Source organism: Protopterus annectens, chromosome 1.part2, assembly GCF_019279795.1.
Source record: "Protopterus annectens isolate FY-2018-M chromosome 1.part2, PAN1.0, whole genome shotgun sequence".
In the NCBI taxonomy this organism is placed as follows: domain Eukaryota; kingdom Metazoa; phylum Chordata; order Ceratodontiformes; family Protopteridae; genus Protopterus; species Protopterus annectens.
The window spans coordinates 1233659487-1233731575 of record NC_056727.1 but is presented as its reverse complement, the minus strand read 5'-3'; positions in this window follow the sequence as shown (position 1 = coordinate 1233731575).

Here is a 72089-nt window from a genome sequence, read left to right as displayed (position 1 = left end):
AGCTGCCTGCCCTTTATGTTAATTTGGCCATATATCTTGTTCCTTCACAACTTTCACTGACTGGTGTGAGTAAGCACAAAATTATCATTTTGTGAAATGAACCCCCTTCAGCTATTTAAACTTATCGGCCATCCTACTGTATTCCATAGTACCAGAATACAAAAGTGCAAACCCCTTTTCAATCTGTCTTCCTCTTTTAAAAATAGTGGCTCTCCACTAAAACTTAACTTTTTAAACAGCTAAAACTTGTTACCCACTTTCATATCCAACTGCTTAGTGCACACTGCAGTGTTTAGGATAAACCATTTTTATTCATCTTACTTTTAAGCATCTATTGCAAGACAACCAGTTATTGGAAAGCCCACATTCTGCCTCTCAGTAGTCATCTTGGGATTAGTGCTTCTGTTTTCCCCTGGTGAGAAAAGGAGTACAAGGACATTCATTTCTGGAGATTGCTGATCACCAGAAAGCCTAATAATGGCTTTATAGGTGACATCTTGGAATTTCTGCTTATATTTTGATCGTGTTGAAAGAAGGAGCAAAGTGCATCGATTCCCGACTGCTTCTGGTTGGAGAGTGAGCATCTGTGCTTGACATACTTGATTGGTCTGGTTGCTATTCGAGGCATCTACCAGAAAAAGGCTACAAGCCTACAGACCCTTACATCATCTGGGACAAGACTGTGGATCAATAAACAGGCTGTGGCCTTCTTCTCTTCTTGGGACTGGTGCTAACATTTTGCTTCTGGTGAGAGAAGAAGCAAAGGAGTATTGTATCCCAACAGAGTGAAGCTGAGATGAGACCAGCATTAGTAGTAGACAGGCAGTAGACATTCATGTGACTCCACTCTTTTTATCATTCTTGACAAGCTAATTCTTTGCTTTCAGTAAGTACTGCTTGATTTGTTTCTAACCTCAGAATATCTGCCTAAATACTTCATCCTGAAATTTTCAGAGTTTACATATCAGTTTCCCCTCAAGTGTTTGGCAGTGCTCTGTATAGACTCAAACACCTTGAGTGACATTTTTCCTGTAAAAGCACAATTGGAATTTCTCCAATACCTAGTTGCACACAGGACAACTAGTTTGCAGTGATAAGTACTATCCACATAATTGCAAACCGGATACTCCTGACAGTGATTGATATTCTCACTCCAACTGTCTAATCAATAAAAAAGGGTCAGTTGCCATGGATATGAACTTTTCTACTGTCCCTGTTACTGGCTTGGTGGATATGGGCATCCTGATGCAATGTAGAAATTGCCTCATGTTTACTGATAACCAGTTAATTCTCAAACAAACTGATATAGTATGTGAAAGATATATTTACACAATGTCACTGGAGGCAAAGCTCTCACATAAAAGTACTCCTAATGTCAATAAGGTTGTCAGTAGTACACACACTGCACCCATCACACACAATTCAAAGCAGACATATAGACCGACATATGTTAAGGCACTTAAATGTAACCTTCCTAAACCCCAAAGACCTCCTAGATTAAGTACACCTAACAAATCCCCTCAAAAGCCCCAAATGCACTCTTTCAAAACAACACCCACATCAACACATACAGCTACATCTCATGGACCTGTAAGCCCATAAGCCAAGTCACCACACAATCACACATTCTAGTCTTTGGAGACTCCATTGTGAGACACACTGATGTCCCCCTCACCAGGCTGAGTAAGGAGAAAGTTACGGTCAGTTGCTTATCAGGGGCTAGGATCTGCTATTTTGTAATGAAAAATGCTCACTCGACTTATAATGATGAACTTACATATTTGGCCCATGTAATTCTGGAGTTATACTAATGTCAGAGAAAAATAAAATGGAAATATCTTTAGAATAACACAATTGTGGGGTAGGGAACTAAGCCTACAAGCAGCCTCAGAATATGAGTCCAGAGCCTTATTATTCTGACCTAATTGTCCACCTAAACAACAGAATCCATCCAGATAGACACTAATAACAGTCATACTTCTTAACTATGAGCTATGTACTGACAGAAGTGGAAATGGTGAAAGAAACTTATACATTTTGTAATTAATCTCTACTACTGTTAATACTAAAATCATGACATTCTGAAGCATATATACGCACCCTTGTGCTCTCTGAGGCATCCCAGTCAACTCCTGTGCAGCTGCCTGTTCCTTCAAATCTCATCACATGCTAGCAACATAAAAAGAGCAGTGTGTAATACTCATGGATGGAGTGCACTACTAGTTTAATGGTGTGCAGAATATAATAGCACTACTTACAGTACGTAGGTAGAGCCCGCTGCTTAACGTCATCCTCCCATCAGCATCAGAGGTCAAGATTGCAGACCCCCACATTACTATAATGGTGACAGCTCTGTTCCCTGTGCATGAGATGTCAGTTGCATGGTTGACAGCCTGACCAAAAGTATTTCAAGCTTCAGTCTTATACTGAGGTCCTTCACAGCACTACTGCAGGAGCCTCTTGTCATAACCCTGATGGAACAGATGGAGAAATCTTTTTGTCTTCCCCACACACCACCTCTGTGCTCTAAAAGGAACACTATCATCTACTTCTTCAGCCATGATGTTCCACCATGAAGAATCTCAGGGAAAAATGGCAGAGACCTAATGTCCAAATCAGGTATCTCATGAGCCCCATCTTCCATGCAATGATGGGCATCAATGTGAAGCTTATTTGCGTGATGGATGGCAACTTCAGAAAATATAAGGACTCTCTTATTATGGTTTTCATTGGTAGTTTAAGGTTTGAAACATGTCAGTTCTCATTGTCAGTATATGTTGTTCAGACAACATGTTCTGCAGTGACTCCATGTCCAGATAGTTAAATATAGAATGACACTTCATCCCCCTAAATGCATAGGTTGACTGCAGGTATGCAGTACTGCCTGCAGGGACCCACATGTGTACACAGCATCATGACATAGTGTGCTCACCTCCATCTGGCATTATCATCACCTGCTGCTGGCTCCTCCTCTGACTCTTTATCTGACTCAAACCTCACTGTCTGTTGTGCTGGAAACTGCTGGTCCTACAATAGCCCACCCTGTTATAACTTCTTCCTAATTATCACATTGTGTAACATTGCATACACTCTCAGTATTTTGGCACATGTGGCAGTATCATACTGCAGGGCACCACTGGATGAATTCTAGGGTTGCCATCTTTCTTTGTGGCAAAAGCTGGACTAAGGTCACACCACTTGTGCCACCTGTAACCCCCATCTATTTCTGGCCCTCTCCCACCCACTTTCTGCCCATTTTGTGATATCACTGTGATCACAGCATATGGAGAATGCCCTCTTTTTTTGTTTATGATGCCTTCTTTCTGCCGATTTACTATGATTATTTTAACAAAGCATAGTAAATTGACAGATTTAACAAAGTTCAATAGTCTGTTTCTTTTTCTGAAACAGAATACCAGAGTTTGTACAGTGTTTTCCAGAGTACAAGACAACTGGTTTGATTTCTGGATAGTCCAGAAAAAAATGGATAGGTGCGAACGCTAATGAGCTGAAACAATAAAAGACACCTTCAGCAGCCCAAACACATGCTCAGTAATGTTTCAGGTTTGTAATATACACAGTTGTACCCCTGGTCTATTTGATTGTGTGGATTTCTTATAGGTGTCATGAGCCAGAGTGTATCTGCATCCTGCCCCTGTGGGAAGTCACCTCATGCAAGCCACTGGTATTTGCCACATCTGTGTCATACGCTGAAGTTATGAAAATAACTTATTTGGCCTCATAAACATTGTAGTTGATACTGTGTGCATTACAGACCACCTGGCAGTTGATGGAGGGAGATACCCTTTGTGGTTCACATAACTCCTTTCCAGTACACCGGATGAGGTTTTTATTTCAATGGGGGTATGGTCTATGGAACCCAGTAGCACAGAAAAATGGGCTATATCATAGAAATCTTGCATGGTGTTGGCTCTACCCTCTGAGGTATGTGGGAACCACACATGCTCCCCCACAGGCTGAAGTACGGCATTGAGAAAATGATGGTGTATTCTTAAGGCAGACACCTGAGATATCTCTACCATGTCCTCAGTAGGTCACTGAAATGTCCCTGTAGAAAATAGATGTAAAGTCACACATACCTTGGTATTCACTGGAATTGGCATGCCAAGATGAGGCCAACATATTTCCACAATTTGTTGGATGGAGTCTTTATCAAGATGGCACTGGTTCATAATATCAGTGTTGTTGTGGCCGTGAAATGTTATGAATGATCGGAGGACCCTGCACCTTACGGGATGATGTTGCACATCTTTAGACATAAAAGATGCAATGAGAGCTTCCTGCATATACACATTTGCTATGACTGTGGCTAATCCTAACATAAATTATGTCATTTACTCTGCCTGAACATGGGCATACAGCTGAGTTAAAATATACTGTGGGCACAGCTATGCTGCACGGCATTTAAACCTTTCTGAATCACTCTACCATCTTGTTTTGTCTCATTATCATTCATGGTGCCTCATTATATGGTTATTAGCATAGAGCATGACAGACCACATTATTTGGGCCAGGCACATGATGCAGCTTTTCTTTCTGAATTGCAAACACTCTGCAAGTGTCTGCTCATCACTCAGATTCACTTAGCATGATGTGGCAACATTTTCTGAATCTAGCCCTGCAACTTAGCTGCTTCTGTTTTCTGAGTCCTATTCCATTATAATTATTGCCACTTTACCTCTACTGCATTTTCTTCAACGTCTTTATCTCAAGAGCTCTGGTTACTTTGTGCGCATGTTTATTTTCAAATAAGTTATGATACTCCATGTGATGCCCCAACACTGGCCCAGTAATCAAGGAGCCTCAATCCTCACCACTTGCGACGGTGGGGGATGCACACACTGGGAGGATGACAAGTACATACACAGTAAAGTGCAATTTCCCTTAAGGGCACACAGAGATCACAATCAGTCTGGGGCTGGTTTTTCCCCTTTCCTCCAGATCCCCAATCAGACTCCCCACTGGCACAGCTATAGAGTTGAGATCTCAGCTGAGTGACCAAGCCAAGACCTCCAGCACCCTCTCTGTCCAACCAGTGATTCATCTCCCTGTCCAAGTAGCTGTCTCACACACACACACACACACACACACACACACACACACACACACACACACACACACACACACACACACACACACACACACACACACACACACACACACACACACACACACACACACACACACACACACCTGGGAAAGGCTGACACAGATTTATTACACACACACACACACACACACACACACCTGGGAAAGGCTGACACAGATTTATTACATATGCCCTCTTCTGCCCAGACTATAAGGTAGTTTTGCCTACCACCAGTCACTCATCAGCTACTTTAAGGCCCTTAGCAAAGGGTGTCCATTCCTACTGTGTAATGTTACTATTAATCCAAATGGTAGTCTGACCAAGAGCAAGGCTATTAGGAGTGGCCCACAGTGTCACCAAATACTTATGCAAGTACTTTCAGAGCTTAAATGTGCCTCAAAGATATCAGCCACAATGATAGACCTAAATATATTTAATAATAAATAATAAAAGAACAAGACAATACTCAGTAAGTAATCAGTTATATCAGAGTTCAGACTTACAGGAAATGTTTAAAACAGCATTGCAGGACAGTCTCAAATAAATAAAGAAAACATCCAAGCTATACTTCACTATATTCCTATCTGAATCTAAAAGAATTACTAGTTAATAGAAACTTACTTACAGCAAGGCAAGTCTTAAGTGGTGAGTGGCTGTTTCCCAGTTGATGGTGTCAGGTCAAAGACAAATACATAATGCACACTCTCTCTCACAGAGTTCTTAAATTAATATAAAATATTACTGCTGAGTTAGCTTGGATGACATAATTTTTGCCCCCTGACTTTACTTCCCAAGCTAAACCCCCATTGTCAGAAGCTAATAGCATTTAGCATCTCCCTATAAAAATACACAAATAAAGGCTTCTCTTAGGTGTTTGCAGATCATGGAAGTCATAACACAATAAAGTACTTATAACACAATGCAGAAGGCTCCCTAGTTTTAGACATCCTGTCTCCTTGCTGCATTCAAATTAACTTTTATGGTGCAATTATAAAAAACAATTTAATTTCAACTATTTTCTTGAAGTTTTGCAAGTTAACCATCTATGTTCTAGTTCCCACTATTAAAGCATATACATTTACACAGGTACAATAGTTTATATGCATTTCTGTTGTCTTCCAGTAGGGTACACTGTGGATACATCCTTTAAGCTCAGTACTTTATATACACTTCTGTATAACTCATATCAATATTCACAAATGACACATAATTATTTACAAAATTCCAGTTAGCTGGGCTGGCAATATTTCCTTCTGTGACACTCTATATGTAATATTGTGAGTTATATAGCAAATGTCTTTAGTACAGCTGACCTTTGCCTTATTCATTACATTTATGCCGCTATATTTTGGCTGTTTTACAGTCCTTTGTCCTTGTATGCTTTGCAAATATAGCTTTTTTCAAAATCTATAATGCATACATATTTTTGTTGTAATTGTCATCATCAATCTTTTTATTCACATTTTTTACATGGAGGTCAGGCTGTTGCATCAGCTGTTGCTATCTCTGTTGATTCAGTCCCACTCTTCTACTTTCTTCAACAGTCATGCCAGACTGTCACAGACCTTCTTTCAAGCAATGCATCCATCTCTTGGATGGTCATCAACATTTCCTTTTGCCTTCTTCCCAAATCTTAATCAGATGATAATCGCTTTCCTTATATGTGCCTGAACTACAATAATCTGTTCTTTCTGACCTTCCCTGGAACTACTTTGGCTTCTGCTCTAAAGTCATTATTTTTTGTCTGTCCCACAATCTGCTTTATATCACCTGTCTCAGACAATTCACCTCCATTATCTCTTGCTTGCTCAACTCCCCTGCCTTCACTGGCTGGGTTGTTGTGCCATACAGAAGCACCATTACACCACTTGTTTTGTACATCTTACTTTTCAGCTTCTTTGACATTCTTCTGTCACACACTACCCTTACATCCTGTGCCAGTTGGCTTCAGCACCTCTGATACTAGCTTTGACCTCCTCATTCAGGCTTCCCTTCTCCTTAGTCTCCCCTCCCAGATACTTGAAGCTGTTAACCTTTTCCACTATTTTGCCTTCTATCTCAGTTTTCAGCTTCTTCTGATTTTCCCTATTTTCTGCCATGACAACTGTTCTGTCTATATTCAATTTCATCCCATATGGTTTCTGTTTTACATCTCAGTCCCCTATCATGTGCCGAAGTTTCTGTTCAGGGACTACTTGTAATGTCACATGTTTTTCATACAGAAGCTTGATTATCTGTTTCCTCCAACCTGTTTGCTAATGTAGTGCATTGAACAGAAGTGGGCTTAGAGATGAACCCTGATACACATCACTTCCACTGGAAACTCCTCTGTGAGTCCGAACACTGTTGGTACTTGTGTAACTGGGGCCTTGTACATAGCCTGCACTAATTCTATCTGTGTTTTTGGGACTTTGAACCAACTTTGGACTGGCAAAATTAGTTTTCTTGGGACCTTGCCATATGCTTTCTCCAAGTAAAGGAATGCCCAGTTGGACTCTTTCCTCATTTCTCATTTGTATCTGTAATTTTTCTATGTGGAGCTTTTCTCCCCAGACCTTTGCTGAAAAAGGGCCTTTTTGGCTCAGTCAAACACCCCCCGGTTAACAAATGTAAAATAAATAATTTCCAGCTTCTTCTTCACTATTTTTCTCTCTGAAAACACTTGGCCAGTTGTGTTGCATTTTAATCTGAATCCAAACTGCTGATCCCCCAACTCACTTTCTACAACATATTTGTCAAACACTCCATTCAAAACTTTCATGCAGTGTGACAGGAGTTTGATACCTCTGTACTGCCCACAGTGTTGAATGCCCCTTTCATTTTTGTACAGTGGCACTAGAATGCATTTACTCCAGTCATCTGGCTTATGCCTTTTTCTCCATACTGTTGAGAGTGCTGTCTGGGACCATTTCTCCTTTAATTCACCCAACATCTTGATCATATCTGATGTAACTTCATCTGACTTCATTTTCTTTAGTGCTGTTCCTACTTCTTCTAGGATGGGATTTTCTCGTTTTTATATTGCTTGTTTTTAAAGATTTTCTTCCTAGGCCTGTGCTGATAACAGGCTCTGCCTTTTTCAAACTCTTGTGACTGACAAAAACAAATAAAAAATTAGTTTTCAAGTACTATGTTAAAGGATGACATACTGTTTAACTGCCTTTCATTTGCCAAAAGATATTAAAAAGGTTAAAAAATGTTACTAAAAGCAGTTAAAAATGTAACATTTGTTCACTATCTGTTATAAAATAAAATGAGCATCTAACTATCAATGAATTAATGGTACAAAATTAAATAAATAAAGCTGCTTAAAATATCCCTCATCTTACGCTAGTATTGTAATGCAAAATATGTAACATGCGTACTATATGCAAAATACTTTGCTAATAGTAGCCCGTACATAAATAATATTTTAACTCATGACCAGATAGAAATACAGATAAATTACATCCCTGGTAAAGAAGCCTTAGCACAAACTAAGGATAATACTGCTAAAATCATTTGGTTAGCGCATATTCCATATTTGTGCACAAAATGAATAACATACACTTTTTTTTACAATACACATTTTTGCTGACATCCAATTCATAGATAACATTATAAACACTGGCCAAAACGCTGTGTAAAGCAAATTCTGCTCCTTGTGTTAACAGATGATACAACATATTATAACCAACTAATGACTTATCTAAAAGTCAGAAAACATATGTCGTATGTTGTGATTTTACTCTAATCACAAAACATGATATACTTTTTAAAAAAATGAAGATTCAGATATGTCATTATTTGAGTCTGTGTAACTTGCTGTGCATTATTTTCACTGTAGGTTTTCTTGAGTTGAGTCTAAAACTTTGTGTTGATTACTGTTGATCTGTACTGCCCTGTACTTACAGCCCAGTTTCTGTAGTTAAGACATTGCAGAGTTGCCACACACACACACACACACACACACACACACACACACACACACACACACACACACACACACACACAAACACACACTTACATGCACAAATCTACAGAGAGTTAAGGGAGAATAATTTTAAGTTCATAGCCTACGGACTACATTTTTTGCACCAGCATGCCTTTTCTGAAGGATATGAAGTCTGAAACTGAAATGTCTTTCATGATTTAGTGACTGCAATCTTCAAGAAATTGCCAGAAAACAATACATGTTATGAGGAACAAACCAGGCTCCACAAAGTCTGCTCTTCAATTTTTCCCTTGGAACTAGACAAACTTTCAACTTAAGTACTCAAACCATTCATTTCACAGCCCAACACTTGCTCAAAACTCATAGCATGCACTAATTAACCCTAGCACTAGACCCCCTATACTGTCCAGAAGGACAAGGCTCTCTATTCGTCCCTACCAGCTAATCAGTAAAACATCTCACTTTACCTATTCAGGCAAGTCCAAAGGGCAGTTTCAGGTGTACTCTCCAGTCCAACTGGTGAATCTTGGCATTTTGAGGCGATGTTACAACTTCCTCATGTACACAGACAACCCTCTCCTCCTACCACCCAACACTAATATATGCGAGAGATGCAATTATACAGCCAAACTGGAGGCAAAGCTCTCTCAACCCAAGACTGGAACTGTCAGTCAAGAGGAGAAGGAAAATACTTGCATCACACCACCAGTCTCACATAGACCTACTAAACCAACACCGGGAAATAACACACATAAATACACAAAAACATACCCGGAGGCTCTAAATAAAAATCTGCAAAAGCAACAGAGACCTCCAAAGCAGACACCCAAGCAACCTCCACACCCCATCACAAACCATGAAACACATACTTCACATAATCAGTGTGCCACGCAATCACAGTCCTTAAGGCAAAATAACATACCTAATACACTAGTAATAGGTGACTCTATATTCAGGCACACTGATGTCCCACTAACTAGGCTGGACAAGGAGAAGGTTACAGTTAGCTGCCTGTCAGGCACCAGGATCTGCCACATAACACAAGCACTCAGGTCACTCCAGAACAAGTACAAATATGACTCTGTCATTGTCCATGTTTGTCTGAATGATCTGAGACGTACCTCCCTGGCTACATGAAAAGAGACATGGAAGAGCTATCTGATCACGTAGCCCAGGCTGGTATGACCCTGACTCTGAGTAGCATCCTGCCCTCACCAGGAATGATGCCACAGTATAAAGAAAAAAATTATCAATTTCAACAATTGGCTAAGTTTCTGGTGTCATTCAAAGGGGATTCAGTATCTGTCCACCTGGGATGACATGCTCGATAAGCCACGTTGCTTCACAAGAGATGGCTTGCACCTGTCACCCTTAGGCTTTTGAATACTGGCCAAGGCTTTTGCTGCCCCATAGTGCCATTTTTAGGCAAGGCACAAAAGACAAACCCACCATCATAAATAGGGCAAGTAACCAAAAACTGAGGGTAATGCTACTCAACCCCAGAAGTCTAAACCTCAAAATATATGCAGTCGAGGCACTCCTCAGTATGGAGAACATCGATATCTGTGCAGTAACAGAAACCTGGTTTAAGACTCCAGACAGCACTCCAGCACTACCAGGCTATAACTCATACCATACTTTTTGGCCACAGAACTCAGACTGAAACACAAAAGGTGGGGGTGTATCCATATTCATCAAGGATACCTACACCTCCAGGTTAGTGGCACAGCACAATGCCTCAGAGAGCACCCATGTGCAACTAACAATGGGCAAAACTCATCATGAACCAGGACCCCCATTCCACATTTCTGGAGACACTGGAAAATATGAAGGTCCTACCAAATGCCCTAATATTGGGTGATTTCAATTACCCAAACATTAACTGGGAGAACTACTCAAGTACTAACTCCCTTGCCCAAAGCTTCCTAGAATTTATAAACTTAAACGCCCTGGATCAACTGGCCAACACCCCCACCAGAGGTGACAACATATTGGACCTGGTCATCACCAACATGGGCGACCGGTGTTCTACACCAGAGGTCAAACCCTCGCTGGTTAGATCAGACCATAGACTAATCACTCTGGATATCTGCATTCCGCCCCCACCCCCAATCAAGGAAACCACTGTGAAAAATTTTTCAAAAGCAAACTTCATGTTACTTAAGACCGAGGTGTAAAGGTTCACAGCCCCCATGCTAAAGGACAACACTGTCCCAGATGCTGAATCCCTTGCAAAGGCACTCTATGAGCACTTGCAAGAATGCATGGATCATGCTATCCCAAGCAAAACTAAGACTCACTCCTTCAAGAAAAGGAAACCAGTCTGGTGGACCCCTGTCATAAACAAGCTATACAATAGAAGGAGGAAACTAGTGCAGAAAAGAGTAAAATCCCAAGAAGGAAAGACATCCCTGATCAGTATCAGCAAGAAACTACGATCCCTCATAAAATCATCCAAGGCTAGCTTCGAAAGAAAAATTGCCAAGGACTCCAAAGATAACCACAAAGCATTCTTTAGCTATGTCAAGAACCTAAGTGGAAACTCTCAGAGCTGCTCTGAGTTAGTGCAGAATGGCACAAAATACACTGAACTGACTGATATTGCCAACATTCTGGCAGACAGGTTTAGTGCAAAATTCACTCCCCTCTCACCCCTAAAGGGCCCATAACCATACCAGAAGAATGTAGTGCCCCAGCAATCACTGACACACAGGTTAAAACAGCCCTATCCAAAGCCAAAAATACAGCTTCAATGGGACCAGACAGTGTCCCAGGCTGTGACTTACACAAGCTCCAAAATGAACTAACCCCTCACCTAAACACACTGTTCAACCTCAGCCTCTCTACAGGCTATGTACCCATAGAGTGGCACACAGCAACAGTTATCCTGCTCCACAAAGGTGGAGCCACAATGGACCCCAGGAACTATCGCACTATAAGTCTGACAAGCCTGGTCTGCATGGCTATGGAGTGCATCATCATGGTTCTCATTAACAGCAACATTGAGAACCTCCAAACATTGGACCCTACCCAGTTTGGCTTTGTTAAGGGAAGACCATGCCTCCTAAACCTGGTGGACTTCTTTAAGACAGTTACCAAGGCTTTAGATGAGGGAAAGGAGGTCCACACAGCCTACCTTGACCTCGCAAAGGCTTTCAACACCATTCCCCATTCTGGTATTATAGACAAGCTCACCAGCCTGAACATAAACCCCTACGTCATGAGATGGGTTGCCAATTGGCTCACAGACAGAACCCACACGGTGAGAGTTGCAGGCTCTAGGTCCGATTCTAAACCAGTTACAAGTGGCATCCCCAAGGCTCAGTCCTGGGACTCCTCCTGTTCGGTATATACTTCTCAGAGGTACAGGCAAGCACAGGAGAACAATGGCTGACCAAGTTCGCAGACAACTGCAAACTGGGGGCCATAACTGACTCTCCAGCTGATACAGACATCCTCCAGAAGGGTCTCACTGAGATGGATACCTGGTGTCAAAATCATGACCTCAAGCTAAATGCCAAAAAGTGCATAGTCATCCCCTTTGAACAAAACAAAGTACCCGTGAACTACCACATACGTGGTAGTCCTCTAAATACAGAAAATGTAATAAGGGATCTGGGGACCCAAATAGATAGTAATCTCTCCTTTGATAATCATATTGCCAAGGTGGTTAGAAAATCCTTCTATGTGGCCCACCTAATCACAAAAGGGTTCGTATCTAGAACAAAAAAGGTTATTGTATCCCTCTACTCATCACCCATCAGACTCATCATAGAGTACAATGCCCCATTTGGGATGTACCTTACAAGACACCTGCAACAGCTGGAAAGACCACAGAAGTACCTCACCAAGAGGATAACTGGTCTCAAACATATGCCCTATGCAGCCCGACTGAAGAAACTCCAGCTGTACTCAGTTGCATACTGCTTATTCAGAGGTGATCTCTGCCTGACATACAAGGCCATGTCCAACCCAGAACTGATGGACATGCTCCACCTAAAAAAAAAAAAAACAAATCCCCAAGAGCCACACGCTCTAGGGATCTAAACCTTACCACAACGATAAATAGGACACGCTGGAGGGATAGATTCCTGTCCCAGAGACTCCCCATGCTTTGGAACAGGGTTCCAATCTACATTAGGCAGAGCCTCTCACTAACACTCTTCAAAAGAAACCTTGTCGAGTGGATGGGAAACAGAAAATTTACCCTGGGGATCACTGCAGTGGCTGTGCTGGACAGAGGCACAGGGAACTAATGGCTCTGCTGGACTGAGGCACAGGGAACTAATCTAAGGGGGTGGCGAATGCCAACACATTCTGGCTAGGCTTATAGATGTCCTCGGGCAGATAGCCTAGTACTTACCTATGAACCTATGTGCTGCTGTTGGATCATTGAAGACATTTTCGTCTAACCAACTTTAAAGCGGCCAGCAGTACACACTGAACTAGTAGTCAGAAAAAACATGCCTGCATCACCTCATGTGCTTTGTACAAGGATATATTAAAATAGTCTGGATGTAGATCTTCATTAAACTGAAGTTTCAGTGCAGCCTATTTCTGCTTGCCTGCCAGCAGTGATGAAAAAAAAGTATCTTCTGCAGTCATGCTACCATCATTGTTTAGCATTTGTAACCTTCTGGGAACTTTCTGATCCTTGCAGATGTCATCTCATGATTTGTGGGAGGGAAGAAGACTAGAAAGCCAGCGAAATGTTGGCTAAGTCCATAGAACTAAAACAATAAAAAAACAGAGAAACTAGTGGTCTTAAAACTTCATTGATGGGCTCGGTCTCAATGATTTCCAAAAATCATGAAACCCAGCTAGTGTTCCAAAGCCTCTTCTAAGCCTTTATTCATCACAGACAAGCAATCCTCAGTGACAAGAATCAGAAATATTTTAAATGTTAAACATAGCTTTTATACACTTAGAATTAGGTGTGGAAAATATATGTATTATTTAATTTGAAACCAGCCTATTCAAGGCAAACAATATAAACAGGGCTGTAAAAAGTGCATTTTAGAACAGCAAGTAACCACCCCCACACACTACTACTGATTAGGTCAAACTAAATCCTAGTTGAGGAAAACAATACCTATCTATTTGCAACCCACACTACCAAATGAGGGATTAAGAAAAGCATAACATGCACATAAAAAGACTGAATTTTAACTAAAATGGCTATCAGCTAACTAATATAATGAAACCTTCATCAGGTCTGTGACAACAACTAAAATCACATAAATAGGTAGAGACATAAAAAGAGTTAACTACATTGTTATGAGAAAAAAAAAACATCTGTCTAATAATATGTAATATGTATTAGTGTGCATAAAAACTGAGATATTTACAGCTCAGAAAAAAAGTCAATGCTTTTGCAGTAAAAAAAAAAAACTGTCATGACAGTTTTCATGTTTACAGCCCCAAAACATGTTTATTTAATGAAAACCAGTAGAAAAACACAAAATATAGAAAATAGTGATGAAGTAAACTAGTAATGTATAAAAGTGTGCAGGTGTGTGCATGAGTGTGCACCAGTGCTAAATGGGGAATTATACCGATATTTCATGGTAATGCTTCATAATAATAGCCGCATGAAAAAAATGTGTTTTGAATTTACCATTTAAATCTTGTTATGATTTAAGAATGTACTAAATCTAATCAAAGCAGAACTGAGGTTAAAGTAACTAAACATATATACATTTATACACATACTATACATCATTTTTAAGTTTTTAGTGTGTTTTGCTACCTTCAGTACATAAAAATATTTCCTCAAAAATTCCCTAAAAAAACCTTGACAGATTGTGTGGCAGCTTACACAAATTCAACACACTCTTAATAGAGCAATAGTAGTTAAGTCCTGATTTTTTGAGTGCATTTAATTTCAACTATCAGTGTAATTCTTTTTTCTCCAAAACAACATTGACATCCATCTCCACGCAGTCCAGAATGATAAATTTAAAAACAGAATGTCTGGGGTTTTCTAATAAGTGTTTGGATAAGATGTTCTTCTGGCATTTACTTCTGATGTCAGAAAGATGACACAAGATCCTCCTTTTCAGTTTATTCATAGTCTTACCCACATAAAATGCAGGGTAGTCATTACACATGGCTCTATATACAACGTTTTCTGTATTACAGCTGCCACCTGCTGAAGTTTTCACCATCTTTTTAAGATAGGGAAACTCAAATGAGTCATGCCCCATCAAGTACTCATAGAAAGTGCAGTTACTTGGCCCACATATTTCCATGCTCATGTCATCCTGGTGTTATTTTTCTTTTTCTTTTCCACATAGCTACATATGCTTCTACTCTTTTTATATACAAAAGAATAGTGTCCTCCTAAAACACTTACAAGCTGCTGATTGTCAGTGAGGATGGCCCAGTTCTCCTTAATAATAGCTTTAATTGTATTGAAATCACAGGTGTAAGTTAGAATGTTACTGTCCTTATTTTTATCTTCTTTTGGGTTAGGTTGGCATTTTGCATAATTTTACCAAAAGGCCTATTCCACATAGGGTCATTGTTAATTTTAGAATCTCTATTGGATCCAGGATCATATGTAACATCTTTGATTCATATCCACTGGTTAAGAAATCATTTTCAAGATCATTCATATTTTTGAGAAAAGGGTCCAAATCTGGTAATGCGTGGTAATTTGTAGCCTTGTGATGTTATTACATTGAGCTTAGTTTTTACTGGATGAATACTGTCTCTGTGACATAAGTAGTTCACTCTTATTGGTTTCCTGTCTGTCATATCTAGAAACTGCACTGACTTCAAGCTGATGGAAGTGGTAAATCTCTGGAAGGAGGTGGAGTTACTAATGTAATGGATAAACGCAGTGAGTTTAGATTTCTTACCTTGCCAGACTATGAATACATCATCAATAAAGTGAAGTTAGCTGTTCATACATCTCTGGCATTCACTTTGCAGTACAAATTCCTCCTCCCACTTGCCTAAGGCTACACTGGCCAGGCTAGGGGCCATAGCTACACCTGTGGATATCCCTCTCATCTGTTTTTAAGCATGGCCATTGAAAATGAAAAAAATTGTAACAACACCAAGTTTAGTCCACAGAGCTCTCTCATAGCACATTACAAGCTGTGCCTTGGCTGCAGATGCTTTTTCACTTTGCTTTGTTTATTGTTTTTTTTGTCATTTCTGTAAGGAAAATAATAATAATAATAAATGTCCCATGGCCATGGGCCCTCTCAGAACTGTGGGCCAAAGGCAACTCTCTTTCCCTATTATAATCCAACATTGGCTATATTCAGTAATGATTGGCATATTTCTAAGTTTAATTAAGCGCATATTATGTAGTTACATGCATCTCATATTTCCCCACTTACTGTAAGCATGTGACAGCTACTGCTTCCATGTATAAACTGCATCCTGTTTGTATCTGTGGTATGCAACTGAGGTTTGGTACTGTAATCCATAGTGATGCAACTAGGTGATAATAATTCTCCCTTTATGAAATAAAACAGACATACTTTATAAGTGTCTGCATGTCTGACCATCTCCCTCAGAACTATAGTGCTGCATCCATATTTAATACATTTAAAGATTATTCATCTGGTTGTTCAGTGAATCATCAGTGAATCTTTAACATCAGTTTTTGGATATTGGGAGTTTCTGGAATCTGAGATCTGTCTGCTAAAGAATTTACATTTTCTAACACTGAATCTATCTACTTTGCTTGTCTCTGTTGTCATCTTCCCTTCATGGATTGTGGACCTACAGATTGTGGCATCAGGTGACAGCTTATACATGGCAAAACAGAGCATTAGCTTTTACTCATCAGGAGTCTGTGCTAATGATTTGAAATTATCAGCTTAGGTGTCCCTGTATCCAGATAAAACCAAATATGTAGAACTTATTTCTATGCAGCTGCTTTATCAAGAGCTTGCTTAGCTATTTGGATAGTTATCTTGGCTGATCCATTGTTTGTGGATATTGAAGATTTGTCACATCATTTGTAAAAAACCCTTATATCTGTGGAAAAATGTCAGACTTTTGAAACTCTGCTGTTTACCATTGCCATGCATTGATTTCTTTGGAATGTCAGATCAATGTCGTAGAGTTTTCATCTTCAAAATAACCTGAGAAAAGTAGCTGTTTTAGTTTCTCAGACTCAAAAAACTTCTGTACTAATGAAAATCATAAGACTTTTTTCTTTATTTTATGCGAATAATCAGTAGCAAGAACACAAAATGGCCTGTTTCTGAAATAGTAAAGAAAAACATTGCTTATTTTCAATTTAATTGACTATTTCTTAGTAAATGTTGAACATCTGGCAAACATGTTTTCAATTTATTATTTATTTATTTATGCTTTGGTAATGCAAAATATCTCATGATCTTTTATGTTTTTTCATAACCAAATGACAAATGTAGATATACTGACACATTTCTTTATGCAAAGAATGTGTAGTAATGACTTTTTTCTGCCTTTAACAAAATACCATCCAAGCATTTCCATGATTACTTTATTCAACAGTTAAATACAGACATTAATTTCTGTTTTTTGGCCAACCTAATTTAAGGACTTGCATCATACAGTTGTTATTCTTGTAGTCAGTACTCTGACCTCTAACAATTTCCTGTCACTGATAGGAAAGTTTTTCAAGACCATATGGATTTGTGCATTTATTTCTTCACAAAGAAAGTCATCCCAACACACCAGAAAAGAATATCTACTATACGTGCTACAGGAATGCCTTTACCTGTGCAGTTCATATCTTCATAGCCATATACATTATGATCTAGGGACTTATATTTTTTGTCAGATAGTTTCTGACAGATCTGATCAGATTTCACAGTGGCTTTTCTACCACACACACACACACACACACACACACACACACACACACACACACACACACACACACACACACACACACACACACACACATAGATGCAAATGTTTACAATCAACAAGGATCGCCCAAAACTCTCTTTCCATCTTTATGTAGCATATGTAGCATTTGTTAGTGGCGACTGGTGTCCTTGAATCATATGTTACTGGTCTGAACTCTGAACTGCACCTAAATCATTTTATTGAATTATCCATGTCATAATGTGCATCTGTGTTTACCCAGTCTTTATTAAATTATAACTTAAGACATAGACAAACATACATTAACAGAAAAGAAAACAGCATTTTAAAATTTTCCATTTAAATACAACATACATCACATCTATTTTCTTTGCTACTATCATCAGTCCAACATTACAACAAATGCTGAATTTCTGTCTTCCCTTAAACCTCACTCCTCCTCCCGAACATTATTACACATGTATTGTTCCCACAATTTCCATTTACTTCTATGTAATTTGCTCCTCTCCTTTCTAAAGATCCCACTTTCAGTTGGTTTATCTCTGGTACTATATTCACTACTTCTAGTACAGGTGGTTTAGACTTTGATTTCCATTTCCTAGTAATATCTTTTTTGACAGCCACCATCATTAAACTCAGCAAGGCTTTATTTTGTGTAGGCAACTGTGATCCTGTATCACAGCTCAAAAAATAATAATATCCTTAGTTACACCAATTTGCTCACCCAATATTTCTGATAGAGTTGTCTGCAGGAATGTTTAAAGTCTGCAACTCATTACACATTCAAAAATATGTTCCCAATTACCTCTTTTTTCCGCATCACATCTCCAATATGTGTAGTCTACCTGAAGAAAAATTCTTTGGAGTCTGCTTATGGTATAAAAATAGCTATGCAAATACTTCCAAGCAAAGATCTTAAACATCCCGGACTTGGTTGCATATCTGGGAGTTAAACATATGTTTTCTATTTTTTTTCTTATAAATTGCTTTTCCAGTCTCTCTTCCAGATCTTTTCTAACTTCCTCTGATTGAGTCTTATAGTTTTCATGCAATATTTTGTATGCCTTACCAAATATCACTCTTTGAACAGTTGCTTTTGCACTAGATTCAACCAAAATCTCCACCAGTGCAGGTCCACCACCCAAACCCCCCCATCCCTTTCCTTTCACCTACACTCTAAGAGCGAGCCGTGGTAGGAAGGTAGTCTCCAACCTGCAATCCAAATGCCATCCTGGCCTTATTCCACTTCACCACCCCTCCAGCTTGAGTTCTTTGTTCCCAACATCCTGGTTCCCCCATTAAGTCTCATCTGCAAACTTAAGCCCCCCTCTTTCCCACCCTCTGCACCCCCATTCACAGTCATCCCCACTGGAAAAATCCCACCTTCACTCCTGTATCATACAAGCCCCTAGAATACCCTCTGCCAGTCCATGAATACAATACTCTGTATGGATGTTATCACACTTCCCAAGGATCTGCATTCAAAACCCCACCCTCTCTCCACCCCGTGAACTCCCCCCTGCCACACCATCATCCCCTCCACCCTGAAGTACAACCCCTTTGCTTGTGTTACACATATAAACCTCAGCTGTGTAGCTCTAAAACATCCCCTCAAATCAGACAAACCCAAACCAACCTGGTCCACTGAAAGGACCAACTCACCTCACTCAACTCCCTCCTCCCCAGACATATTTCTTTAATTCTCCATTAACTATTGTCTACAACTTCTCCTGAAGATGACAAAAGCATGCCTAACCCATATACAAGAGTAAAGGGACTAAAAACTTCTTCACCGTCTGTATCTTGCCATTCACATCCATAAATAAGAATCTCCAGCTTTTCAATTTCTGTCCCATTCCTTGTCTAGTCTCTTCCCACATATCCCAAGCCACCACAACAGAAGCTTCTTCAATCCATACTCAATTTGTGTGTGGGGACATACTCCACGGCCATAGCATTTGCTTTATCCCCATTAATTCTATATCCTAAAAAGACCTGAAACCATCTCAACAATGCTCCACAAGACTAAGATGCCCCCCCTCTAGATCAATCAGAGAAAAAACAACATCATTCACAAAAAAAGAAAGAAAATAAAGCAACCCCCTTTTGACTACCATACTAATTACATCCTGCATCTCTGAGTCCCTTACCTTCTCTGCCAATAGCTCTAAATGTAAAGCAAATAACAAATGAGAAAGACGATGCTCCTGCCTGACTCCTCAGCTCAAATACAGCCCATCCAAGAGGAACCCCTACACTTCAACGTTTGCCTCTGATCCCTTACATATCCCCCTAATCAACCCTATTATTTCATCAGAGAATGCAAATACCTCCAATACCCAACTCACAAAATCCTAGCCTACTTCATAAAATGCTTTCTCTGCATCAAGACACACCAACAACAGAGGCATCCTCCCACATTCTCAGTTTCTCTGGACCATCATTGTTCTATTGATGTTATTGAATTTCTGCCTCCCCTTCACAAAAAACACACTGATCTGCATCCATCAATCCTGGCAACACCCTTGCCACTTTTCCAGCCAGTATAGATACAAACACCTTACAATCATGACTTAAATTTGAAATTGATCCATATGAGGCTAGGTCTGAATGGTCTCTGCCATGCCAAGGTAATGCAGCCACCACAGCCTTCCTCCAAGATGCTGGCACCTCCCTTCATCCCAAAACACTGTTAAAGAAAATATTCCAGATCTCCATCATTTTCCTCCCTCCCAATATCCAAAACCCTACAGGAATACCATCCACTCCTGGAGTCTCTCCCAAAGACTGACTACACATCACCTCCCACCCTACCTGTCAGTTGCTGAGCCTCATTCACCTCCAACCCTGGCATAATCAAGTCTTCCATAAATATCTTAATTTGCACCCTTTCCTGACCTCCACACCTCCCTGCTCCATACAAACCTTAACAAAATCTCCGGAGTATCTCTAAAACCTCTACAGGATCTTTGTCCATCCTTCTCATCACATGCTACCCAAGCCTGGTGTCAACCCCTCGATATTTCACTGCATAAGTCACTGCGCTAAAAGTTTTTGTGCTTTGGAGTTGTTGTCAAAAAATAGTTGTATTACTTCAATCTTTCTAAATTCATGCATATGATCCAGATACTCCCTTATATTCTCTTTAGCACTCTGCATTTGCTTCTCCTATTGTTCTGTGAGATTCTCCTTATTATGCAATATTTAAACCTTTGTCAGCACCTCTTAATAATTTCTCTTACTTCTTAAACATATTTTTCTCTTTTATTTCAACCTTATTTTTAAACTCCAGTTTCCTTTTATCCCAGTCACTATCTATAACTTCTAAATATATTTCTATCTTCTCTAATAACTCTCAAATAATTTCCACTAACTATTCCTTAAATTCCCCTCTTTTTAACAGGAAGGTGGGAAAGCACCAGTGTCTTATTTTTATTTCATTACCCTGCATTTTATTTTAGTTTTTATTGGTGTATGATCTGAAATAGTTATTGGATATGTGTCAAAGCTTTCAATTAAATGCATATCTTCCTCGAAATATAATTTCTATCTAGTCTAGTCCAGTTATCGTACCTTGGGATGTAATATGTAAATTCTGCACAAGTTCTTACTACTGAATTTACATTTTCCTTACCAAAAGTTTTCATAAATTTCTTTGGAAATCTACCCTCTTTTGTTAAATTGCCCCTTCTAGGTCCCCCCGATATATCCTCACTACTGCAAATCAAAGTGCCTACCTATATAAATAATATTCCCTGATGAAAGACGATTATTTCTCTCAAAATTTTTAAGCTCCTTTACAACATTTTTTGGTTGAAACATAAATATTTGCCATTGTAATCCTCCTCCCTTGTTAATAGCCACTTACTACCACAAATCTATATTTTTTGTCTTTTTTATCCTCATCCATCAGTATTGGATCCCTTCTAGCAGTTAATATAATTATTCCCCTTTTACTCTGGCCTTGATATTCTGTTGACTATCCATTCTGAAATCTTCCCTTTGTCAAATTTACATGCTCATTTTTTTCTAAATGTGTCTCCTGCAGCATTGTATTTGCACTCTGCATTATATATATCATTTAATTCACTTTTTTTTTATCTATACCTTTAAGGCCATTCATGTTACAGTATAATATGGACAGGCAGCATAGCCATCATGATAAAAAGCTTTTGTTCCCATTTATTATACATGGCAGTTTTTATTGAGTGTTTATTTCCAACTTTTGTGTTATATGCATATACTAATATTTTGCAGTCTGATCTTTTGTACAGTTGTTTCTTCTCATCTCCATTTGAACCTATGTCACATTTTCAAGACATTTTGTTTTAATGAAAATCCTCAAACAAATAAACAAAAAAAATACAAAACACCTCAGTCCCATATTAACTTAGAAGAATCACACAAACCTATATACATATTCAAAACATGAAGTTTAACCTTCCAGAAGGGAACAATTACCCCAAATTGACAGCTGTACCTCCAGACATTATCTAACCTAAAATTAAGGTTACCCCTGCTAAAGCATATGTTATAGCCTGTGCTCCACTTACATTGACTGTTGTTTGTTCTTTTCCTCTCTCTCTTCCCTTCTTAGATATGAAACACAGCTTGTATGCTTTCAGAAATCATTAACTTTTAGCTCTAGGAGAAAAGTATACTGGATATCTTTAAATAAAACTAAATTGCATGCTGTTCTATTAACTGCATTAAGGTATTAAGGTTGCTAGGGAAGTTGTTACCTCTTATTCACTCTCCCTAATTTCATACTTATTTTTTTTCACCAAGCTACTTGCCATTGTACCTTTAAAGTTTGCATTTCCCTCAGCAAAAAAATACTCAGAATTCTCAAGATTAACTTCCTGCACCTGTAGACAGCTTGTCTCAATGAAAATGTACTCAGCAATGAGTCTTTGTAAATTTCATTCAAAAAAAATGTACAGCTTTCCTCAACTGCAAACATCACCACTCCACTGAACATTTGCCAGGGGGAAACAAATAAGCTAATATATTTGCAGTTTTAAGAAGCTTAGCATTTTTGTGGCTTTCATCATTTTGTCTTACTTTTAAAGCCTACATACTTACAAAAGCATGCATTTACAGCTTAAACCAAATGTAGTAATCTAGACATTCACCTTTGTAAAATAAAAAGAGAAAATATCCTAGTTCTACATTAATATAATCAGTGCCCTTTACACCCCACCCCACCTCAACCACTGCAGCTCAAGATCACAGCATATGAACATTAAACTTGCTTTTGTCCAGCCTTTTCCTGTTGTTATATTGTAAAACCTATATTTCTTGCAACTAAAAAAGCATGTTTACTTTAATATCTTTAATATATACAACAGTCACTGAAAAGACTCCACCACATTTAAAATACCTTGACTACACACCACACAAAACTGTTTTACTGTATATAACATGCAGTTTATATCATGAAATGTTTCATAAAAACACTAATATGAATAAAAATTGTTTTACTTACAGTTAGGTTTCCCCGTTTTAGTGTTCTTCTAAACCTTACTGATATAAAATGGTATATATGCTTAACAGTACACCCACAAGTTTAACAAAGTCAACAAAAGTCCAGTGTTTTTCAGCTACTTTTTCTTGCAAAACCATATTTCGCAAATATGATAACATGCTTTATAGTCTTCCATTTTTCACTAATTTCAGAGTTAATGGTCTTTCTCGTTTCCATGTCCATCTCCCAACACCAGACTCTGGTTCAAGTCCAAGGTACTACTGATTCTTCTGGTCAACATATGTGCTTTTTTCTGTCTCTCAAGCATTTTCTTTTGGAACATTGGAAAATGTTTCACTGGCAAAGTCTCTCTATGAATCTTATTGTCAGAAGAATGAGAAGCAGAGTCCCCTTCTGCTTGCTGGCTTCTTTTTTGTTGGATAAACTAAAATGACTTTGATACTTAGGGTTGCCACCTTTTAAGCAGGCCAAAGTGGGGCATGGGGGTGTGGCCAATATGACACTGGCCACACCCTCTACCGTGATGTCACCACAGGAGCGGTGAAGGAGATGCTGTTATGGGAACGACTGATGGCTGCTAGAGTGGCTAGCTAGCTGACTAGCTGGCTGCTGGAGTGGCTAGCTGGCCCACTGCTGGAGTGGCTAGCTGACTGACTGACTAGCTGCTGGAGTGGCTAGCTGGTTGGTGGGAGTAAAAGCTGGATGGATGAATGACTTGATGGATGGCTGAATGAATGGATGCCTGTCTGGATGCATGGCTGGCTGCATGAATGGATGGCTGGCTGCATGAATGGATGGATGGCTGGCTGACTGCATGAATGGATGGATGGCTGGATGGATGGCTGAATGAATGGATGGATGGCTGAATGAATGGATGGATGGCTGTATGAATAGATGGCTGGCTGCATGAATGGATGGATGGATGGATGGGTGGATGCATGGGTGGATGCATGAATGGATGGCTGGCTGGATGAATGAATGGATGGCTGGCTGGTTGGATAAATGGATGGCTGACTGGCTAGATGAATGGATGGCTGGCTGGATGGATGAATGGCTGGCTGGCTGGATGGGTGGCTGGATGAATGGATGGATGGCTGGCTTGTTAGAAAAAAATATATATATATTCTTTCTAAAACTGAAGACACAAGTAATAAATGACAATCTTTCACACTATCAGTGTTTCTCTAGGTCTAAAAGAAAGAGGGGTAAGTCCTTATTATAACATCCTATGATCACATTTCATATAGAAGCATTGCTTAAAGCACATTGATTAAAACAAGATCCTTACTTAGTGATTAACCACTGTGCTTCTTTTTTAAGATAGGTTTGATGCCAACAGCAGAATTGAGGCTAAGACATCTGTCTGCTCAGAATAATGTAATCCATTAATATTCTCTTGCTTCAGTAGTTATATAATACAATCTCCACCTCCTGCATTCACGTCAATTATGTCATGTGCTCTAAATTTAAAATAATCTGCCTTGCCTTCACTTATAACATATTCAGCAACTGACATAATATGAAGTGAGAGAAAGAAAAAAATAACTTCTTTTTGTATTATACTAAGTTACTTTTACCTTCTCTAAGACTTAGTATAATACAAAAAAAAAACAAATCTCATTTTTTAGCAGCTGTAGAAGCACTTAAAACAAAGCGCTCCTACAGCCACGATCTTTGCAGGGCTCTTCCTGCCCTAATACCCACCCCTTTCATGAATTGCAGCCAATTGCTGCATGAATTAAAGCACCCAGACCTAACAGGCCGCAGCTTTGCCTGCAGGTCCAGGTTGGTGGCGTAACTGAATTGCCATGGAAAACCCAGAAGTAATTGTGGCTTTTCCATGGCAATTCAGTGTGATTGAAAAGTGGGACTTTTCAAGTCCCACTACTTCGCACAGCAGGCAACGGGATGAGGCAGCTCAATCCATGAGTGTCCCACTGACAACGGGACAGGTGGCAACCTTATTGATACTCCAGGAAAAACACTTTGAAGTTAGCTTGACACAGCAGTTTGACTCCACACCTGTCTCTTGACATTCCCTTGTCTCTTGACATTCCCTGATTGATGGATAAACTTACTTATCTTCTGCCTGGTGTACAGTGAATAATCATTTTTTACAAACAATCTACTGTCTCCAGCTTTACTATTTTGTCCTTCTGTTACAGTTTTATCAGGATCAACTCTTTCTGCTGATATGATTGCATCTTTACCAATATAGGCCTTGGCTGTTTTCTCATGGTCAGATTTGGAGCATGCACTCAGTGTGCCCTTTCAATTAACAAATTATGCTGTGGAACACTAGTCCAGTTGCTTATTTGTGATTTTATAAAATTGATACAGTCTGTTCCTTCCAGTTCCACTGTTACAGCAGAAAATCTCAGATTTTCTCTACTCGCTCTATTCTCTATCTCTACTATTTTTTTTTAACAATTCTTCTTGAGAAATCTCATATTCAGCACGTGTTCAGCCAGCTTTTGTTTTCATGTCAACCTTTGAGTTTTGCAGTTTTATCTGTTCATCTGAATGGATAATTAAAGCTTCTTCTGTTTTTTTTCAGCCTTTTTTGTTTGAATGAATATATTTCTTCAATGTTTCATTTATTTTAACCACATCTGAGTACAACTGATTTATTTTTTCTTTTAAATTACTGGACGCCATCTGTCAAATGAGAGTTGAACCTTGCACTGCTTTTTTGCAGAACAGCCACATAATCCTTCCCAGACAGTGGTTTCTTTTCACCTTTTCTGGTTGATTTTCTTTCAGGTTTTCCTAATTGCTTCTTTGCTGGCATCTAGACAGTGTATTTACTTACATCGGGAGAGATGAAGTTATGCTTCTGCTCAATGTGAAGCCATCTTGGAAGTCCATGATACTTCAGCATTTTAGTAAAACATGGTAATGGAAGTATAATAAGGACAATTTTAAGAGTTTACTCATAAATGCGTTGGCAACAGGCTCTATGTGCAATGCATTGTGGGATACTGTCATTCTTAATATGGCAATGTTAAACATTTGTCTGAAAGTGGCAATGATACGTTATATATTCACAATATATAGACTCAGGCATCTCTACTTTACTTATTATCACATTACTCCACCCTCCAAGGAAAGTGAAACAAATTACAAAGTATACATATGAGCTCAACCAATGCAAATACAATGTATATACTGAACTGATTCTGTCAGTATACATATTTAACATTGTTGAATGATATTCACTATTCAACATTTTTACATATTCTATTTTATGATTGTTCATAGAATAGCAACTTGAGGTAAACATTATTTAAACAGAACATGTTCTCAACAAGGAACATTTTTTTTACAATCACTTATCTGATTATTTCACTAAGTTGAAATGGCTTGCATTTTAACCTTTCTGCCCTTACGTTTCACTAGAACAGTACTGGAACTGGAACCTTTAGAAGAAAAATTATTACACAAACAATTATAATGAACAAGTATAAGTAATTATACTTAAGAGTATTCTGCAAAACATTTTCAACATGATCTGGAGCAGTCAGACTCGGCTGGATAGCACATGGTCTGTCATCAACAAAGAACTTCTGCAATTGTCTTGAATACTAGATTGTGTTAATGCTTTTGAAAAATCAAGAACGTTCTCACTAGATGTGGACCTCATTATTCACGATTATATTAGGCTGATCTCTGGAACATGGCATCCAGCTGAAGGCTCATCAGGAAGTGCGTGATTATGCCTCCAGTTGTATCTAACAATGACACCGTCCTTTGCTTAGATCATATATGCTCTTGGCTCAACAGTTTTCACACTGTAACACCTGCTATGTTCCACTTTCTTTCCATTTCTAACTTTAGATGGGCTGGTTGGCCTGGTTGAAGAATAGGTAGTGGTTGTGCATAATAGCATTTGTCACAAAACCCTTTGTACAAAGCTTTAACTCATTAGCCATTCTGTATAATCAAGTCATACTTAAGTCTGGACTCTAACCTTGACATGTTAGTACTTATCTGTTTACTGAGCATTAGCTAAGGTAGCCTTACTCCTATGGCACTATGTGGAGTAGTGGGATATGACATAAAAGCACTGTGAAGATCACATTTTTACAGGATATTTGTGGCTGTCTAAACTGCTGTCTGTCTATCTGCAGTTCCTTTTGACTGAGGAATGTGAGTACTTGATGCAGCATCAGTAAAACCATAGTCACAGACAAACTACTGGAATTCTAATGACACAAACTGACTACCATGGTCTGTAGCCAGTTCACTTATATTACCTGTCTTGTGAACATGGTCTTGAACCTGGCTATTTCTTTTTGACTAGTTGTAGTCAATGCGGGTAATATTTTTATGTCAAGAGAGTAATAGTCCACTACTATTTCACCTTCAAGCTCACACAAGTCTGCAGTTATCTTTTGCCAAGGAGCCTGTGGTAAGGGTATTTGAATTAATGGTTTTCTTTTTTGAGTGATTTATGGACAATGCATAATTGATATTTTAACACTAGATTTTCAATGTCTTTGTTTATGTTTGGTTGCTGTACTCATATTTTGGCTCCTTTAAGACCTTGGTGTCCTTTGATTTTTGTCTGAGTACGTCATCACATTTTAATGAGTGTACTACTATTCTCACAGTTGTGCTCTAACTGTGTAGTAGTTATACATCAGATAACTGTGTCCAGTGATTAGCCCATCCATCCTAAACATATTGTACAACAGTCTGTATCTTATGATCACTTTTGGTAGCTTGTTTTCATTGTTTTTAGTGTTTTGTTAGTCACTGGTCTGGTCATCATTGTGCTTTATACACAGGTATCAACATCTTCTTCAGGTATTGACAGTAGTTGGTCACATATAGAATTTCTGGGTAACATGCCTCCTATGATTATTTTTATGGCACATTGACTGCTCTATCATTGAATCTGAGATCATATGAATTAATTAGTGGAACCAATGGCTTGTGTTCAGCCAGGAGTTGGAAATTCTCTATCCCTAATAGGTATGTGGAGAATCTCTGACATACCCACACTCTGTGAAGATCTGAAGCAATAGGCAATAGGGGTTAATGCTTATTCATCCATTTGAAATAATGCTGTACTGAGGCCATAGCTACTACCATCAGCACTCACAGTTGTTGGTCTGTTAACATCATAGTATACATAAATGAGATGTTGTTAGCACATTTTTACTTTGCTGAAAGCTTGAGCTTTAGTATTCCCTTTCAACAGGTCTGGCAATGGATGTAGCACAGTAGACAGATCTGGCATAAACTTGCCCAATATGTTAGTCATATCTAGGACTTGTCTTAACTCAGTTACACAAGACAGACAGGGCAGCTTGGCTATTGCTCTGACCTTGGTTGCATCTTGTCTAACTCCACTAACTCATATGCTGTCAATAAAGTACTGAAACTCAGTCTTTCCAAAGCAGCATTTGTTGTGATTTAGCTTTACCTCTGAATTTGTAGTGATTTGGAGCACTGTCATCAATCTCAAATCATGTAGCTCTTTATCTGCACCAAACATCAATATGTCAGTCAATCATTTTATGCTGAAAGATTTCAGGTTATACCAAATGGCAACCTCCTAAAACCAAAACCTTCCCATTGCTTTTGACTATTTTCTCTAGGGGCACTTACCAAAATCCACTGGAAGTGTCTAAAGTGGAAAACACTGCAGCATTAACTAATTTGTGTGCTGTATGTGCTGTGCCATCTACAGTAGGTAGAATGAACCTTTCTTGCATAACATGCACTAATTAATATACTTAAAATACTTAACATTAAGAAAAAAAAATTAAGAAAATAAAGCGCTAACTATTAAAAAATAAAAAAATAATAATAATTTTTTTAAAAAAACTCTCTAGCATATAAAAAATCAATTATATCAAGATCAAATGTCATGGTTTAAAACATCTCCTTTTCCTCAACACAGGGTTATATTTCATCTCATGAGCTTATTATTGTATTATTCCAATACTCCCCCCCCTCTCCTGTTCAAATGTAACTCTTAACCTCTTAAAAAAAAGAAATGTAGTGATCGGATCAGCCATAACATGTCTGGCTAAAGCAGCATTCGTATCAGCTGGCTAATCTGATATATACATATCGCCCTCCGCTCCCCCCAGGTATTGGTTTTGGCCCTACTAGAGCGAGGGGGCGAACTTACACCTAGCCAGATAACTACATTGGTACTCAAGCAACTAGTACTTGTAGATAGCTTAAATTCATAATTAGTGACAAGATAACCAGGATAAAAGTCAAAATCTCCCATCTGTCTTCCATAAACTTCCTAAGCCCTCATTTTCATGGTTTTCAACAATATTGGGATGCATACTACTACTCGAGGAGGATTCATCGTCTTAACACGGTTTCTATGGTATGTATTAAATAGTCCACCCATAAGCCACTTCCAATATCCATCTAAAAAAACCACCCCACACAAGGAAGAGGTCGTCCCATTCTGCCATAACTATATGGATGCTAGTTAGGAAGTTTATGGAAGACAGATGGGAGATTTTGACTTTAGATCCGATGGTTAAGGGGACAATACAGAATAATGAAATTTTTTGAATACCCGTCCGCTGCAATCAGTGTGGGTTGTGTGGGTTGATATACATATACACACATCCTGTCATCCTGTCATTACTTATGAAATCTGCTATCTTACAGTACTAGTTTGGAGAGTACCAATGTTTTTTCTGGCACTGTGTTCCCGCCTGCCCCTTCTATATAGGTAAGACCAATAGGACCTTGAGGATTATCAGAAATGATTAGATATAAAGAAATGCAGTGGATCATGGCATGCATAGCAGAACGACAGATAAAAGCCAGGTCCTGTGTTGAGGAAATGTTTGAAATTTTAAACCATGACATTTTGATCTTGATATTACATATGCTTTTTGATTTTTTATTAGTTTTTTTTATATGCTAGATAGTTTTAATTTTTAGTTTTTTTTTTTAGTTTTTTATTTTTATTTGTTTTCTTTTTTTTAAGTTTTCTTTAGTATTATTTAGCATGTGTTTAGGTTATGTATATTTTTAATATCAGTAAATGATTATTAGTATTTAAAATTGTATTAGGAGATTATTTATTTTGTAACGAAGAGAAGCCAAAAAGCGAAGAACAGTTTAGTTTTATCAACTGTCCGGATTTTTGCAATAATATTGGTGGTGTTTTTGTAACTGTTATTATATATCACAGTCGGTGATTGTGGATTGAACTTTTATGGACTAGTATTTTATGTTTTAGTATTTTTACAGCCATCAGAACCAGCGCATAACTGCATCATTAAGCTTTTTCAAAGCAAGACATAGTCATACACTGCCATTTTTCTTTATTATGGAGAGCATTGGCACAAACCATTCAGTTGACTGAGTTACACTTTCTATTACACCATGCATTTACATCCTTTTGCGTTCCGCCTCTGCTCTCAACAAAATAGGTATTGGCACTCTTCTAGACGTGGTCAAGGCATATGGGACAGCATACTGGGTCACAGTTAAACAGACCAGCTTCATCAAACACATCTACACTAACTTCATTTATTCTGGCAATCAGCCTTGTCTTGTATGCCATGCCTCTTTTGACAGATTATTTATGTATGCACCATGCAGCACATTAACCCAGAACTCAGACTTGTGTCCCTTCCAATATATATATATATATATATATATATATATATATATATATATATATATATATATATATATATATATATATATATATATATATATATATATATATATATATGTCTGTCTCTGCTTTATGCAAGTGGAGATGGTTTAAGATACTTCTATCACTACACTTTGATATTGCAGTAACACTGGCTCCTGTATCAGTCTTGAAACTCACTTGTCTTCAATGAATAGGGAGTTTTGCTTGTGATGTGCTTCAGTATTAGGTATAATAGTTACTGAACCCAGGAAAAAAAACTTTTTTTCTTTATTTTCAATCTTATTTTCAGAAGTGAGTTTGTTTAATGATAATTTTCTAAAAAGCAACAACAAAATGTCCTCGCGTTTTATCTCGCTCACACCTTCGGTCTTATGCTGCACTCTGCTCTGACTCAGGATGATAATGGTTATGACGTTACACTCACTCTGCTTCTCATGTATCTGCTTACTTTGTCCATTCGACCAGTATTACATTTCTTTGTGAACTCTGCTTTTTCCTCATAGTCACATCACTTGCCACATTTAAGTTAGCATTTTTTACTAATTCTACCTCTCTGGTGATTTGTTTCTCTTTTCCTAAAGTTTACTTCAAGTTATAAATTTTGAGACACTGCAACATCAGCCAATTACAATTCTCTCTCTGACTTGAGCATCTTTCATTTCATTAAAGTAATACTTTTCAGCTAGTTCATATAATCTTAATTGGCTTATACACACCTGTGGAAACATGCCCTTTCATGTGTAACAATTCCTTTGACACAAAATGTTACTTAACTGTCTCATGCATAACATTCAGGCTGTTTTTAATGAAAATGAATGGTATATTGCCTCCACTTCCCTACTCATGGAGTACAACATACTGTATACCTGAATTTCTTCTCTTTCTTTGTCCGTATTGATTGCTACACTAAAGAGTGTAAACCTCTCCCTCTATGGTTAGAGAAGTCTAATAGCGCTGGAGGATGAAGCTTTGTCATTTTAACAGATATTTAGTGTTTTAGGGCTGAGTGGCTTAAAACTGGTAAAACAGCTACTTCATGAAGTAAAACTACTTATTTTCAGTAAAAAAAATCTTATCCTGACCTCAGCTGATACTACTCAGTTTGTTGGTGTGTTTTTTGACTGGAATGGCATTATGGTTTCATTTCTCGAACAGGATTCTTGTTCTGACACCATGTCATAATGCATACCTTTGGTTAACCAGTCTTGTTGAATGGCAGTGTTATTAACATCCTGATACATCAGCATTTTAGTAAAAATGGTAATCAGTATTTTAGTAAAAATGGTAATTTTTATTCTATACAAAATTCCAGCACAATAGGAACAGTGTTAACAGTTCACTTATCAAATATACATTAGTAAGAGGCATTAGACTTAATGCATTAGGGGATATAATAATTCTTAATGCAGCAATTCTATACATTTGGCTTAAAATGTCAGTACTATGTTTCATATTCACAGTAAATACTCAATCAGCTCTACTTTACTTATCACAATAACCTAGACCTTTTTCTGAATCCTTCAGCTGTATTTATTATTAGAGGAGGATTTTGAAAGATTAGCACTTAGCTCTCTAATAATGAATTCTCTGATTTTTGGAACATTGCATCATGACCGGTGTATGATAAACAAAATCAAGTCTGCTTTAACAACTCCCTTTCTCTGTTCCATTAACTGCTTTTAGCCCTGATGCAATTCAGGTTAAGTAACCTACCATGCCAAACACAATCTTTATTTTACTTTGCTTTGGGGCTCTTCTATTTCTCTAACACTTTTGACTTTCTTGCAATCCAGTTAGTCATTCAGATGAGAGAATGTGCTTAGAATAACTGACTTCAGTTAAACCAGTGGCTCTTTTATCAAAACTGCCATGTGTGCCTTTATCGCATGTATTGTTTAGCATTGTCCAGATATTTTCATCATGTTTTTAATGTAACCATGACAAACACTAATATGCATTTAATAGTGGCTACAATACTTTCAATATTTTGATAAGCCTCATCAATATTAACTGGTAATCATATACAACACCAAGCATGCAGACACAGAGATTCCTGGATTTTGTAAATACAAACTCCCTGGACCAGATTGTCAGTATACTGACCAGGGTTGCAAACATACTTGAACCGGTCCTCACTGATATAGGAGGGTGCTGCACACTCCCCCAGTGTAATGTACCACACTAGTAAAGGCAGACCACAAAATGGTCTCCTTTGACGTAAAAATAAAACCTGGAACCCCAGCTAACCCTAGAATGTTTGGAATTATTCTATGGCTAACTTCCTACTATTAAGTGATGACCTGGCAAAATTTTAAGCCCACATAAACCCTGAGAACACTACCTACTATGCTGAACTGTTTATAGAAACCTTATGCAAGCATGTTAATAGCTGCATAGAGACAGCTGTACCCACCAGGAAGAAGTACAAAACTAACTCAAAAAACAAAACACCCTGGTGGAATCACAGCATCAGTAGGCTGTATAACAGAAGAAAGAAAACCACAGCAAAAATTAAGAAGTGCAGCATCCAGCAGGATAAAATAACTCTCATCAAACTAAGCAAACAACTCTGGGGACAAATAAAGTCTAGCAAAGCCAAATCTGAGGTAATTTTGGCCTCCCAGGCCAATAACAACCACAAGGCATTCTTTAGCTATGTCCACAACCTCAAAGGCAATACACAATTGTGTGCAGAGCTCACTGTTAATGGAGCCACCTATACTGAGACAGAAGATATAGCAAACATACTAGCAGACAAATTCAGCTCTAACCTTACCCCTCTCTCTCCCTCAAACTCCCCTCAAGAAATGCCATCAAATATAACTCCCCATACTATCACTATGGAACGGATCCTTAATGATCTCTCTAAGGCCAAGAACACTGCATCAGTGGTCCCAGACAATATCCCAGGATACCTTCTAAATAGCATAAAAAATACCCTATCAGCCCTTTGGAATCACTATTTAATTGTAGCCACCAAAGAGGCTTTGTGCCTCATGAATGTAGAACAGCACCAGTCATCTCTCTGCACAAAGGTGGACCATCTACAAACCCTGGAACCTACAGACCAATATGTCTCACTAGTCTCATATGCAAAGCCATGGAAAGAATTATCATAGAAATTATAAATAATAACATAGGAAAGCTCCAGAGACTGGACCCAGCACAGTTTGGTTTTATTAAGGGCAGAATATTCAACCTGGTGGACTTCTTTGAGAAGGTTACCAAAGCAATGGATGACAGTAAAACAGTTCACAATTACTATCTTGACCTGGCCAAGCCATTTAACACAATGCCTCACTCAGGTATTGTTAATAAACTCAAAATGTTAGGTATAAACCTGTACGTCATGCAGTGGATAGCCAGCTGGCTCACAGACAGGACCCAGGAAGTTAGAATTGGGGAGGCCACTCTACAAAGAGGCCAGTCACAAACAGAGCTCCTCAGGGATTGGTCCTGGGAACACTCTTTTTTTGCATTTGCTTCTCTGAAGACAAGGCCAATGTCAAGGACCTCTGGATGACCAAATTTGAAAATTAGGAGCTTTCATAGAATCCCCCACCGGCACTAATGTTCTCCAGGAAAGGCTGACACAGACAAATAACTTATGTCAGAGCCATGGACTAAAACTAAATGCCAAGAAATGCATAATAGTATTCTTTGGGAAGTCATCCACACATGGTAACTATCATACTGACAACATACTACTAAGAGTTGACCTGGTAGTCAGGGACTTGGGGACACACGTAGACAATAATCTAGCCTTTGACCATAATGTGTCAACAGAAGTGAGGGAGACCATTTTACATTGTGCAACCTATAAACAAAGGTATGGCATCTAGATCCAAAGAGGTCATTGATCCACTATGTTCAACATTCATCAGATCTATCATTGGGCACAATATCCCCTTTGGTATGTACCTAACCAGGCATATCCAACAACTGGAACTTTCACGCAGGTTCTTCATTAAAAGAATACAGGCTGTTGAGGGGAGATCTCTGTCTAGTATACAAGGCATTGTCAGATCCGACCCTGATGGACTTCCTGCATATCCACAAAATAAACAGCACCATAATTACCATTTCTAAAGATTTAAACCTTGCCTTTAATATAAACAGAACCTGCTGGAGAGACAGGTCTGTATCCCAGAGACAATCCATTTTATGGAACAGGCTCTCCGTCCACGTGAAGCAGAGTTCTTTCCTAGCCAAATTCAAATGTAACTTGGACAATAGGATGGGAAACAAGAAATTCCTTCCTGGTGTGGTAACAATGTTTCTAATGGATGCAGGCAACTTGCAAATATTTCATCTCCTAGGCCCCTGCTTGTAAGTGATTCATCACCCAATCCCCTGCTTACATTTATTAAGGATACCAGAACTTGTCAGAGATTTGAGATGCATAGCTAGGCTTAAAAAGGTCTTAGTGGTCATTAGCCTAGTATGGATCTAGGAACCTATCTGTTTCCTCTAAAAATCATCTTTTGCAAAATTTGAACCAGATGTCAAATGTAAAAATATATTGCAAATAGACTTTGCATGTGTTAAGTTTCCTAGATGCTTCCAATGGTTTTATGTCCCATTAGTCTGAATGAACATTGAATAGAGTGAAGAGTTTTGTACCAGTCGGCTTAGGAATAGCAGACATATAAAAGGATAATGTGGCCTTTTAAAAGCTTTCTTTATGTTTCCAAGATCATGTTTTGGATGGTTATACAAATGCTAAACCAATAAACCGTTATTTTGTTTGTTCAGTAATCTTTGTAATGATGGTTTGTGTGATGTCCCTCATCTGGGCCAGTAATCAAGAAGCCTCAATCCTCAGCACTGACACCGGTGGGGAATGTTCACTTGGAACAAAAATGGATACATACAGTATTTTCAGATGCAGCTCTCTGCACCAAGCACAAGTTCCCTTAAGAGCACACAGGGAGCACACTCCTGGCCTGGGGCTAGACATCCTCTCCAGGCCTCAAATAAGTCTCTACCTTTCTGTCTGCAGAAACCAGTGCTATGTGTTCCTGTTCCAACTAGCTGACACACACACTCTTTATGATTTGAGTTTCACACACACACACACACACACACACACACACACACACACACACACACACACACACACACACACACACACACACGTGGGGAAGGCTGGCACATATTTACCAGCTATGCCCCCTCTGCCCAGGCTATAAGGTAGGTTCACTGCCACCAGCCAGCTACTTTAAGGCTCTTCCCAGGGTACCCAATTACTCTTAGTAAAACTTAATACTATACAAATGGTAAGGTTTGGCAATGGCAAGTGTTTCAGGAGAATGAAGCTACAGTGTCACCAAATAAATGCAATTTCTCTCAAAGGTTATACTATTTTGTAAAAGACCAGCCACAATGACAGGTATAGATATATTTAATACTAAATAATAAAATAGAAAACATGAAAATGCTGAATATCTATTTACAATAAACACCAGAGTTTCAATTCATAGGAAATATAAAAACAACATATATGGAAAGATTCAGACAGATACAGAAAAACAATATTTTTAGCTAATCTTACAATCTTCCTAACTGACTGAAGAATTACTGTTCCCTACTTACTGGCTAGAGCAAAGAAAGATGAAGTGGGTGAGTGGTCTTTGTTGTCAGGTTCTCAAAAACAGAGTACTGACTGTCACTATCACATCTGTCACTAATATATAAATACAGTTTCAGTGCTGGCTATAGAATGACATCACATCTGGTCACCTGACACTAACCCCCTGACTAGAAGCTGAACCAGAATCTAGCACAGGTGTGTCACAATACACACCTACTGGAGACTGTAAAACAATTCCAATATTTTCATTCTTCTTGTAGAGACTAACCAGCCATTCTCTGGCACTCTAGTATAGCAATTAGTTCACCACTAAGGTCAATAATAGTAGGATCTCAGACGAGAAATTGTGACTCTGGCTGCAATCAGGCCTGTGAGATAAAATCTTTATAGCCTAAAGCAAGTCATTTAATTTCAAGTTATTTTTCTTAAGGTATGCTGGGCTGAGCTTAACCCCCTTCCCTTCCAGCATCTTCTATTAACATATATACATTTCAGTAGTTACCACAATACAGCCTGACATACATGTATATTTCTTTTCTATCCAGTAGGATCCACTGCTGATACATTTTTAACTCAAGCAGCTTTACAAATACATTTTTAACACAAGAATCTCTACAAATCAGTTTGATATACAAATGACATAAAATTCTTTACAAAACTCCAGCTAGCTATGCTGACATATGTTATACATGCACTGCCCTACTCTCTCTCTCTGGCATAACTGGCACTGCCTCACATCATCACATCTCTCCCTCATTTGAAGACTCAAGCAAGTTTCTTAATTGACCTTGGAGAAATGTTGCTTGAGAGAAATGAGCCTGTCTGGGAGCACATTAACCCATACCCTGTCTTGAGATCCCATCTGCATTGCCATTACTGACCTCATTACGGTGCTGTACTGTCATTTCATATGCCTGCAACCCTAGGCTCCACCTTAATAACTTTGTATTTTGCTGGCTAGCTAGATGTAACCATAGATCCCCCTCAGACTCTTTCTGCCACCCACTACAAACATGGAAACAGCAGATGGGGCAAATATTTATCCCAATTGCTCTTAAACTGGACTGCAAATGCCCTTAGCATGGTTTGTAGTGCAGAGTTTAACCTCTCCATAAGACCATTAGTGTGGGGGTAGTAGGGGGTGGTCTTCAGGTGCTTCACCTCACAACTCTCCCACAGGCAAGCAGGCAGGTCTGATATGTAATTGGCACCTCTGTCAGTCAGTATTTCTCTTGGGAAAACTACCCTGCTGAAAATCTCTAACAAAGCATTTGCCACCTTCACTGCCTCGATGGAGGACAGAGCCACCACCTCAGGGTATCAAATAGTATAATCTACTACTACCAGGATATACTTATTCCCTGTGGAGCTTGGGGTACCCAGAGGCCCCACAATATCCATAGCTACCCTCTGAAATGGCTCCTCAGTCACAGGCAAAGGCATCAAAGGATCTTTGACCTTGTCTCCTGCCTTGCCTACTTTTTGGCATTGCTCACAGGTCCTGCAGTACCCTGTTACATCCCTTGCAATCCCAGGCCAATAAAAGTTCTGAATGATATGCTTTATGCCCATATGACCTGCAAAAAGAATGTCATGTGCTATGCCTAGAAGTGCCAGATGCTAGGTTCTAGGCCCTAACAACTACTGTATTACCTCACCCTCTAGCTCTCCCTCAGGGGTCCACTGTCTATATAGTAGCCCTCTGTTGCAGTATATAGGCACCCGTTTTCCTTGAGAATCAGGTGCCTCCTTAGCTACCTCTCTCAAGCCTTATAATGCAGGGTCCGAGAACTGAGCCTGTCTCAACTCTACCATTGTGACCCTTCCCAGCTCCCCTTCCACAGGAAGTCTGGTATCCTCTGACAGTGGTGCCTCACTGTCAGCCCGGGTACTACTACTTACCTCTGCCCTTGCAGTCACACTGTCCAAGGGAACATCAGTACCTACCAGCAGCTGTGGCTCACCTTCAGGCTCACTGCTACAGAGCAGCTCCTTCCCTGAAATAGCCACCTCACCAGGCCTGGCTTCTGGTGTGGGGTCTGTCTAGGTCTCCCCAGGTTACCAGAGCCACATGCCTGTCTCTAAGCCTGATTGCATGTAACTACATGCATACAAAGTACTGCATTATCAAAATCATTCCCTATCAAGACATCTGCAGGGATATACTCAAACACACCTACTTGCTTGCTTCCTTTTCCACCCTGCCAGTCAAGGTGAACCCTGACCAAAGGCATATGGAATGGGGTCCTTCCTAAAGATCTGATTGGAGTGGACTGCCCAAGCAAGTACTGCTCCTCATTAACCACTGCAGGCTTCATGATAGTTATGCCAGAAGCTGTGTCTCTCAGCAGTGGCCTGTTTTCCACCTACTAAGATAAGTTACAAACTCTGGTGATAGCTTGGAACACAAAAACCACTAGATCAGTGAAAACCACACTGCACGCTTGCAGTAGAATATTTTAATAAAAAACTCTAGTGCCTTGGCAAAACAGCCTTCCAAGAGTTAATACACAATTGAAAAACGCCACAGTATAAATAATGAGCATATTTAAAACAATTAAAAAATTAACCTGTTAGGGTTAAGAAATTATAGGAAACTTATTCCATTAATTATGTCAAAAGATTTAATTATATTATCACAAGCTATACTTTTTCCACATGGAAATAAAAATTATCTATTATTACTTCATCAGAAATCAAAAACTCTAGTCCAATTTACAATATATATACAAATGTCAACCAATAAAAAATACCCATCAATAAAATGATCAATTAAAAGCACATGCCCTGTTAAAGTACCCTTAACATCTGTTCTTTTAAAAGGCATTTGAATAGCTTCATTCAAACCTAGGGGTACATCAGCTCTTAACTTAATCTGTCATTTAAGCTCTATCTCTATCAAGTTTTTGTTTTCTCCACCACTCTTATTTTCTGAGACTCTAAAACTGCAAAAGTGAATTTCTTAAACCTTCCACACAGATTAGAATGCCTATAAAGAGCATTGCTGATATCTTTAGTTTTAAGTGCATAAAGGGTGTTCCCTTATTGTTTGCCTCAAACTCCTAGTAGTCATACTAATATAAAAAAAAACTACTACAGCCTGAGCATGACCCTAAGTACACGATTTCTGCAGTACCACAATTAAATCTGACAGGAGCGTCTATGGTGTGCGAAATATGTCCTAAATAAACAAATGGTCCCTCACTGATAAACCTACAAACATTACACTTGTGACATTTGTAGGTACCAAAAGGTTTTGTGGTGTTAGTGGGAGCATTTCTAGTATTGTCCTGTTCTAACATAAATTTAGTACACCTGTCCTTCTTGTATCTAAATTTAGGGGCTTCCCTTGTAATGATCTTAATTCTTGGTTCCCAGAAATAATTCTCCAGTTGTTTTGAATTATTCATCTAATGCACATGTTGTCCATTGACATATCCAAGCAAAATGAGGGAACCTTATTGTAATTGATTCTACTATCATTTTTACCACCCTCAGAAAAAAATTCATTAGCTACCTGAGACTTATTTCTGTTACTCTGAAAACCTTCTCTGAGAATGGGCTAAACTTTGTATGTCTTTTCTAAATAACTTCATCAGAAGAACTCACTAAACCTTCTCAGGGATAAACCCTAGACAGGAAAAGGGAGGACATAAATTCTACCTCATGCAAAAATTCTCCATTCTTACTAGTCATGCAGGAAGCTCGCTTGAATAAACTGACAGCTAGGTATGTTCTTTTTTATAAACCTAAGATGGCTACTAGCATAAGGCAAGAAAAGTTTTTTTTCTATAAATACTACTGTCAAAAACATTGTTTTCTATACTCCAGGACAAACTCACATCTAAAAATGAAATGTCCAAACCTGTATTCCCAACACTAAATGTGAGAAAAGATGTATTTGTGTTCAAATGATTCAAAAACTCCACATAATTACATTCTTTCTTAACAATGAAAAACAAATCATCTACAAACCATCTATAAAATAAAACAAATTCAAACTCAGGAATACTAGTGAGAATTTCACTTTCCCACCAACCTAAAAGTAAATTGGTGTAAGCCAGAGTTACAGTAGCAACCATGGCTTCACCCTTAACTTGTTGGTAATATTTGTTATTAAAAAGAAAGCAATTATTGGTTAATAAAATCTCAAGTAATGAACAGTACAAACTCACACTAGATTGATTCACAGAGGTATACTTATTAAGAAATAACCTCAGATATTCAATACTATAGAATCAGGAATAGAAGTAAACAATGCTGTTACATCAACAGTGATCATATAACAGTTACTGGGAAGTTCACAGGCTTTCAAACTTAACATTCTAATGCTGTTCAAAAAATCCCAGGGGTTCTGACTATCTGAAGGTAACTGTTGTACTAAGGGATTCAATATAGAATCAAGAAAACAGATATGCCTTCAGTCACACTTCCAGAAGTTGAAACAACTGGTCAAGAAGGGGGATCAATAGGATTTTTGTGTATTTTTGGGATACCAAACAAAATGTCAGCCCTAGGGTTTTCATTCACTAAGAAGCTATAAACATCTTCAGTTATCTCCTTATTCATAAGGAAATTATATAAAAAATAGTAATTTAATTTATAATTTATATAATTTATTTTTATTTATATTATTTATAAACTTATAACTTCTATTGCTATCTGCCAGCATAACCTCCTGATATTCTTCCACATTATTTAATATCTTCTCCATAGAATTGTTATAATGCTTGGTAGTCATAACAACTATCCCATCCCCCTTGTCAGCTTTCATAAATCTAATTGAAGACTGATGTTGCGGTTCATGTAATGCTTTTCTATCCCCCACCGTTAAATTTAAAAAATGAATATCAGGTTTACTTGACATACACCTCCTAATTTCTTCCTCACAAACTTCTTCAAAACCCTTCAAAGTATAATGCAAGGGAGGGTTGTAGGTGGAAGGTTTAATTAACTTCTTGCCAAAATTATAATCCTTTAACAAACAATATAAGTTGAGTTTCCTAGAAAAAAAACTTTAACTCCAGAATACTGTTTGCTAAATTTGCCCTATGACTGGGTATGAAAGAAAAAAATAACTTCAAAACATTAAAATGATTAACATTTAAAGGAAAATCTGAAAAATTAAACACTTTAACATCATCTGAATTCACAATACCAAGGCTGAAAGTCAATGTACCGTCATTCAACATTTCCTTCCCTGGCTGTGACCTCTGCTTTGACTCTGGTTCTTCCTTTTGGAGTTTTTTTGTAAACACCCCTTTCTGCTGTCCATTATATGTAGAAAATGCTGCATTTGGTGGATGAAGAAGTTCTTTGAAATCCATGTTGGAACCACCAGTGTTCACATGGCTCACATTGGAAGTCACCATTCTCTGTATGAGAGTTCTGGTTGCCTCCCCTTTATTTCCCAAAGAAGAGTCTCTTGAATTTAAAGGGCGAGTCCCACCACCAGCCACATGAACTTCAGAAACCATTTTGTTGGAATCAATGACAGTCTCGAAAGTAGTCAATACATCTAATTCTGCCCCATAGGTGGTCTGTGTTTGGTAGGCAGCCAGATCTCTCAATACTTTCTTTTGTTTTTCTCCCACTATAATTTTTTTGAAATGGTCTAAATTTTAAAAAAGCTGTTTGTAACTAGAACAAAGGTCCAGTTGTACAGTGAAAAAAAATAGCCAGTTCATCTTCTTTCTTTTTGAGCAAAATCTTTAATTGCTCCATCATGTTACTATTGTATTATTAGTTTTCTGGAAGTGTGACTGAAGGCATATCTGTTTTTCTTGATTCTGTATTGAATCCCTTAGTACAACAGTTACCTTCTTATATTCAGGACTCCTGGTATTTTTTTGAACAGCATTAGAATGTTCAGTTTGGAAACCTGTGAACTTGTGTATATGTTGTGCCCAATCCACTGTCATCCACACTTTACTTGATTGATAAATCTTGATTTCCTACTGATTTTGGTTTTCTTTTGTGATTGTGGTTATTCAGTGGGTTCCTTCCTTTTTGCCCCTGTGTGGTGTTTGCTGCTTCTCTGTACCCAGTGTCTTCCCTGGCTTCTCGTTCATTTTATCCAGGTGTACTACTCTGTTGTCTTTCTGCCATGTTTTTTTCTCTTTTTTTCTTTTATGTAGTTGTTTACTAATAAATCCAATAGGCCCAAGTACTTCTTTTTAGGGACAGTAATGGAGCATTGCTCTGGCTAAGTGACTTGCTCAAATTTATGCAGAAAGCAAATGAAAGTGTTAATCTCATGACTACAGGATACAACTTGTTAGCACCTCATAGCCTTTATCCAAATCTGCTAGATGATGCAGCCATGTCCATTTCCTTCAAAAGTTATAGAGGCTATCTCTTCCTCTCAGCTTTGTCAGCTTGTATAATGCCATAGACTGTCTCCTATGTGGCTCCTTTAATATGTGCATTGCAGGAGGACTGATCAGCCCTTGTCTTCCATCATTTCCACATTTTATTCAGTCATATATTTATTGATATTTATTAAAAGGTCCATTCTGATATTTAATTGTCCTTTACATTTGACTGTTCCCGCTCTGGGTTTAGTATGTAGTAAAAGGAAAGCTCATATTTAAAAGCATACATCAGTACATTAGTCAAACAAGATGAGATGCTGACATTTCATACACATCAGTACTAAAGTACATTACTATCTGAAGTAATAGCAGAGACAAAAAAAACTGTGAGGGCTACCCGACAATCAAAAAAAAAAAAAAAAGTTTACAAAAATGCTGTTATGTTTACTTAAAGTTGAGATTGTTAACATTCTGTGTTTTTGCAGTTAGCACTTCAAGGTAGTGCAAATATTGTGGTATATAGAATTGTCCAAAAAAGCTCTATAAAAGTGTCCCATGTACCAATAAACAAAATGACTGCAGATGTATATTATCCCCATTTCTGTATTAAATTGAGCTTCAAGCTTTGCTTAGTCTCTTGTGTTTCTTTCAACTGTGTAACATTTAAAGAAAAAGAAGTTTCAGCAGGATTTTTGATAGCACATTTGGGAAGGATCAAAGATGTAAAGCAAAAATGAAGCTGAGGTTTGCATATATAAAAATAACTCAGCAATATTTTGTAGTGAACAACAAAAAGGGAAGTATATGGTGACATTGACCAGTATCATGGTTGTGTATGAAAATATTACACAGTGATATTTTGAGTCTAAACTGCTAATTTTGTGTTAATAATTACAACCAACAGGACAGGACAGTAATATAGTATGCTGCTGAAATGAAATAGCTTGCTGTGACCTGTGAATGCCATTTTACTTTTGGATGAAACTCTTAGTGTTTGATTTATATGTTCATAGGTTATGACTAGACAGGTCATCAGGAAGATTGTATGTAGCCTAGACAATGACATTTCCATTTTTAGGTACCTTATCCATAAGGCTTCATGGGGACACACCAGAGGTACATTTAGAGTTTCCTTTCCATTCAATGAGATTGTATTTGAAGAGGACTATTTAATGTGAAGGGGAAGCCATTCCCAGAGCAGTGGGATTTTCTGGAGGTATCTATCCCACCAGCAGGTTCTATTTATCTTGTGGTGGAGACCTAGTCTCTTGTTTAGGTATTTATAGAACTGTAGGTGTCCTGGATAGGGAGGAGGTTATGGGGGACAGGGTTATTTGACTCTTTGTAGTCTAGGCAAAGGTCCCAGTGCAGGAGACAGTATGACACAGAGAAAAGAAATATAGCTTTCAGGCACTCACCACAGGTTATAGAACTCAAATCCTGAATTTCTTTTTGTTGGTGAGGAAACATTGGGGTCTTTCAATGTATCTAATTAGATAAATGCCAAAGGAAGCATTACAGAGAAGGATGATAGTATCTTTGGATGTAGAAGATGTACCTTTGACAATCAGCCAGGCTTGAGAGAAGGATTTTCTAACCATCACTGATACACAGTGGTATTGGTCAAAGGACAGCTCATTATCTGCAAAAGATACAAAACATTTCAGCATTTAGTTTTTAAACCAGAGTCCTGGCACTGTTTGTATCTAGTAATTCTTCTCATGGAATTTGGGAGTCTTCTAGAAAATTGATGATAGTTTCAAGTTTACAATCATCTGCAAACTTCATCAGCCATAGACTGTCTGACATCCGTTTTGACGTCAGAGAAGTAAATGCCAAACAGGAGTTGCACCAATACTGAACCCTGGGAAATCCACTAGTAATAAAAATTTTAGAGGAGTATGTTTTACTTTGGTAAGCTTTGTCTGTACACAAGTTTATAATCCAATGGACTACATAAGGGTTTATATTTAATGAAATTAATCTGTCTGTAGGGCACAAGTATTGAATGGTATCAAAAGCCTTGGCCATGTCTAGGTACACTTTGTTTGCAAATTTGCATTCATCTAACACCTCAGTGACTTTCCTGAAGGTGTCAACTAGGTTAAGTAGGTAGATTTTTCCATTCACAAACTTAAACTAGCTTGGTCTAGGGATTGTTAGCTGCTAATAGTTTTGCTTATGAGGTCCATAATGATGCATTCCATTGCAACTGCCAGGATCAGTGGTGGGGCCATAATTGTCAAGGGGGATGACCACTGCTGTTCTCCACACCTCTTGAAGCCGGTTGAGAGGCTGAGATTGGACAAACTTAGGAGATGAGTAGTAAGGCAGTGCCTCATACTGGGTATTTTAATAAATAAACTATTTTACTAATTCAAGTAACTGAAGGACTCTACACTCACATGATCAAAAAAAGAAAACCTTATAACGTATACTCTGTATAATGCATTTGAATCATCTCTGGTTTTGATAGCATATAAATGCACATATGTTTTACTTTTTGTTGTCAGTCAAGTGAGTTTAGGTCTTAGATGTGAAGCACTTAATGATAAGTTTGACATTAAGGAATTAAAATGTCAACTTTTATAGGCAGTAGATAAACAGCTTGGATTAAATATGAAACACTAACTGAAATCTTTGCAAGTAAAATTAGATTATCTTATATGTATTTGTACACATATTTAACGTGTTTATTATTATTTCTTTCTTTGTGTGTATTTCACATTATATATTTTAGAGAAAATAAATGTGATTGGTTTTATTATTTTAAACTCATGGTAACATCCCAATCACATGATACTTTTAAGCTACATATCTGTAGTTAGCTTTGATTTATTACGCTCTGATGAAGTTCTTATGGTATTTAGTGGAACAAAAGAGTTTATCTTAAAAAAAATCCTTATTTCCTTTGTTAAAGATATTTGTTTTTTTTATTAGTATAACTGATCCTTTATTTGTTTGGTCTTTTTGTGTGTCAAACAAATAGATTGAAAAAAAATGTATACAATATACAAATGACCCGTTAATAACACAGTAATGATTCAACTACATGGCTTCTGAATGGCAATGCCTTTTCACTTTAAAGTCTTTACTATTGCATTCAGGCCAATAAAACTAAACCTCACTAGCTGTACATATACTATGTTTCACTCCTTTTTTGAACTTATCACAGCTTAGGTGGTTTGTTTCGCTATATTTTGGAAACACAGATCTTAAGACCAAGCCTGATGTTCATAAACATTAAGATGCCTCCAAAATATCTCAAATAATATCCAAACCAAAAGGTAAAAAGGACAGATTGACTAGCCATTCAGTAAAAACTCCAATGAAGACCCACTTAAGCTAGAATTTTCACTTTGTAGTACCTTAATCTTCCTGTAGTGAAGCTTCATGGGATATATGCAAATGTCCCCTTAAAGACATTGGGTCCCACTACAGGAGAATTTTATTGAATGTTTTGTCTGAGAGACCTTTTTACCTTTTGATTTGGAAACACACACACACACACACACACACACACACACACACACACACACACACACACACACACACACACACACACACACACACACATCCATACAGGCAAGCACACATACACATGCCGTATGCACATGTGGCCAGCGCCCACTCCCAATACACAGGGACCTACTAACCTGCTGATATAAATGAGCAATAAATCACTAATAATTCTTTTGTAAAATGCCTTTATAATTAACATATCAGACAAGTACACAGTGATCATTTTATGAATAAGCTATAATATTTTTATTTGTGTAGCATTTGTTTCTGTTTACTCATTAGACAATGTAGAGATGAATTTGGCAGATTTTCAGGACAGCAACACCCCAACGCTCAATACAACATCAGCAATAAGATCTTCCTAAAAGTACCATTCTTGATTATGGTTCATAGGTTTATAGGCTTATAGGTGTGTACTAGGCTAATGGCCCTGGGGCCTTTACAAGCCTAGCCCATAGGATTACCCTGGCACCATGCCATTCGACTTTAGTTCCCCGTGCCTCTGTTGAGTAAAGCCACTGGAGTGATTCCTGGGATGAATTTTCTATTTCCCATCCACTCATCAAGATTTCTCTTGAAGAGGGCCAGTGAGGTGCTCTGCTTGACATATATGGGAAGTCTATTCCATAGCATGGGTGGTCTCTGGGTTATGAACCTGTCCCTCCAGCATGTTCTGTTGATGGTGGTAATGAGCTTGAGGTCTCTGGAGAATGTGGTGCGAAGGGATTGGGATTTCTTTAGATGTAGCATTTCTACCTGAACTGGGTCAGACATGCTTTGTAAGTCAAGCAGAGATCACCTCTAAGTAGGTGATATGAGACAGAGAATAGTTGAAGTTTTTTTTAGTCTGTCCATATAGGACAAATGTTTAAGGCCTAGGATCCTCTTTGTGAGGTACTTTTGCGTCCTCTCCAGTTGTTGCAGGTGTTTTGTGATGTACATGCCAAATGGGCATTGTACTCAATGATTGGCCTAATAAGGAAAGAGTAGAGGGAGACAATGACCTTTTTCTTCCTGGATGCAAAACCCTTAGTAATGAGATCTGCCACATAAAAGGACTTTCTGACCACAGTGGCAATGTGGTGGCCAAAAGAGAGGTTGCTGTCAACTTGTGTTCCCAGATCTCTTATAATGCCTTCTGTGTTCAGTGGACTACCATCGATGTGGTAATTCATGGGAATCGGGTTTTTCCCAAAGGGGATGATGACACATTTTTTGACATTGAGCTTAAGGCCATGGTTCTGACATGAGTCATTGGTCTCAGTGAGGCCTTTCTGTAAGATGACAACATCACTCGGGGAGTTAATAATAGCTCCCAACTTGCAATCGTCTGCAGACTTAGTCAGCCAGAGTCCCTTTGTGTTGGCCTGGACTTCAGAGAAGTAGATACCAAACAGGAGAGGACCCAGGACTGAACCCTGTGGGACTCCACTTGTGAGTGGATGGCAGCCTGACTTGGAGTCACCTACTTTCACACTGTGGGTTCTACCTGTGAGCCAGTTTGCAACCCAACTAATGATATAGGGGTAGATGCCTAGCTTAGTGAGTTTTTCTATGATTCCTGAGTGGGGAATGGCATCAAAGGCCTTGGCCAGATCAAGGTAGGCTGTATGAACCACCTTGCCTTCATCCACAGCTCTGGTGACTGATTCAAAAAAGTTGACCAAGTTGAGCAGGCATGATCTGCCCTTCACAAAATCAAACTGTGTGGGATCCAGAGTTTGGAGATTCCCTATATCCTTCTTTATTAGGTCCATGATGATGCGTTCCATGGCTTTGCATATCAGACTCATCAGGCTAATGGGACGATAGTTCCCAGGGTCTGTAGTCGCTCATCCTTTGTGGAGAAGGATGACTGTAGCAGTGCGCCATTTGGTAGGGACAAAGCCTGAGTTGAGGCTGTGATTGAACAGGGCACACAGGTCAGGTGCCAGTTCACTCTGTAGTTCAGAACACAACCAGAGATATTGTCAGGTCCCATAGAAGCTGTATTTTTGGCCTTTGACAGTGCTGTTTTAACCTGTGCAGCAGTAATGCTGGGTGCCTGGCAATCTACTGGTATTGTGACTGGTCCCGGGGGGGTGGGTGGGTAAAGGTGGCACTGAATCTGTCGGCCAGTATATTGGCAATATTTGTTGGCTCAGTATAGGCGGTACCACTGTGCAGTAGCTCAGAGCAAAAGTGGGTATAGCCGTAAAGATTCTTTACATAACTATAGAAGGCCTTGTGGTTGTCTTTACTATCTGCTGCAATTCTGTTTTTATAGCTAGTTTTAGAGGATTTGTTGAGGCTGATAAGGGAGTTTTTCCAGTCTTAGGACTTCACCTTATTTCACATCAGTTTCCTCCTTCTGTTGTAGAGTTTTTTTTATAGCAAGGGACTACCAGACTGGCTTCATTTTTTGCAGGGGAGTATCTTGGTTCTGTTGGGTATGGCGAGATCCATGAATTTGTGGACGTGTTCGTACAGTGCATTGGTGTATGATTCGGCAGTCATGCAACTGATCTCTATTTGCATGGGTGCCATGAAGTTAGCTACCTCTGTTTTTAGGAGCCCAAAGTTAGCTTTGGAGAAGGTTTTCATGGTGGTTACCTTTGTGGGGGGTGGTGGGTGGTGGGAACGATGTGGATTTCCAAGGTGATTAGTTTGTGGTCAGATCTAACAAGGGAGGAGTTGACTACTGGTGTAGAGCAACAGTCGCCCATGTGAGTAATGACCAGGTCAAGGATGTTTCTACCTCTATTGGGGATAAGAATGAGCTGGTCCAGGGTATTGGAATTAATAAATTCCAGGAAACGTTGGGCAAGTGTATTGGTACATGAGTAGTTTTCCCAGTTAATGAAGGGGTAGTTGAAGTCACCCAGTATGAGAGTGTTAGGTTGGACCCTAATATTCTCCAGGGTGCTTAGGAACATGGAGTGTGAGTCTTGGGACATGGTTGGGGACCTATAGCAGGCTACAACCTGAATCACTGTCTTACCCAATGTTAGCTGCACCTGAAGTATCTCAGATGCGTTATGTTGGGCTACTAGTCTGGAGGTGTGTGCATCCTTTATGAATATGGAAACACCACCACCTTTGGAGCTTCGGTCCATGTTCTGGGGCTGAAAGGTGTGGAATGAGTTATAGCCTGGTAATGCAGGGGTGCTTTCTGCTGCCTTGAACGAGGTCTCTGTTATGGCACAAATGTCAATATTCTCCATTTTAAGGAGTGCTTCAAGTGGGTGCATTTTGAGATTTAGACTTCTAGCATTGAGAAGCATGACCCTCAGATTGCATTTGTTTGTAGCTGTTACAGTGGTAATTTGGTCTTTGGAACACCACCTAAAACAGGCACTATAGGGATGGCTAGAGCCTTGGCCTGTATCCAGAAGCCCAGGGTTGACATATGCAGACCATTTCTGGCAAAGCATCGAGGTCTGTCAATCATGTAATCCCAGGTAGTCAGATACTGGATCCCCTTAGAATGACACCAGTTATTGAAATCAATCATTTTCTGCTTGTACTGTGGTATCATTCTGGGTGATGGTAGAATGCTGCTCAGGGTGATGGTAGAATGCTGCTCAGGGCTAGGGTCATACCCATCTGGACTACATCATCCGAGAGCTCCTCCATGTCTCTTTTCATGTAGTCCAGGGAGGTATGTCTCAGGTCATTCACACCCACATGTACAATGACAGAGTCATATTTGTACCTGTTGTTGAGGAACCTGAGTGTGTGCATTATGTGGTGGATCCTGGTGCCTGACAAGCAGCTGACTGTTACTTTCTCTCCCTGGGATATCAGTGTGCCTTACTACAGAGTCACCTATGACTAGTGTGTTGGGCATGCTGTTTTGCCTTAGGGGCTTTGGTTGAGTGGCACGCTGTTTAGGAGAGTTATGTGTCTCGTAATTAGTGCTGTATTGTGGTGGTCAAGTGCGTTTCTGCCTTGGAGGTCTCTGCTGTTTGGGTAGATTTCTATTGAGAGCCTCCGCGAAAGTGGGTGTGTGGTTTGTGTTTTTATGTGAAGGCAGTGCTGGTGTGTAAGCTGGAGGGCTATGTGTTCCATGTGGTGTGGTGCAAGTGTTGACCTTCTCCTCTTCACCAGCTATTCCGGTTTTGGCTGGAGAGTGCATGGCTTCCAATTTGATATATAAGTGCATCTCTCGCAATTCTGAGTGTTGGGAGGTAATAGGAGAGGGTTGTCAGTGTACATGAGGCAGTTGCTACATTGTCTTAGGATGCCCAAGTTCACCAGGTTAATAATAGAATGCACAGGGAACTGACCTTTAGACATGCCTGGAGGGGTGGGCATTAATAATAAGTACTGGAGCTGTTTCCTTGTAGAATGTTTAGTGCTGGTGGCACTTTTGTCTGCTATAATAATTGCTACAAGAAATCTAGTAAAGTGCTAGACTAATATGCTAGTAAAAGTGCAGGAGAGGAGAAAACTAGTAGATCGAAGGAAAAATTGAAGAGCAGACTTTGGCAACACTCAGAAGCTTACAAACAGTCCTGGATACAGCAAATCTGTATCTGGACTAGACTAGTTACAGGAAAGGCAGGAAAAGCGCAAATGCGGGCTTTTAAACCAGAAACTTGAAAGAGATGGAAAAACTGTCCAAATGGCCAATAAACTACAATTTCTGGGCCAGAAACCACTCCTTTTGTGATAGATAGGCTACCTAGCTCTTACCACTCCCACTGATAAGCTAGAAGGCTTCCCTCCAACACAAAAAGGCTTGATGGGTTCAGAAGCTTACATACAGTTTTGGTTACAGCAAATCTGTATCTGGACTAGACTAGTTACAGGAAAGGCAGGAAATAAGGATATAATTTAGATTTTTTTAATAAAGTGGAATAGGAGAAAGGAGGAGGAGAAGATAATTCAAGGTTAAGAAACTAAGTGGGCTGGCCTCCTCAAATATTCTCTCTGTATTAGGTAGAATGAACTAATGACACTAGACTGGGAAGAGTGTCCCAGATCAAATTTACAGTAGGGGCAGGCAACTGCAAAGCCACCAAGTATAAGAACAGGATACCAATAGGGAGGGAGGGTGGGAAACTAAATCAGTTATATGATACACTCCTTGGAAGGAAATCAAAACAAACAAACACAAAGAGATGTTTAACAAATGGAGAAAGTTTCCAGTTAACATGTCCCACACAGTGAATCTAGCTAGAAAAGATTTAAAAGAGAGTGACAGCACAAACCTTATTTATCAGGCCCTGTAAGGCATACAATTTTAATACAATCGTGCAGATTAATTTATAGCTATAAAATACAGTAAAAGTATGCAGCAAATGAAAATGCCATAAATATCTGTAATAAGCAGCAACTAGTAAATAATAAGGATACTTAATGTTATATATCATAGATCAGATTTTGCTCAGTGCCCTTCCACTGATTAGTTCTGTGTGAAATGGCAGAAACACTCACAAGGTAACTTCTTAAGTAACAGAAAGATGAAACCTGAAACAACTTTTAAAAAAAGCACTAAAGAACCAATGAGGTGCTTACTCCAAGCCCATGTCCAGTTAACTCCAACAGTCAATGGCCATAAACACTTCACTCTCACTGAAATGCAAAATGGCTTTTGCTAAATTAAGATGGCCTGGAGCATGTGCTCAGACACACAGCCTCTACAAACAAACAACTAGGTCCAGAACACAAGTCTGAGTATGGACAATGCTACAGCTACTACCTAAACTACTTAGGTAAGAAAACACTACAAAAATGTTTATCACAGCAGAAAAGCAGCAGATAGCCTTTAAAAGAAAGTTTTAAACAGATAAAGGAGCAAGGAGACTCTAGAGAATGATTTTAACTGTAAACAAATCAGTTATATGATACACTCCTTCGTAGGAAATCAGAACAAACACAGATGTTTAACAAATGGAGAAAATGTCCAGTTAATACCTCATACTCACAGTAAAACTAGCTAGAAAAGATTTACAAACGGTGTGACAGTAAAAACCTTATTTATCAGGCCCTGTGAAGCAGACAATTTTAATACAACCATGCAGATTAGTTTATAGCTATAAAATAAAGTAAAAAGTATACAGCAGACAATAAAAGTGCTATAAATATCTGTAATAAGAAATAACTAGTAAAATAAGCAAACAACAGGATACTTAATGTTATATATCACAAATCAGAGTTTTGCTCAATGCCCTTCCTCTGATTAGCTCTGTGTGAAATGACAGAAACGCTCACAAGGTATTTTAAGTTACAGAAAGGTGAAACCAGAAACAACTTTAAAAAAAGCTCAAAAGAAGCAATGAGGTGCTTACTGCAATGACACTAGACTGGGAGGAGAGTCCCAGATCAAATTTACAGTAGGAGCAGGCAACTGCAAAGCCACCAAGTATAAGAACAGGATACCAATAGGGAGGTAGGGTGGGAAACAAAATCAGTTATATGATACACTCCTTGGAAGGAAATCAGAACAAACAAACACAAACAGATCTTTAACAAGTGGAGAAAGTTTCCGGTTAATACGTCACACACAGTGAAACTAGCTAGAAAAGATTTACAAGCAGTGTGACAGTAAAAACCTTATTTATCAGGCCCTGTGAGGCATACAATTTTAATACAACCATGCAGATTAGTTTATAGATATAAAATACAGTAAAAAGTATGCAGCAGACAATAAAAGTGCTATACATATCTGTAATAAGCAATAACTAGTAAAAATAAGCAAAAAACAGGATACGTAATGTTATATATCACAGATCAGAGTTTTGCTCAGTGCCCTTCCTTCAATTAGCTCTGTGTGAAATGGCAGAAACACTCACAAGGTAACTTCTTAAGTAACAGAAAGCTGAAACCTGAAACAACTTTAAAAAAAAAAAGCTCGAAAGAACCATTGAGTTGCTACTCCAAGCCATAGTCCAGGTAACCCAGTCAGCCAATGACTATAAACACTTCACTCTCACTGAAATGCAAAATGGCTTTTGCTAAACTAAGATGGCCTGGAACATGTGCTCAGACACACAGCCTCTACAAACAAACAACTAGGCCCAGAACACAAGTCTGAATATGGACAATGTTACAGCAACTACCTACACTACTTAGGTAGAAATAGACTACATAAATGTTTATCACAGCAGAAAATCAGCAGTGAGGCTTTAAAGGAAAGTTTTAAACAGATAAAGGTGCAAGGATACTCTAGAGAAGGCTTTTTAACTGCAATCAAATCAGTTATATGATATGCTAATTAGCAGGAAATCAGAACAAACAACCACAAACAGATGTTTAACAAATGGAGAAAATTTCCAGGTAATACCTCACACACAATGAAACTAGCTAGAAAAGATTTACAAACAGTGTGACAGTAAAAACCTTATTTATCAGGCCTTATGAGGCAGACAATTTTAATACAACCGTGCAGGTTAGTTTATAGCTATAACATACAGTAAAAAGTATGCAGCAGACAATAAAAGTGCTATAAAGATCTGTAACAAGCAATAACTAGCAAAAATAAGCAAAGGAAAGGGATACTTAATGTTATATATCACAGATCAGAGTTTTGCTCCATGCTCTTCCTCTGATTAGCTTTGTGTGAAATGGCAGAAACACTCACAAAGTAACTTAAGTAAGAGAAAGTTGAAACCTGAAACAACTTCTAAAAAAAGCTCTAAAGAACCAATGAGGTGCTTACTCCAAGCCATAGTCCAGGTAACCCCAACAGTCAATGGCCATAAATACTTCACTCTCACTGAAATGCAAAATGGCTTTTGCTAAATTAAGATGGCCTGGAACATGTGCTCAGACGCACAGCCTCTTCAAACAAACAACTAGGCCCAGAAAACAAGCCTGAATATGGACAATGCTACAGCTACTACCTAAACTACTTAGGTAGGAAAACACTACAAAAATGTTTATCACAGCAGAAAAGCAGCAGATAGCCTTTAAAAGAAAGTTTTAAACAGATAAAGGAGCAAGGAGACTCTAGAGAATGCTTTTAACTGTAAATAAATCAGTTATATGATACACTCCTTGGTAGAAAATCAGAACAAACACAAACAGATGTTTAACAAATGGAAAAAATGTCCAGTTAATACCTCACAAAAACAGGGAACCTAGCTAGAAAAGATTTACAAACAGTGTGACAGTAAAAACCTTATTTATCAGGCCCTGTGGGGCAGACAATTTTAATACAACCGTGCAGATTAGTTTATAGCTATAAAATACAGAAAAAAGTATGTAGCAGACAATAAAAGTGCTACACGTATTTGTAATAAGCAATAGCTAGTAAAATAAGCCAAAAACAGGATATTTAATGTTATATATCACAGATAAGAGTTTTGCTCAGTGTCCTTCCTCCCATTAGCTCTGTGTGAAATAGCAGAAACACTCACAAGGTAACTTCTTAAGTAACAGAAAGTTGAAACCTGAAACAACTTTAAAACAAAGTTCAAAAGAACCAATGAGGTGCTTACTTCAAGCCGTAGTCCAGGTAACCCAATCAGCCTATGACCATAAACACTTCACTCTTATTGAAATGCAAAATGGCTTTTGCTAAACTAAGATGGCCTGAAACATCTGCTCAGAGACACAGCCTCTGCAAACAAACAAATAGGCCCAGAACACAAGCCTGAATATGGACAATGCTACAGCTGCTACCTACACTACTTAGGTAGAAAAACATTACAGAAATGTTTATAACAGCAGAAAAACAGCAGTGAGCCTTTAAATGAAAGTTTTAAACAGATAAAGGAGCAAGGAGATTCTAGAGAATACTTTTAACTGCAAACAAATCAGTTATATGATACACTCCTTGGCAGGAAATCAGAACAAACAAACAGATGTTTAACAAATGGAGATAATTTCCAGTTAATACCTCACACACAGTGAAACTAGCTAGAAAAGATTTACAAACAGTGTGACAGTAAAAATCTTATTTATCAGGCCCTATGAGGCAGACAATTTTAATACAACCGTGCAGGTTAGTTTATAGCTATAAAATGCATTAAAAGTATGCAGCAGACAATAAAAGTGCTATAAAGATCTGTAATAAGCAATAACTAGCAAAAATAAGCAAAAGAAAAGGATACTTAATGTTATATATCACAGATCAGAGTTTTGCTCCATGCTCTTCCTCCGATTAGCTTTGTGTGAAATGGCAGAAACACTCACAAGGTAACTTCTTAAGTAAGAGAAAGTTGAAACCTGAAACAACTTTAAAAAAAAGCTTGAAAGAACCAATGAGTTGCTACTCCAAGCCATAGTCCAGGTAACCCCAATCAGCCAATGACCATAAACACTTCCTCTCACTGAAGTGCAAAATGGCTTTTGCTAAACTAAGATGGCCTAGAACATGTGCTTAGATAAGCCTCTACAAACAAACAACTAGGCCGAGAATGCAAGCCTGAATATTGACAATGCTGCAGCTACTACCTACACTACTTAGGTAGAAAAACACTACAGAAATGTTTATCATAGCAGAAAAGCAGCAGTTAACCTTTAAATGAAAGTTTTAAACAGATAAAGGAGCAAGGAGACTCGAGAGAATGCTTTTAACTTCAATCAAATCAGTTATATGATACACTCTTTGGCAGGAAATCAGAACAAACAAACACAAAGAGATGTTTAACAAACTGAGACAGTTTCCACTTAATACCTCACAGACAGTGAAACTAGCTAGGAAAGATTTACAAACAGCGTGGCAGTAAAAACGTTATTTATCAGTACCTGTAAGGCAGACAATTTTAACACAACTGTGCAGATTAGTTTCTAGCTATAAAATGCAATAAAAAGTATGCAGCAGACAATAAAAGTGCTGTAAATATCTGCAATAAGCAATAACTATCAAAATAAGGAAAAAAAACAAGATACTTAATGTTATATATCACAGATCAAAGTTTTGCTCCATGCCCTTGCTCCAATTAGCTCTGTGTGAAATGGCAGAAACACTCACAGGGTAACTTCTTAAGTAACAGAAAGTTGAAACCTGAAACAACTTTAAAAAAAAGCTCAAAAGAACCAATGAGTTGCTACTCCAAGCCATAGCCCAGGTAACCCTAATCAGCCAATGACCATAAACACTTCACTCTCACTGAAATGCAAAATGGCTTTTGCTAAACTAAGATGGCCTGGAACACGTGTTCAGACACACAGCCTCTACAAACAAACAACTAGGCCCCGAATGTAAGCATGAATACGGACAATGCTACAGCTACTACCTACACAACTTAGGTAAAAAACACTACAGAAATGTTTATCACAGCAGTGAGCCTTTAAATGAAAGTTTTAAACAGATAAAGGAGCAAGGGGACTCTGGGAATGGTTTTAACTGCAAACAAATCAGTTGTATGATACACTACTTGGCAGGAAATCAGAACAATCCACAAACTGATGTTTAAGAAATGGAGAAAATTTCTAGTTAATACCTCACACACAGTGAAACTAGCTAGACAATATTTACAAACAGTGTGACAGTAAAAACCTTATTTATCAGGCCCTGTGAGGCAGACAATTTTAATACAACCATGCAGATTAGTTTATAGCTATAAAATATAGTAAAAAGTATGCAGCAGACAATAAAAGTGCTATAATTATCTGTAGTAAGCAATAACTAGTAAAAATAAGAAAAAAAACAGGACACTTAATGTTATATATCACAGATCGGAGCTTTGCTCAGTGCCCTTCCTCTGATCAGCTCTGTGTGAAATGGCAGAAACACTCGGAAGGTAACTTCTGAAGTAAAAGAAAGTTGAAACCTGAAACAACTTTAAAAAAAGCTTGAAAGAACCAATGAGGTGCTTACTGCAAGCCATTGTCCAGGTAACCTCAATCAGCCAATGATTTTTTTTAATAAAAAGCTGTATTATACATCAGTAAGGTCACAGTGCTGATAATATGGTGACAAATAGCAGAATAAGAAATGGCAGATGCACTGACTGCCTTTTATTCAGTAAAGTACTTTTGCTTATACAAAGCTAACATCTCTAATATGTGCTCAGAATAAAGGAAAAATAAAGTGCCGCATATAGAATATAGTGTATATGGACCACCACAAGGAGATCCACAGGAATACTGATAGTAATATTTAATCAGTCAATGCAGAAAAAAAAGCAGGTCTTTTAAAATGCTGATGTTACAACAACCTTGGCATTTGCTTTGCCTTGCTTTCATTTGATAATGTTGACTACTATCCCTTCTCATATTTGCTGCATTTTTACATTTCTTTTTATTAAATTATCTTATATATTGTTAAAACAATATGTAAATTATTTAATGTAATAACTCTTCTAATCAAGATAAACTTTGGACAGAGCTATTTAAGATGTGTTAGTCTTTATCTCCATTAGGTCATGTATTCTCATGAAACACCTACCAGATTAAAACCTGTTCCATTTTGTGACACTCCCATGCTTAAATGTTACCTGCATTATGACACATTCCATACATATGTGCCCAAGAGCACAGACACTCACACCGTTTACAACAGCTGTTTGTTGGACCATAGAAAGGCAGCTTCTCCCATTTCATAGGTTCATAGATTAGTACTAAGCTAACTGCCCTTGTAGGCCATTTTCAGCCTAGCCAATTACCCTATGTGAGAATCAAACCCTGCACCTTATGTTTCTAAGGTAAACATCTTAACTATTATAATAAATGATAATCCAAAGCAAATATTAGTAACGAGGCAACCAGGTTCTTCAAAAGTTTAACTGTCAGTCCAGATATTTATTAACAGAGTAAAATCAAGTGGGTAAGCACTTTCGCTAAAAAGCTTCTTCAGACCTTATAACCACATACAAAATTAAGCACTCTTTAAATAAACTCCATGTTTAAAAATTCATCAAATCACAGCTGAGCACTAATTAAGTTAAAGTGTCAGTGCATAAAGATCCAGCAAAACACATTTGAAAGCACACTGGCTATCAGAATACACACTGACCATCAGAATACATACAGAAACAAAGGCATCAGAAACATCTAAAAACATTCAAAAGATACAAAACTGAATATCTAATAAAACAAGCATTACGCTTTAAAAAGAAAAATTATCATTTCTGTACCCTCCTATTTCTCAGCATAGGCTTGATAGATGCTCTTTCATTTAAGCCTGAGCCCCTATCGGCTCTAAGCAAAATGATCCAATGTGCCTCTCTGCTTTCAGTATAATTCTTAATGTTACCTTCTCTAATCTGCGGATGAATAACTTCTAAAACCCTAAAACTAAATTTATGTGTTTCCCCAGCTGTAACAACATGTTTTGATAAAGCATTATGTTCAGACTTAATCCTGATATTATAAATATGTTCTCTTATTCTATTCTTGAGGGGTCTATGCGTCTTACCCACGTAAAAAAAGTGGCAGAGGTCACATTCAGCCAAATACACATTAGAGGTAGGTTCGCAGATAACATTACTGCTATACTGATGTGGGGGTAGAAGAATATAACTTTCAACTTTCTCTGATTTTGCAGAGTATTTTGGATTGTGCTTCATAGTTTTGGTCTGCTCCTCATAAAATTTGTATATTTTTTTCAGGCAAATTGTTGAGGTTAGCAGTCACTAAATAATGACAGACATTTGAGATTCATACTTCATATTGTACAGAAAATGCATGCTTATACAAAGCATGTTAATTTAGCAGTTGTTAGGTTCTCACTTTGCAGTAAGAGGTTCTCTGGTTCTATTTTCAGCTGGTGTGCCTTCTATATGGAATTTGTATGTTCTCCCTGTGTTTATGTGGGTTTTCTTTGGGTGCTCCAGTTTCTTCTCACATTCCAAAGACATTGAGTAGGTGGACTAGACACTCTAAATTGGCCATAGGTATGTCTGCACATGTGTGTGTGTGTGTGTGTGTGTGTGTGTGTGTGTGTGTGTGTGTGTGTGTGTGTGTGTGTGTGGTAGGGCTAGCTACCCAGTGGTGTGAACACTGGTTCTACATCTTATACAAATATACTCAAAGCTTGTTTTAAGCATCATAAAACCCCAAATCATTGGGGGCCTTCTGTACAGTGGGCTCCCATTCACAGCAGGTTATTTTATTTTGATATTTTAGTTTGGAGTTTGTCAATGTACCTAAGGGTTACTGTTTTGTCATTAAGCATGACTGGCATCATTTCCTCTAATGGGAGGAAGAATTCCAAAGACTATCACAAATATTGTGTCTTTAAAATTCAACAAAACTCTGATTGTACTGAAAGCTAAATCCAGATTGTCAGTACATAAGTTCAACTTAAATATGCAAGCAACAACGAAACCCAAAGGATCCACCACGGCAGAGTATGAGTAAAACCTTTAATAACCTGGATAAACCCTGGTATTCTATCAGCCTGCAGATCTGCAAATCTGCAATCCAGTTAACTTCAATCTGATAGAATGCCAGGGCTTAATAGTGTTTTACCACTAAAGTCCGCTCTTAGAAGGCGTAGACCCTGGAAGATGAATTGATTGGTCCTTCTGGAGCTGTGTGCTGCATTGCAAATTTATTGGTTGAGTGTGGTTTTTAAATAGGTTGTGTTTTATTATGTTTTGTACTTGGATTTGAAAAAGAGTTGGATTACTCGAAAGCGCTTATCCTGGTTTTTAAAGGTTTTACTCATACTCTGCCATGGTGGATCCTTTGGGTTTCGTTGTTGCTGCATTTGTTGTCTACCACATTGGTCCTTTAGTTCTGCTACTTCTGTTGTTTTGTTTAAATATGCAAGGGACTGTTGAGAATTGGAATTCCTGAGTTCAGTAAGTCTTTCATGATCCCCTGAGTGTTTTAATCCAGATGGGAGACCCTAGCAGCTTGTTTAATCTTTCAAGCTATTCCGATTCATCTGTCCTTGTATTGAAAAATAAATGAATATGGCAATATTCATATTGCCCGTGTCTTTAGTTTTTCACCCTGTTGTGGCTATGATCATTTCTTCTTTGACAAGTAGTTTCACCCGCTGATGTTACAACAACCTTGGCATTTGCTTTGCCTTGCTTTCATTTGATAATGTTGACTACTATCCCTTCTCATATTTGCTGCATTTTTTACATTTCTTTTATTAAATTATCTTATATATTGTTAAAAACAATATGTAAATTATTTAATGTAATAAATCTTCTAATCAAGATAAACTTTTGGACAGAGCTATTTAAGATGTGTTAGTCTTTATCTCCATTAGGTCATGTATTCTCATGAAACACCTACCAGATTAAAAACCTGTTCCATTTTGTGACACTCCCATGCTTAAATGTTACCTGCATTATGACACATTCCATACATATGTGCCCAAGAGCACAGACACTCACACCGTTTACAACAGCTGTTTGTTGGACCATAGAAAGGCAGCTTCTCCCATTTCATAGGTTCATAGATTAGTACTAAGCTAACTGCCCTTGTAGGCCATTTTCAGCCTAGCCAATTACCCTATGTGAGAATCAAACCCTGCACCTTATGTTTCTAAGGTAAACATCTTAACTATTATAATAAATGATAATCCAAAGCAAATATTAGTAACGAGGCAACCAGGTTCTTCAAAAGTTTAACTGTCAGTCCAGATATTTATTAACAGAGTAAAATCAAGTGGGTAAGCGCTTTCGCTAAAAAGCTTCTTCAGACCTTATAACCACATACAAAATTAAGCACTCTTTAAATAAACTCCATGTTTAAAAATTCATCAAATCACAGCTGAGCACTAATTAAGTTAAAGTGTCAGTGCATAAAGATCCAGCAAAACACATTTGAAAGCACACTGGCTATCAGAATACACACTGACCATCAGAATACATACAGAAACAAAGGCATCAGAAACATCTAAAAACATTCAAAAGATACAAAACTGAATATCTAATAAAACAAGCATTACGCTTTAAAAAGAAAAATTATCATTTCTGTACCCTCCTATTTCTCAGCATAGGCTTGATAGATGCTCTTTCATTTAAGCCTGAGCCCCTATCGGCTCTAAGCAAAATGATCCAATGTGCCTCTCTGCTTTCAGTATAATTCTTAATGTTACCTTCTCTAATCTCGGATGAATAACTTCTAAAACCCTAAAACTAAATTTATGTGTTTCCCCAGCTGTAACAACATGTTTTGATAAAGCATTATGTTCAGACTTAATCCTGATATTATAAATATGTTCTCTTATTCTATTCTTGAGGGGTCTATGCGTCTTACCCACGTAAAAAAAGTGGCAGAGGTCACATTCAGCCAAATACACATTAGAGGTAGGTTCGCAGATAACATTACTACTATACTGATGTGGGGGTAGAAAGAATATAACTTTCAACTTTCTCTGATTTTGCAGAGTATTTTTGGATTGTGCTTCATAGTTTTGGTCTGCTCCTCATAAAATTTGTATATTTTTCAGGCAAATTGTTGAGGTTAGCAGTCACTAAATAATGACAGACATTTGAGATTCATACTTCATATTGTACAGAAAATGCATGCTTATACAAAGCATGTTAATTTAGCAGTTGTTAGGTTCTCACTTTGCAGCAAGAGGTTCTCTGGTTCTATTTTCAGCTGGTGTGCCTTCTATATGGAATTTGTATGTTCTCCCTGTGTTTATGTGGGTTTTCTTTGGGTGCTCCAGTTTCTTCTCACATTCCAAAGACATTGAGTAGGTGGACAAGACACTCTAAATTGGCCATAGGTATGTCTGCACATGTGTGTGTGTGTGTGTGTGTGTGTGTGTGTGTGTGTGTGTGTGTGCGCATGTGTGGTAGGGCTAGCTACCCAGTGGTGTGAACACTGGTTCTACATCTTATACAAATATACTCAAAGCTTGTTTTAAGCATCATAAAACCCCAAATCATTGGGGGCCTTCTGTACAGTGGGCTCCCATTCACAGCATGTTATTTTATTTTGATATTTTAGTTAGGAGTTTGCCAATGTACCTAAGGGTTACTGTTTTGTCATTAAGCATGACTGGCATCATTTCCTCTAATGGGAGGAAGAATTCCAAAGACTATCACAAATATTGTGTCTTTAAAATTCAACAAAACTCTGATTGTACTGAAAGCTAAATCCAGATTGTCAGTACATAAGTTCAACTTAAATATGCAAGCAACAACGAAACCCAAAGGATCCACCACGGCAGAGTATGAGTAAAACCTTTAATAACCTGGATAAACCCTGGTATTCTATCAGCCTGCAGATCTGCAAATCTGCAATCCAGTTAACTTCAATCTGATAGAATGCCAGGGCTTAATAGTGTTTTACCACTAAAGCCCGCTCTTAGAAGGCGTAGACCCTGGAAGTTGAATTGATTGGTCCTTCTGGAGCTGTGTGCTGCATTGCAAATTTATTGGTTGAGTGTGGTTTTTAAATAGGTTGTGTTTTATTATGTTTTGTACTTGGATTTGAAAAAGAGTTGGATTACTCGAAAGCGCTTATCCTGGTTATTAAAGGTTTTACTCATACTCTGCCATGGTGGATCCTTTGGGTTTCGTTGTTGCTGCATTTGTTGTCTACCACATTGGTCCTTTAGTTCTGCTACTTCTGTTGTTTTGTTTAAATATGCAAGGGACTGTTGAGAATTGGAATTCCTGAGTTCAGTAAGTCTTTCATGATCCCCTGAGTGTTTTAATCCAGATGGGAGACCCTAGCAGCTTGTTTAATCTTTCAAGCTATTCCGATTCATCTGTCCTTGTATTGAAAAATAAATGAATATGGCAATATTCATATTGCCCGTGTCTTTAGTTTTTCACCCTGTTGTGGCTATGATCATTTCTTCTTTGACAAGTAGGTTAACATCACAGTATTTCAAATAGGCATTCAATATTTTCAGCATAAAACTTTAGTAGCTACACATGTAGAAAGTGAATGTATATATTGAGCATTAGTATTGTAGAATTCCAGATACAGTATGTCTTATATTTTGTCACATTTGTGGGGCGAATAATTGTTATACAAGAGCCTTGGTTTTAACCAGTATCAAGGCAGCAAGTGCACTTGGCATCCTGGAAAAGAGATTCCCTCAGGTGTCTTTTGAGTTATTTTGATCTCTGTGAGGTAGATTTTTTCTCAAGAATGAACAGTAGCCCTTATGTAGTATTTTGAATAACAGGGTGACTAGTTGTAGCAGGGTTCTGCTTGCTATAGGGAGCCAGTGCATTTTATTCAGGACTTCAGACAGGTGAAAGCTGAAACTCATCACCAAAGGCAGAGATTTAGCCATCTCACAGCTCACATGATGCATAGAAGGCAGAGAGGAAATCTGAACCCTAGAGAGCTGAAGTCAAGTGGATGTGAACCAGATTAGTCCTAGTTTCACAGTTCAGCTTCAGAAACAGACAGTTAGGGAAATGAGTAACATTAATAACTACATCACTGGCTGTTTCACGGATCAGCCCAAAAGTAGTGAAGAAAAGGGAGGGCATAGCATGGATCTTGCACAGCAGTCAGTAGATAGGGATGTGTGCTTTAGCAAAAAAAAAAAAAAAACTAGTGGAAGCTCCCTTAACAGAGATTATGATAGACTATCAAGAAATGCTTTCACAAGGAGCTGAGTGAGTTGAATTAGCTCAGTAGCTGTCTAGGGAGGCTGGGTTTGTATTTCAAAGCAACTAAACTTGACTTTTTATACACATCTTTTCCATGTTTTTTGTTTCACATTCCAAATCTCAGGATGAGAAAGAAGTTTTGGAAAAATGATTAAGTCCTTAGTTCCAGAAGTACTAAAATATTAACAAAAAAGCTAAGGGAAACTACATTTGGCTCAGTATATGTCTTTACCCTCTTCTCAGACCCATGTGTTGTAGGTTTAATACTAAGTTAAAAACTAAAAACAATAACATTTACTGTATTGCTTTTGCTTACAGATACGGTTTATTACATTAACAGTTGTCCATATGTTTTTGTTTGAATAGAACATATTTGTTTAAATGTTATGACATAAACATTTCCTGTACAGTTAAAAAAGTCTTATGTCTGCATGGTTACAGTGTCCCAAACATAAACATTTGAGTCTGTTTTGATGAATCCTGTTGCTTTTTAAGTTGGAACATTCCAGAAGTCTCTTTCATTGTTATTTGGATTAGCAGTAAGGAAAACATTCTTTTTCTAAAGTCAATGCCGTCTCTTGAAAACAACTTGGCAAAAAGAAATAACCCTTGCAGAGGTTCAGGCTCTTTTAACTTTTTGAGTCTAGGCAGCGGTGCCAGAAGCTGCTGAAGGCTGTAGGGATGGAAGGCAAAAGGGGCACTTAGTAATCTAAAAGGGCAGTTTTTTTAACTGTCTGCTACTGTAACAGAAGCATATCTGTGATTGCCATAACAGATGCATATCCATGACACAGAATGCATATAGTGTAAATATGAGTCACATTTGGAATGACTGCACAGAAATGTCTAGAATGTTTGTGTCTTTCGGCTTTTCCCGGTTAGGGGTCGCCACAGCGGAACTCCGGTCCACTAATGATTGGCAGTAGATTTTTACGTACTGGCTTGCCGGGCCTAACGTACAGCCTTCAATGAAGGAACACCCATTCACGCATGCCGCTACACAGAAGACGCTCTAACTGAGAATCGAACAGGCAACGTCTAACTGTGAGGCGACAATGCTACCGCAGCACCACCACCGCAGTACTATCTAGAATAATACAAATTAACCTGAAGTTGCACCTGTATGGTATGTGATCTAGTAGACATATATTCAAACGTTAGAGAAAAACTGCTGTAGTGCTGAGCTTCCTTACTGCGGCCACACAGAGAATGACTGCAGAAGAGCGATGGGAAGCCATTAAACTTTGCATTCAGACTGTTAAACACTTTACCTGGACTTTAGAGAAAAGTGTGAATGAAGTCTACCAGCTTCCTGCTGTTCTTTTGCTGTGACTGCATATTGATGTTAATGCTGTAGCGTGTGACTAGAACTTAACAGTAGTAAGAGGTACTTAATAAAAGCTTGTTAAGAACCTTACCAATGTCAGAATAGTGCTTAACAAGCATGCATTTTCACCAAATTCAGAACATAATCACAGTGATCCATTCAATACAGGTCATTAAAAATAAGACGCAAAATGCATCAGAGAATATCTAGACCATGGCAGCATCCACAACTCAGGTTGGTAAAGTGGAGTTTGGCAGAGGCTTATTGAGGGTTCTGCCCTGGACCCACCTGTTGTACAACTGACCCTGCTTAGAGGCGTGCAAAGAAGGTTGCTATAGCTTTTGCTTGTAGGTAGTGAGGGCTGGGAACAGTGAGATTATTATTTCTTAAATTCTCCTCACAACCAAACCTCAGAGATGTGCACAGAAGGTCACTATAAATCTTTTGGGATTGCGAAAATGTGGCCATTATTTCTTGAATTTTCCTCACAATTAAACGTTAGATACACAAAAGGGCACTCTGGGTTTTGTGTGGCTGTGACAGTGTGGTCATTATTTCTTTAATTTTCCACACAATCATAGGGGGTGTAAAGGGATGTGTAGGAGCATTGTACTGTCTAGGAGCAACTGGCCAGAATACATGACTGTGATATTTTTTCTCTTTTCTCACAATCATATATCAGAAGTGTATATTTAGGTGGCTAACTTTGGGAGGTAAGGGTAAGGTGGCATATTGTGAATATACATGTGTGATCAGCAAGTTAAAATATGTTACTATATTCTGCTTGTCAGATGGATACACAGATGGTAGCTGTCTTTTAGGGATGGGGTGAAGAAGCATGTATGATGTGTGATGGAACAACCTGAAATATATGACTGAGGCGATTCACTTCAGAAGCCTGAAATATCACAATCCTGAATTTCATAATCCAGAAGATCAAAAGCCTGAAAATTCAAAATCCTGAAAACTCAAAAGCCTGAATCCCATAAGACTGAAAATACATATGATACATATACTGACTGAAGACAACATAAACCAGATTATATTCCACCAAATATAAGAAGGGGGGCAAGCCTCCCTTGCACCCTCCACACTCCCGATACTTAATTATATAAACTCCAAGACTGCGCTTCACTACACTTTCATGAGTTGTGTTGTAGTATAGCAAGTTAAAAGGGAACATTACTAAGGTTACAACAGGCAGTCATGAAACGTGATGGTATGTTTGCCATTTTTTTCTGTGAAGCGCAATCTTGGAGTTGATATATTTTATTAGCAGGGGGTGTGGGGGGTACATCCCGGTCCAGGGGGGCTTGCCCTCCTGCCCATACTTGATGAAAAGTGGTATCCTTTGTCTTGTATGTGTTTTTGTGTGTCCTTGTACTGGAATATTGTCATTCATTGTGTTCTGTATATTTTCAGTCTTTTGGGATTCAGGCTTTTGAGTTCTCAGGATTTTGAATTTTCAGGCTTTTGGTCTTCTGGATTATGAAATTCAGGACTGTGATATTTCAGGCTTTTGAAGTGAATCCGACTGAGGCCATTTATTCATTCACTTCCATCTTTTCTAATATCAGAGGGATACACAAAAGGTGACTATCTTTTCTTTCCTTTTCTATTTTTCTTTTGTCAGGGAGATAGACACTATTCTAAGATATAATTCATGTATCTTTGCAAGCATTTATCTTCTCAGTTTATTGGGAACTACTTTTTTCTCAGCTTTGATCATTAAGCCTTCGGCACAACTTATTTTTTCCTTGAAAGAAAAAAATAAGACTGAATTTCTTTACTTAATCATGATTTTTATCCATGCCATAATTGTAACAAAAAGCTGGGGAAAAATATAAAATGTGCCTCATGGCATTTAAAATCTCATAACTTTTGTAGCCCAAGCCGCCTCCACAGTTATTACACTGCAGTCTTGGTGATTTAGGGACTGGTGAGACTGAGGATGCAGAAAAATTGAAGAGTAGGAATGAATTAGTTTCTTTAACCACAATTTGTGTTTAGGTCATATCTGTCATAAAAGGTTTGAAAACATTCAAATCAGTGCATCTAGAACCCAATGCATTCCATTTTTTTTGGCGGGGGGGGGGGCTCAGTCCTATGGCTTTGTTTGATTATTTCCTCTTCATTTATTGTGGTGTAATTATTGACAGTTAGGCTATATTGAAACAATGCAGGAAAAAAAAATCTGAAGAGTACAATAAATATGAAAAAAAAAAACAAATAATGAAAGTTATCTAAATGGTGTGGCTAGGCCAGGATGGTGGGAAAGTAGGGCATTGCACTGTGGGGGCAGTGGACAGAATGGGGTCCATAGAGTACTTTTCCAGGGGTTTCATTTCACCAAAAGCCACAGTCAAAATATTCAGCACTGCCAGGGACTGTCCCATTTAAATACATCACACAGATTATCAAAAGGTTTGTTCTTCTTCTTCTTTCGGCTTTTCCCGGTGAGGAGTCGCCACACTGGATCACCTGTCCACTCATGATTGGCAGTGGAGTTTTATGGTGTTGAGTTGCCAGCCCAGCGCCCAACCTTCCACAGAAGGCACACACATGCATGCGCTCACGCCTAGGGCCAATTTAGTGTGTTCAATCCACCTACAGCATGTCTTTGAGATGTGGGAGGAAACTGGATCACCCAGAGGAAACCCACTCGAACACAGGTAGGACTCTCCATTAAACATTTCATAACACTGTAACACCTGGATAAGAAAAAAGTATGCATGATGATTGGTTTTGTCAGATTTCTGGTATACAACAATCCTTTTGATTGTGTCTTTATTTACTACTATGTATCATACCTGGTTGCATACTAGTGCTAAACATGCCCTTGCAGACACTGCTTAACCTGTTTAACTTAACATAAGCTACTGGCTTTGTCTCTGATCAGCAGTACACTGCAGTGGTGATGCCCCTTGATAAGGATGGCCTTACAACTGACCTCGGTAGTTAAAGTCTTATCAGGCTTAGAAAACCTCATCTACAAAATCATGGGGTGTATCATAATTAACCTCATAAACTGTGACATCAAGACTCATGTTTGATTTGACCTCCAATGGTTTTGCTTGGTGAAGGGTAGAATCTGTTTAGTTAACCAGGTAAACTTTTCAGAAGTGTTACAAAGGCTGTAGAAGGTTATGATAGTGTATCTTGACCTAGCAACCATCTTCAGCACTGTTCCCCATGCTGGCATCATATAAACACGAATTGCTTTAAAAATTAACCAATATGTGGTAAGATGGATGTGAAGATAGGTGAAGGCTGCCAGCCTAGCCAGACAGAATTTTGTAGATAATTCTGTCATTTGTAAATATTAATGTAAGCCACAGGCTTGTTCTCTTAAATGTGAAGACTGCATTGGATATTGAACTGCAAAAATCTAACAAAAGTGCATTCTGCTGTAACAAAACTGATAAGTCAATTCTTTGATTTCAAAATTTGGAGCCGATATGTCTAGAGGGAGGCATCCTGCCTATTATTTTAAGACCAGAGTTAATAGCTAGAATTTGCGTGTATGAATGTCCTTTATTGCTCTGGTTTCTGACCAGGTGTAAAGAATGTGTAAAGAATGTAAATGTACTTTCTGTTAGCATGGGAACACCAGAGAAGTGTGAAGAATGATGTCATGTGAAGCAGCTCTGTGTTATCAATTTTATCTTGAGAACATCCAACATCACCAGCACTGTTTTGCTCTAGATGCAAGTTATTTAGAACTGTGTTTTCTCTTAGATATAGCTAGGCAATAGAAAGATTAGACTAGTTCATTTTTCTGTGATGTCAGAACTTTTCTACAGTATTATTTTAAGTATTTCTCTGTGATCTCTGAACTCTGGACTAGCACTGTGTAGTAAGAAGTATTGTCTTGTGTTTTTATTATTTATTATTAAATATTTTTAAACTTTCCAACTGTGGCTGTTTTATGTAGAGTTAATTTAAGCTCTAGACTACACTGCATGTATATAGTGATACTGTACCAAGTCACTCTAATAAGCCATGACTGTTCAGTCACACTTACCATTTGGATAATAATATTACACAGTAATAATTGGACACCCTTTCATAAGGGCCATTGAGTAGCTGATATTAGAAGGTGGTGGCAGCTGGTACTATCTTTTAGATTGGGCAGAAAAGGAGCACAGCTGGAGAACCTGTGCCAACCTTCCCCAGGAGTGTTTGTGTGGTTGTATATAACTCTTATCTCAAAGTGTGTGTGTGTGTGTGTGTGTGTGTGTGTGTGTGTGTGTGTGTGTGTGTGTGTGTGTGTGTGTGTTAGCTACTTGGGCAGGGACACAAAGCACTGGTTGGACAGAGAGGGTGCTGGAGGTTTTAGCTTGCCTACTAGGTTGAGATCTGGACCCTATAGCTGTGCCAGTGGGGAGTCTTATTGGGGACCTGGAGAGAAAGGGAGTAACCAGACCCAGACTGACTGTGATCTCTGTGTGCTCTTAAGGGAAATTGTACTTTACTGTGTGTGTATTTATTATCCTTTCCTTATATGGACGTCCCTTACTGGTGTTAGTGGTGAGGATTCAGGCTCCTTGATTGCTGTGCCAGTGCATGGGCATCACAATGGATAACAAACTGGCAGAAAGGCAGAGCCCATACAGTGTGAGTTGCAGATGCCTCATCAGTAAGTATGAAAGTGACCAGTGGTGTTTCTCAGGGCTCTGGGACCTCTTATTTTGGTATTTACTTCTCAGATCTCCAAGTGGAGATCCAAGACTGCTGGCACTTAAACTTTGCATATAACTGCAAATTGGAGGTTGTTATTAATTCACACTATGCTATCCAAACTCCCCTGAATGAACTTTCTCAAATAAACTCTCAGTGTACTAAACATGAACTCAAAGTAAATGCAAAAAAGTGTAGTGTCAATTTTGATATGCAGCCCTCATACTGTATAGCCCCACACATCACTAAAGAATGAAAATTTTATCAAGGACCTAGAAACTTGGTCCTCTCTTTTGACCATCATGTAACAACTGTAGTCAGGAAATCCTTGTGTTTGGCCCACATAATTGCCATGGGAATATCATCACAGTCTAAACAGGCAATCACTCCCTTATAGTCAGCATTGATCAGGGCAATTATCACAGCAGCACCCTTTGGGATGTAGTTCACTAAACATATCAAACAATTAAAAAAGACCCCAAAGACTCCTAAGCAAATAAAATCACTGGCCTAAATTCCCTAGGCTATCAAGAGAGGAAGAAAACTCTCTTGCTTTATTCAGTGTCTTACAGATTTTGAGGGGAGATCTGTCTTGCTTACTGCACCATTAGAGACCTAGTTGTCCTGGGCCTACCGTAAGTCTAGTATCTTCACCAATATTTGAACCAGGGTCCTAAATCTTCAACAGATAAATACAGCACAGTAGGGAGGCATGCTTATACGTCAGCACCTCCCAATCCTTTGGAATAAACTTACCTAACATGTTAAGCGGTGCATCTGACTTTCTTACTTTAAACATAAACTAATGACTGGATGGGTATCCACGATTTACTCTGGGTTGTACTGGTATGGCCATCCTGGAGAAACGAGGTGCTGCCTGAGGGAAGGTACTGGCAAAGCATGAATGGTCATAAGATTAATTGGCCTTGGAACATCTATGAATCTAAACTGTTTTTATTATGTACTCTCATAGCTTGTTAGGACATCTCTGCCTACACTCATAATGATCATGAGTACCATAAAGTGGGTGTAAGAGAATGAATGAATAAATAATTAAATACAGCAAAATGATTGCTACATTATAAGTCAGTCTAGTTCCAGTGAAATGTACCTCTCTGGAAAATTCTGCCTAAAACAGGCTATTAGACAGGACAGCCAAAGCCCATTATACTACTCAGTGGGAGAAAGGCAAAAACACGCAAGCCTGCATGAACTTATGGAAATTAAACTTTACTTGTAGAACAAAATGTCTCAACTGTACTAAGTTGGTACATGAATTTAATGTCTTATTTTACTTTTGTAAAGTGTTGTCTTTACTGCTATTGATCCTGGCTTGTGTTTGAAAAGGATATGTAGAACAGCTCACTTACCTGGTAAACAAACAGCAATCAATCAATAAACAAATAAACAAACTGTCCAAAATTTTGTAGAACATGCCTGATTTTGCCTCTTATTTGTATCCTGTCCTTCGTAAAATATTTGAATTTCTGATAAATCACTAAGGATCATACTATCAACTTTCCCACATTTTGCAGAATGTCCAGACTATTGCTTCATGTTTTAGGTCTGTTCTTCATAAAATCTGGCAAATCATTCAGGATTGTGCTCACTAAATAATGAAACATTTGAGTGTGAGACTACAGAACCTACAGAAAATGAATGCTAGACTAGCTAGTGCAAAACCCGTATTCTAGCTGCTTTCTAAGTTTATAAGAGCAATATTAAAAATCTGTTCCATTTTGGCCCTTTATCCCCCATAATTTTTGGCTTTGTCCAGACTTCTTAAGCAAAGGTTGAGAGGTATGCAAAGGTTTATAGTCAGTTACTAATGGCAGACATTACATTTTCATACTTTTACTGTTCAGAAAATGCATGTTTGATGTTGCCTGTTCTGTTAAAATTTTAAATGAATAAGTAATAGTTAAAGATTGTCCCTAGTTTTGAGCCTTCATTCCACTGCTATTTTCGACTTTATCCACAACTCTTGATGAAAGACGTTGATCAGTATGCCTTAGAAATGCTCATATAGGTATTTCCATGTTAACTACGGCTATAAAACAAAAAATAGCCAGGGCTAAAAGGTACAAGCAAACAATTTAATGATACAGTAAGTGCTGAGAGTATATGTACCCACAAAAGTGCTTTCTGTATCATTAAATTGTTTAATGCCCTGCCCAAGTATTTATTTATTTTATTT